Here is a 71382-nt window from a genome sequence, read left to right as displayed (position 1 = left end):
CATCACGTATCTTGCTGCGTTCGTGTCCATGTGCGAGAATTTCTTGGGGTGTCGACCACACTGGGGTCTTTTCAAGCACATTTTCATCATCTGATCCCAGACAGTGAAGAAAGCAAACTAGAAGGACGAGAAAACCCACGTTATCCAGATGTGTGGGGGTTTGGGTATCCAGAAGAGGAAAAGGAATTCCTTTCCTCCGATGACCCTTCCTGAGTCGGTCAGAGGCTGGCAGTCGACCTGGTTCTACTGCAAGGATATCGTGACTCCAAGCCAGTCGACTGGACTTCCTCCTTTTTCTTTCGACCGTGTTCAGACTCCTTCCTCGCTGAAAGTGACCGCCGCGGAGAAGGCAAAGACTGGCATGCTGGTTGAGCGGGTGGTCTAGCTGATCAACCAAGGCGTCACCGGCATGGATTTGTTGGAGGTGTTCCTTAGTCGGCACATCCAACCGCTCCAGGCCCGTGACCATTCCATGTGGATGTACTCCAGCGCTGGCGACACCGCTCGGGTTCATCCAGAGGAGGTGCCGGCCGAAACAGTGGCTCAATGGCTGACGAGCATCCCCGGGAACAAGGACAACCCCAGGGGCGCCAGGAGAGTCGCCCCTTTCAGCAACAGCAACCAGCCAGACAAGGTTTGGCCGATATGACCGATTGCATTTTAATGCGTTTTCCGACTATTTGTTAATCCGACTGATTTCCACTCGACTTCTTGTCTTGTAGATTTACATAGAGATGTACTCAATGCCCAATGGTGAACAAGCTCTGGAGCAGGACCTGAGGGCGAGGATAGCACGGAGGAGAGCGGTGAATGGGAGTCACCAGACGACGATGATGAAAATGAGAGCGACGAGTCAGATGACGAGGAAGTAGTCGACTCACCGCCTCATTCGGAACGTCGATCCAAGCAACGCCACGATCCCGTGGCAGGCGCAATAAGACTGTGGCCTCGAGCGTTCCATCTCAAAAGCGCGCTCGGTCTCCGACTCCAGAGCTGGCTGAGAAAGTCATCAAGCAGCCCAAGATCAATCCCTCAAAGGCCCGGAAGACCTTTCCTAAGATCAAGATGGATGTTCCTGTTGCTTCTGGGTAAACGTTCTTCCCGTGTTTCTTTGCTTCGACTGATTCTGCTGTCCTGACCGAGTGGATGATGAACTTTTCCAGCCCGGCCTCCATCGTGACTGATATGGATATTGACAAGGTCCCAGATGACGGGGAAACCGACGACGCAGCTACCTCCAAAGCCAGTAAGTCTTCCCGACCCGAATTTGGTCGGTCGACTGGACTATTCGTCACTCATCTCTCTGACTTTTCTTGTTTGTTGTGCTTGAAGAAGAAGTGCCTCTGAGGGAAAGGGGGAGGAGGGACCACAGACTAAGCAGGAAAGCGCCTGAGGTTCAGGTTCCTCAGTCGACACTGATGCCTGGGACGGCGGTGGAGCAATCCGTAGATCCGGCTCGCACCAACGTCACTTTCACTATCCCGCTGTCGACTGACTATCCATCAGGGTCAGCTGCTCAGACCCCTGCTGCTCTAGTACAACTCCACGCATCAGACCCAACGGGTGCTTCGACTGTTCTGCCATCATCTCTTTTCACTGCATACCAAACTCCGGACGACCCACCGAGTGCCGCCAAGGAAGCTCTTCTTCAGTTGAATCTTGTGATGGGACAGATGAAAGTGGTGCACGAGGCCAGTCAGGTGGCTTTCAACGCCGGCGCTGCTTTGCAGACCAATGTCTAGGTTAGTTGGTTTTCTGACTGATCTTACTTCTCATCCACCCACTGGGGTTTGTCTGCCCTAAAGTCATATAGGTCTTCCACTTCAGTCGACTTGGATTTTTGAACTAGTGGGGGCACGCTGAGTGCACCCACTAGGTGTAGTCCCCGAGACCATAGTTGACTGCGGGCAGTCGACTGTGGTCTGAAAATCTGAATTTTCTCACTCGGTCTGGGCGGGTCATGTCGAGTGACAATCTGAACCAGTGGGGGCACGCTAAGTGCACCCACTGGATGTAGTCCCCGAGGCCGTGGTGGACTACGGGCAGTTGACTATGGTCTGAGAACAACTGTCTTCGCTCTTTTTTTTTGACTCGAGCTGGGCAAACCATGCCGAGTGTTGAATCCAACCAGTGGGGGCACGCTAAGTGCACCCACTGGGTGTAGTCCCCGAGACTGCCGTTGAATGTTTGATTCGGAAGTAGTCTTAGAGTAACTTTCACTATGATGCTTTTTGTTTCTGTCAACTGATATGTCTTATATATTGACTATAGAAATCTTGTAATCTTGGGGCTCAACTTTCTACATTGAACAAGCAGCAAATCAGCCTCAACCTTGATATGGAATTGGCCAATAAGAATCTCAAGACTGCTCGTGACGAAGTAGCTGCCATGGGAGGTAACCAATCGACAACTATCTATCTTATGACTGGCACTTTTCCTTTCCATTTTTTTTGAACCGAGTGATTTCACTCGAGCAGATGTACGTAGTGAAAACCGTCAACTCCAAGCTCGTCTGAAGAAAGTTATTTCTTTAGAGAAAATGAAGCAGGCTCTGGAGAAGAAGGATATGGATCTTGCCGCCGCCCAGAAGGAGGCGCCAGAGAAAATAACACTCGCTAACAAGAAGCTTGCTTCAGTCGGCAAGTTAGAAGAAGAGAACTCCAAACTGAAGACGGATGTCTTTGACGCCAATCGGGAGGTAGAGCGACTGGAGAAGGACAAGGACAAGCTGTCTGACGAGATTGGAAGCCTCAAAGCCAAGAAGGGCGAGTTGGAGTCTTATCTAGGCCAGATTGCTGCTCAACTGGTCTTAAAACTTGAAGGTACTGATGTTCGACTGACTTGTTATGGTCGATTGACAGGTCTTATTATATTGTCGACTCACCATTCATCCGACTGTGTAGAGCTTTGCCAGGACTTTTAAGCAGAACCTGGGCGGGTCGAGACGGGTCTCGACCCCATAAATTGCCTAGTCAAAGATGACGTCGCAATGAATGTGCTACGGTTGGAATCTCGCATGGACAGCGCAGTTGCTTATCTTGCCCTCCTGAAGGCAGTGATGACTCGGGTTGATGCTGAACTCTGGCCTCAAGCAGAACTGTCTCAAGACCTCGAGTCTCTGATGGCCCGACTGAATCAAATACCTGAGCGAGTGCAAGAATGGAAGAAGTCATCTGCTCGCTGCGGCGCTGATATCACCCTGTCCCTGGTCCGAGTGCACTCTAAGGATGTCAAAGAGGACAAGCTGGCGGAGCTCAAGGTTGCTAACACAAAAAGGAACACTTTCGAGTCCTTCATGGACACTTTCCTTGATGCCACCACTCGCATCACAGACAGTATAGACCTTGACAGTTTCTGCGATCCAGCCAGCCCTCCTCCTAACGAGTGACCAAAAACATTATGCTTCACCTTTATTTGCCTCGGAATGCCGAGCGATTGTGTAATCATTAAACTTCTTTGAGCTTGATGCTCGAGTACTTTGGATCCGTGGTTCGGAACTTTGGGATTTATCTGAACTTTGTTTATCTTCGAATATGCTTGCGTTTGCCTTCAAGTGGAACTTGTTCTTCACTTGGAATAATCTTTGTATTTGTGACGCAACTCCAAAGAAAAGGTTGCAGTCGACCAGCACCTCGTCGTTCTTGCGGATAGGTATGGAGCGCATGTTGTACTTGTAGCGCAGCTCCGAGGAGAGGATTGCAGTCGACCTGCACCTCATCGTCCTTGCGGATAGGGATGGAGCGCACGTTGTACTTATGGTGCAGCTCTGAGGAGAGGATTGCAGTCGACCTGCACCTCATCGTCCTTGCGGATAGGGATGTTTTTTAAACTTAGGCGAGTACTGGGCTCCGACTGTGAGGTTTGCTCATCACTCAGTAGGATTTTTTAAACTTAGGTGAGTACTGGACTGCAGCTAAGCCCCCGAGTGTGAGGTTTGCTCCTCACTCGGTAGGATTTTTTAAACTTAGGTGAGTACTGGACTGTCGCTAATCCCCCGAGTGTGGGGTTTGCTCACCACTCGGTAGGATTTTTCAAACTTAGGTGAGTACTGGACTGCAGCTAAGCCTCCGAGTGAGAGGCTTCCTCACCACTCGGTAGGATTTTTCAAACTTAGGCGAGTACTAGACTGCAGCTAAGCCCCCGAGTGAGAGGCTTGCTCACCACTCGGTAGGATTTTTCAAACTTAGGTGAGTACTAGACTGTAGCTAAGCCTCCGAGTGAGAGGCTTGCTCACCACTCGGTAGGATTTTTCAAACTTAGGCGAGTACTGGACTGCAGCTAAGCCCCCGAGTGTGAGGTTTGCTCATCACTCGGTAGGATTTTTTAAACTTAGGCGAGTACTGGACTGCAGCTAAGCCCCCGAGTGTGAGGTTTGCTCATCACTTGGTAGGATTTTCTAAACTTAGGCGAGTACTGGACTGCCGCTAAGCCCCCGAGTGTGAGGTTTGCTCACCACTCGGTATGATTTTTCAAACTTAGGTGAGTACTGGACTGCAGCTAAGCCTCCGAGTGAGAGGCTTGCTCACCACTCGGTAGGATTTTTCAAACTTAGGCGAGTACTGGACTGCAGCTAAGCCCCCGAGTGAGAGGTTTGCTCACCACTCGGTAGGATTTTTCAAACTTAGGAGAAACAGATTCGCAGCTAAGCCCCCGAGTGAGAGGCTTTCTCATCACTCGGTAGGATTTGTTAAACTTAGGCGACTACTGGACTGCAGCTAAGCCCCCGAGTGTGAGGTTTGCTCATCACTCGGTAGGATTTTTTAAACTTAGGCGAGTACTGGACTGCAGCTAAGCCCCCGAGTGTGAGGTTTGCTCATCACTCGATAGGATTTTTTAAACTTAGGCGAGTACTGGACTGCTGCTAAGCCCCCGAGTGTGAGGTTTGCTCACCACTCGGTAGGATATTTCAAACTTAGGCGAGTACTGGACTGCAGCTAAGCCTCCGAGTGAGAGGTTTCTCACCACTCGGTAGGATTTTTCAAACTTAGGCGAGTACAGGACTACAACTAAGCCCCCGAGTGAGAGGTTTGCTCACCACTCGGTAGGATTTTTCAAATTTAGGCGAGTACTGGACTGTAGCTAAGTGTCCGAGTGAGAGTCTTGCTCACCACTTGGTAGGATTTTTCAAACTTAGGCGAGTACTAGACTGCAGCTAAGCCCCCGAGTGAGAGGTTTGCTCACCACTCGGTAGGATTTTTCAAACTTAGGCGAGTATTGGACTGCAGCTAAGCCTCCGAGTGAGAGGCTTGCTCACCACTCGGTAGGATTTTTCAAACTTAGGTGAGTACTGGACTGCAGCTAAGCCCCTGAGTGTGAGGTTTGCTCATCACTCGGCAGGATTTTTTAAACTTAGGCGAGTACTGGACTGCAGCTAAGCCCCCGAGTGTCAGGCTTGCTCACCACTCGGTAGGATTTTTCAAACTTAGGCGAGTACTGGACTGCAGCTAAGCCCCCGAGTGTGAGGTTTGCTCATCACTCTGTAGGATTTCTTAAACTTAGGCAAGTACTGGACTGCAGCTAAGCCCCCGAGTGTGAGGTTTGCTCACCACTCGGTAGGATTTTTCAAACTTAGGCGAGTACTGGACTACAGCTAAGACTCCGAGTGAGAGGCTTGCTCACCACTTGGTAGGATTTTTCAAACTTAGGAGAGTACTGGACTGGAGCTAAGCCCCCGAGTGAGAGGTTTGCTCACCACTCGGTAGGATTTTTCAAACTTAGGAGAAACAGGTTCGCAGCTAAGCCCCGAGTGAGAGGCTTGCTCATCACTCGGTAGGATTTGTTAAACTTAGGCGAAACGGATTCGCATCTAAGGCACCCACTGGGGGATTTAAAAAAAGAACAATGATCATTTATGAGACTATTAAACCGTGTCTTTGATAATAAAACTAAGGGATATTTCTTATTACATCTCAACAGTCTGAATGCTTAAGTGTAAAAGGGGCGGAGCAACTCCGCATTCCAAGCGTGTGGCTCGTCTTTCTTATGCTCTACGTTGTAGAGGTCGTACGCTCCGTTGTGGAGCACGCTGGTGATGATGAAAGGACCTTCCCAAGTAGGGGCGAGCTTGTGTGGTTTCTGCTGATCCACTCGAAGAACCAAGTCTCCTTCCTGAAATGCTCGACCCCTCACGTTTCTGGCATGGAATCAATGCAGGTCTTGCTGATAAATGGCCGATTGGATCAGAGCCATCTCTCTTTCCTCTTCCAGGAGATCAACTATGTTTTGCCGAGCATGTTCTACTTCATCTTCTGAGAAAAGATCGACTCTAGGTGCATTGTGAAGCAAGTCACTCGGAAGCACAGCTTCAGCTCCATAGACCAAGAAGAATGGAGTTCCACCAGTCGACCGATTCGGAGTCGTCCTCAAACCCCAAAGTACTGATGGAAGTTCATCGACCCAGGCGCCCGCCACATGCTTGAGATCACGCATCAGTTGAGGTTTTAGTCCTTTGAGGATCAACCCGTTTGCTCTTTCAGCTTGTCCATTCGACTGGGGATGGGCGACTGAAGCATAGTCGACTCGAGTGCCTTGGGAAGCACAGAAGGCTCTGAACTCATCTGAATCGAAGTTTGAGCCGTTGTCAGTGATGATGCTGTGCGGAACACCATATCTGAATGTTAACTCTCTGATGAACGGTCAATACTGGCTTCAAGACTTTTGATAGGTTTGGCTTCAATCCATTTGGTGAATTTGTCGACTACCACGAGTACATGAGTGAAGCCGCTCCTACCCGTTCTCAGAGGTCCAACCATGTCCAAACCCCAAACAGCGAAGGGCCAGATGAGTAGAATGGTCTTCAGGGCTGACGCGGGCTTGTGAGACATGTTGGAGTAAAACTGGCAACCTTCACATTTGTCGACTATTTCTTGTGCCATCTCATTTTCCCGTGGCCAATAAAATCCTGCTCGGTATGCTTTGGCCACAATGGTCCGAGAGGACGCATGGTGACCACAGGTCCCCGGTGGATGTCATTGAGGATCACTCAACCTTCCTCTAGTGTTATGCATTTCTGGCTGACTCCAGTTACACTTTCTCTGAACAGCTGCCCTCTTATCACAGTAAAAGCTTTGGATCGGCGGACGATCTGCCAGGCCTCTTCTTCGTCCTCTGTGAGTTCCTTCCTGAGGATGTATGCAATGTGCGGCACTGTCCAGTCGGGAGTGATGACCAAAACCTCCATGATCAAGTCGACCACGGTCGGGACTTTGACTTTAGTCGGATCAGCGGTGCTCTTGGGCTGCGGGGGCTCTTCTGTGAAAGGATCTTCCTGGATTGAAGGTGCATGAATATGCTCCAAAAACACATTACTGGGAATGGCTTCTCTCTTGGAACCTATCTTCGCCAAATCATCCGCTGCTTGATTTTCCAGTCGGGGTATATGGTGGAGTTCTAAACCCTCAAACTTCTTTTCTAACTTTCTCACCGCATTGCGGTAGCCAGTCATAGCTGGGCTTCTGACGTCCCACTCCTTCATTACTTGATTCACCACCAAATCTGAGTCGTCGTAGACCATGAGGCGACGGACGCGAGTGAAATGGCCATATGCAACCCGTACAAAAGTGCCTCATATTCAGCTTCGTTGTTGGAGGAATCGAAATGAATTTGGAGAACATAGCGAAGCTTGTCACCTTAGGGGGATACCAATACCACCCCAGCACCAGAACCATTCAGCATCTTGGATCCATCAAAGAACATGGTCCAGTGGTCCGAGTGAATCTGAGTCGGCAGTTGTTGTTCGATCCACTCGGCGAGAAAATCCGCTATTGCCTGGGACTTGATAGCTTTCTTTGCCTCAAACTTGATATCCAAGGGAAGGAGTTCAATCGCCCATTTTGCCACTCGGCCAGTTGCATCTCTGATGTTCAGAATTTCTGACAATGGTGCGTCATTGACGACTGTAACAGAGTGATCAGAGAAATAATGTGCAATCTTCTTCGTGGTCATGTAAATCCCATAAACAAGCTTCTGATAATATGGATATCTTTGCTTGGATGGAGTTAAAACTTCAGAAACATAGTATACTGGGCACTAAACTTTATAGGCTTTTCCTTCTTCCCGCTCAACCGTGAGTACTGTACTGACAACTTGTCCAGTGGCTGCAATTTAAAACAGTAAAGGCTCTTTGCTAATTGGGGCAGCGAGCACCGGCTGGGTGGAAAGCAGGGCTTTGAGATCTGCAAATGTTGCATCAGCTTCAGGAGTCCACTCGAACTTGTCAGATTTCTTCATTAGTCGGTAAAGAGGCAATGCATTTTCACCGAGGCGAGAAATGAATCGACTCAAGGAGGCCAAACAACCAGTAAGCTTCTGGACATCATGCACGCGCACAGAGCGCTTCATCCAGAGTATAGCACCAACTTTCTCTGGGTTCGCGTCGATCCCTCGTTTGGAAACGAGGAAGCCGAGTAACTTTCCGCCAGGAACTCCGAAAGTACACTTTGATGGGTTAAGCTTGATATCATATCTTCTCAGGTTGGCAAATGTTTCAGCAAGGTCAGTCAGCAGGTCGGAACCTTTGCGCGATTTGACCACAATGTCATCCATGTATGCTTCCACATACCGACTGATTTGAGTGAGAAGACACTTCTGAATCATCCTCATGAATGTGGCCCAGCGTTCTTGAGACCAAATGGCATGGTGACATAACAAAAGCACCCGAATGGAGTGATGAAAGCTGTTTTTATCTCATCGGGTCCATACAGTAGGATCTGATGGTACCCGGAATAGGCGTCTAGGAAAGACAAAGGCTCACACCCCGCAGTCGAATCGACAATTTGGTCAATGTGAGGGAGGGGAAAATGATCTTTCGGGCAGGCCCGATTGATATGCTTGAAGTCAATGCACATGCAAGTGAGTCGTCCTTCTTGGGGACCATAACAACATTGGCGAGCCTCTCAGAGTGGTAAATCTCGCGGATGAACTCAGCTTCCTGGAGCCGAGCCACTTCCTCACCAATTGCTTTTCTCTTCTGTACGGCGGACCGTCGAAGATGTTCTTTGACTGGTTTTACCTTCGGGTCGACTCGCAAACGATGCTCAGCCAGTCCCCTGGGTACACCCGGCATGTCAGAAGGTTTCCATGCAAAGATGTCCCAGTTCTCACGGAGGAACTGGATGAGCGCTTCTTCCTATTTGCTGTCGAGTGAAGTTGAAATATGAGTAGGAGCAGCATTAGGATCGGTCGGGTGAATATGAATCGGCTTGGTTTCACCGGACAACTGAAATGCAGAATCAATGGCAGGCTTCTTGGAGCGCAGCAAATCACTCGGATCTACATTTTTCTGGTATTCTTGCATTTCGACTACCGCCATTTGTGCATCGGCAATTTTTGATCCCTTCTGGAAGCACTCTTCTGCTTTCTGCCGATTGCCAGTGATAGTGATCACTCCTCTGGGACCAGGCATTCTCAATTTAAGGTATACGTAACACGGTCGAGCCATGAAACGTGCATAGCCGGGCCTACCCAGAATGGCATGATAAGCACTCTTGAAATCCACTACTTCAAATGCCAACTTTTCTTTGCGGTAATTCTTGGAATCACCGAAAACCACATCAAGGGCGATCTGGCCGAGTGATTCAGCCTTTGTGCTGGGTATAATGCCATGGAAACTCATATTACTTTCGCTGAGCTTGGACATCGGAATCCCCATTCCCTTCAAGGTTTCAGCATAAAGGATATTCAGGCTGCTACCACCATCCATCAGCACTTTAGTCAGTGGAGTGCCTTCAACAACTGGGTCGACCACCAACGCTTGCCTCCCAGGGCTGGTTATATGTGCTGGATGGTCAGACTGGTCGAATGTGATGGCAGTCTGGGACCACTACAAATAACTTGGTGTTGCCGGAGCAACCATGTTCACTTCTTTGTTGATAACTTTCAATCGACTTTTGCTCTCAACATCATCAAAAATCATCAGAGTGGAGTTGACGTTTGGAAAACCGTCATCATCCTCTTCCTTTTCCTCATCTTTGTCTGACTCCTTTTCCTTCTCCTTGGGTTGCTTCTCTCGGAATTGCTGGATCAGGAGTCAACACTGTCGAGTGGTGTGCTTGGGATAAATCAAATTACCCTCTTCATCTTTCTTGGTGTGAATGTGACATGGCAAATCCAACACATCATTTCCGTCTTGATCTTTCACTTTCTTAGGATTCCAGGGCCCTTTGGGCTTCCCCTTGAACTTTCCTTGAGCCACAACTAAGGCCTCACCAGGAGCAACTGGCTCGGCCTTACGCTTCTGTTTCCGATTGGAAGTACCTCCACCGGTGTCCTGGGCGACTGTTTTGTGCTTGCCACTCCGGAGTCAATCTTCCTCTTCATCGTTAGCGTATTTGGTGGCAATCTCCATCATCCGAGTCAGAGTCATCTCTCCTGTCCGACCAAATTTTAGATTCAACTCCCGATACTTAACGCATTCCTTGAAGGCACAGATTGCTTGGTGATCTGACACATTCTCCACTGTATGGTGTAACGTGATCCATCTCTGGATATAGTCTCTCAAGGTTTCATTCGGTTTCTGTACACAACACTGCAATTCTGTCAACCCTGCCGGTCGCTTGCAAGTACCCTCAAAAGTTCTAACAAACACTCTGGCGAGTTCCTCCCAACTGTATATGCTACCAGGTGCTAATTGGTTCAGCCACGCCCTGACCGAGCCTTCCAACATTAGAGGGAGGTGTTTCATTGCCACTTCACCATTGCCACCACCAATTTGCACAGCCACTCGGTAATCTTCAAGCCAAGTGTCAGGCTTAGACTCACCGGTGAACTTGCTGACTCCAGTCGCCAACCGGAAGTTGGGAGGAATCACTGCGGCTCTGATGGCTCTGCTGAAACACTCGGGACCGGAAACGTGCACTCTGCTGCCCGTCGGATAATCTCTGTCATGACCTTCTCTATGCGCTTTGTTCCTATCAACCAGACCTTGAACGAGAATAGATCTCGCATCGAAGTCTGGCTCCCTTGGATCGACTCGTACTCTTCGCTCTCCGCTGTGGGGGCGCCTGTCATCCTACCGCCGAGGCACGTATGACCCACTCCTCGGAGGAGGCATGGGCACTCGACGATGGTCATCATGGTCGAGTCGGTGATCATACTGCTCGCGGTTTCTGTACTGATCCTGCCGGTGCCCATGTCCCTCACGCAGTGGAGGCGATCTTGGGCTGTGAGCCAACTGGACTGTGTCCGCCACCACAGACCTGCTTGAATCGCATTTCGCGACTGAGATACTACTGTATTTTGTTCTCCAGCTGCTCGAAGCAAGGCTCGGATCTGCATCAAACCCCTGCCTGCCTCCAACTGGGAAGGCTGGATTGACTCTGCTATTCGGGCTGCGGCTGTGAGATTTTGGATCGGAGTGCGGTATACCTGAGTTTGAGGTGGAAAAAGTTGTCATCGACTGGATCCAGGGATCCGCTGCCGAGCATGCTCGTCGAGTGCATGCTGCAGGTTCTCCAGTCGAGTGCGCTCAGCCAAGTTGGCCAGGCGCGCTTCCTCTAAGGCCCGGGCCTCGGGGGTTTCTCCAATGATAGGAGTGTGAAGTGCATCCATGTTGCGGCGGTGAAGCTCTTCCCTCCGCTGCGAAAAAAGGGGCTCGGGCGGTACTCCTCGTGAACGTGCGACGGATCGCCACCGCCATCGCCATCGTCGTTGTGGGGGAAACCAGGAGGACTGGGTGGTCCGTCGACCATCAAGACTTCTGCCTCGGTATCGCTGCTGTCGCATTCGGATGCGGTCTCGACGGTGCCAGTCGAACAGGCCGTAGAGATTTTCGTCGGGCTCGATTGCCGCAACATGTGAGGTGGCCGACTGGCGGGCCACCGCATGCCTCACCCGCCGCTGGAGCCATGACCGACCGGAACTCTTATGCTGGCGAGTGGCGAGGGATGAGGACACCATAGGAACCGACCGATACTGGGTCGACGGTTACCGGAGAAGGACGCCACGGATGCACATGCGAAAGTGCGTCGCCCCGCGGACGGGGAGCGCATCGACATCGAGCGGAGCTTCCTAGAGCCAGGCGGAGTTGTCGACGATGAAAACGAGCGCACCGATAAGGATCTCGCGGCCCTCAACCAGTCCGCCGGCGGAAACCATGACGATGAGAATCGGAAAAATTGCAACTCCACCAGAAAGTCGCTAAGACACCTGCCCCACGGTGGGCGCCAACTGTCGTGGATCTAAGACTGATAGTAGAATGGGGGGTAGGTATGAGGAGGCAAGATCCTAGCTATGGTGAAGTTGTACACACGAGTTTTACGAGTTCAAGCCCTTCGCGGAGGAAGTAACAGCCATACGTCTCGGTGCCCGGAGGCGGTCGACTGGATTATGTATTTGTGTGTTTACGGGGGGTGCGAACCCTTGTCTCAGTGGAGGGGGTGGCTTATATTGAGTGCGCCAGGACCCTAGCTAGTCCACGTTACAAGGAGTTTAAGGTACATAAAGAGATGGTGTTACTGGTAATGGTAGCCTTAAATGCCTTAATGGCCTTAAAGGTCACAGAGTGGACGCTTGCCCGTTGCTGTTCTTGACGACTCTTGGTCTTCAAACAGGTCGAATGGATTCTTGTATGGTCGAATGATCGTGTAGTCGAGTGACCCAAAGAAGGAGGAGTCTCCGAGTGACTGGTAGGTCGAGTGGATTGCACTCGACACCTTTGTTGGGCCCTCCCTGTCATCTCTTGAGCTTCTTTGCTTCTAAGACTAACCTTGGATAGGACATATAGGTCAGGCCTATTACCCTACCCCAGGTCTATGTCCTCATCAGGGCCCACAAGGTCGGAGGGCGCGCCTGGGGGGTAGGGCGCGCCCTCCACCCTTGTGGAGGCCTCATGGCTCTTCTGTCCCAACTCTTTTGCTTCGGGGGCTTCTTTTGGTCCAAAAACAATCGTCGTAAAGTTTCAGGTCAATTGGACTCCGTTTGATATTCCTTTTCTGTGAAACTCAAAAATAAGGAAAAAACAGAAACTAGCACTGAGCTCTAGGTTAATAGGTTAGTCCCAAAAATCATATAAAATAGCATATAAATGCATATAAAATATCCAAGATTGATAATATAATAGCATGGAACAATCAAAAATTATAGATACGTTGGAGACGTATCATGGGTCATCACCACCATGCACACGGATCACGCCAATGGCCGCACCTCCAGCTAGGACACGCGGTGGTAATGTACCAGATGTGTGTTGCTGGTTGGTGTCAATCATCCTTGTTTTGCTGGCACTATCTTTATGGATGTGTGTCGTCTCGACGGCAGGCTGATAACCCACAAGTATAGGGGATCGCAACAGCTTTCGAGGGTAGAGTATTCAACCCAAATTTATTGATTCGACACAAGGGGGGCCAAAGAATATTCTCAAGTATTACCAGCTGAGTTGTCAATTCAACCACACCTGGAAACTTAGTATCTGCAGCAAAATGTTTAGTAGCAAAGTAATATGATAGTGACGGTAGAGGCAACAAAAGTAAAGACAGCAAAAGTAATGTTTTTGGTATTTTGTAGTGATTGTAATAGTAGCAGCGGGAAAGTAAATAGGCGAGAACTAGTATATGGAAAACTCGTAGGAACCGGATCAGTGATGGATAATTATGCCAGATGCGGTTCATCATGTAACAGTCATAACATAGGGTGACACAGAACTAGCTCCAATTCATCAATGTAATGTAGGCATGTATTCCGTATATAGTCATACGTGCTTATGGAAAAGAACTTGCATGACATCTTTTGTCCTACCCTCCCGTGGCAGCGCGGTCCTATTGGAAACTAAGGGATATTAAGGCCTCCTTTTAATAGAGAACCGGAACAAAGCATTAGCACATAGTGAATACATGAACTCCTCAAACTACGGTCATCACCGGGAGTGGTCCCGATTATTGTCACTTCAGGGTTGCCGGATCATAACACATAGTAGGTGACTATAGACTTGCAAGATAGGATCAAGAACTCACATATATTCATGAAAACATAATAGGTTCAAATCTGAAATCATGGCACTCGGGCCCTAGTGACAAGCATTAAGCATAGCAAAGTCATAGCAACATCAATCTCAGAACATAATGGATACTAGGGATCAAACCCTAACAAAACTAACTCGATTACATGATAAATCTCATCCAACCCATCACCATCCAGCAAGCCTACGATGCAATTACTCACGCACGGCGGTGAGCATCATGAAATTGGTGATGGAGGATGGTTGATGATGACGACGGCGACGAATCCCCCTCTCCGCAGCCCCGAACGGACTCCAGATCAGCCCTCCCGAGAGGTTTTAGGGCTTGGCGGCGGCTCCGTATCGTAACACGTGATGATTTCTTCTCTCTGATTTTTTTCTCTCTCCGAAAACAAATATATAGAGTTGGAGTTGGCGTCGGAGGGTTTCCAGGGGTCCCACGAGGTAGGGGGCGCGCCCCCACCCTTGTGAGAAGGGTGTGGGCTCCCTGGTCTTCATCTTTGGCGAGGATTTTTTATTGTTTTTTCTAAGATGTTCCGTGGAGCTTCAGGTCATTCCGAGAATATTTATTTTCTGCACATAAAACAACACCATGGTAATTCTACTGAAAACAGCGTCAGTCCGGGTTAGTTCCATTCAAATCATACAAGTTAGAGTCCAAGACAAGGGCAAAAGTGTTTGGAAAAGTAGATACGACGGAGACGTATCACAGGCGTTGGAAGGTCAGATGGGCTTGGACGTTCAGATCTGGTGAGGTTCATGATCATCGTCACTAATGACGATGCATGATGGCAGCCATGTTCTCCATGGGGGAGTAATCTGCTGCCATATCTGAGGACGACGGAGTTAGTGGCGGCATGTGGTGAAGTGTTGATGTTGTCTCATGTAGGTTGGTCATCTATGCCACTTGTGAGGATGGTGCGGGAATGTCGGAGCGTCCCAAACTTGGGATTTTGGCGGTGCATGTGACCTTCCTCCCTCGTCCAAGTCTATGTCGTGTAGTGCTTCTAGGGTTGTTGACAATGGAGGAGATAACATATGACGGTTTCTATTGGGTGGTGCTCCTCGAGTACCCGGTCTCAAGATCCAAGGTGAAAACCTTATGTCATAGGCTAGTTGGTTATTGTTCGGAATTAGCATACAAATACATGTGTGGTGAATTGAAAACTATAGCCGAGACAAAGTAATCTCAAAACCACAATTCAAGGATCATTGCTTAGCACGGAATGAAACATTTGCAGCAGCATATATGTAGTAAGTAACTCTCACAAGTCACAACACATCATACGCTCCTTAGACGATGTCTGGTTATAGGAGAAATTTTCTGGACAGCAACAAAGCATCAACACCTAATTTTTTTAAACGTGTAAAACCCCCAGGTTGGGGTAAAAACCATGGGACGAAGCCACAGAAATCTTCTTCTACCATAATCACATGTCGGATACAACAAGTTCTTCTCTAGGTAGCACTAGAGGATCTCATACATCATGATTATTTGTGTGTCTCTTGGATAGTAACAACAAGATTTGGGTTGCAGGGGGTAGGGATTAGAATGATCTCACCAAAGGTGGTGGAACCGCAACTTGAAGGAGACAAGGTGGTGGATCTAGATTTCACAACCTTGGGATTGGATCCCTTTGCTTGAGGGCAAGCTTCTTCCTTCATCTTCCTATCTTTCCACCTCTCTCTTGGTTTTCTCTCTTCTTCTCCAATAGAACCTCAGCTCAGATTTGTCACACTGTTTGGTGTGTGCTGCATGGGAGGGTAAGCACCCCCCCCCCTCCCTCACGTGCAAAGTCTTAAAATGACCTTTGGTTATAACCCTAATGGGTAATGGGCTCTTGCACACCTTTGGGCTGCCTAAATAGCTTCAAGTAGTCATCTCCTCACAACCCACATGAGGAGGATGTCCCAACAGTTATACATGGCAATGACGACGTTCTTGCTTCGTTACCCTCTTGAAGGCATTGCTCGGAGTTTGCTCGAACTTGATCTTCGAGCTGAAAACACATGATCTGGCCATCAGAGGTTGGATCCGGGCGACGCTTGTGCATCATTCCCTTTCTGAAGGTATTGCTTTTGAAGAACCGTTCTCGTAGTCCTTGTGCTCTCAAAAAATGGTTGGTATCAATGGTCGTTGTTGTATATCGTTGATCATTGTTTTGATCTCTTTGTTTGGCGTAACTTTGGTCTTATATGACTTAGCTCCGTGCTCTCTCTCTCTCTCTCTCTCTGTGTGTGTGTGTGTTGTGTGTGTGTGTGTGTGTGTTGTGTGCATCATAATAATGCAGAGTCGGGTGTGTGCTCATTGTAATTGTATCCCTCGACGTTACATAATGAATCAATAAAAAAGCCCTTTATCGGAAACAAAATGTCATGTAATGTTGTGTTCAGCAAGGAAAAGAGTTTCTATACATTGCACGCTATATAGGATTAGTGTGAAATCAAATTCCGTCAAGTTTGTCGAACTTCATGGAGAAAAATCAACAATGGCAATACGAAATTAATACTATAGGAGGCATCATGAAATTATTGTTCATATGATATAACTTTAGTTTTGTAGATGTTGATATTTTTAATATAAATTTGATCACACTTTATGAAGTTTGACTTCAGACAAATTTTATATGCCGAGTAGAAAATAATGGATGGAGTACAAACACCCATGTAGCCACCCTACCAATTGTTGATTGCTTTGATTCTCGCTTGCTTAATTAGTTGATTGGATGTGCTAATGTTATTCTTCTATGTAATAGCTAGTAGGAGTACTTTATTATGCTAAGTGGTAATCATTGAGGTGCAAACTTGAACAAATAAAAATGATAGCGCCATTTTCTACATACGCACGCGAACCTTCATTGGAATTTACATAGCAGAAAGCCAGAAAGGGACAAGGCAATATTCACAACAAAGTTGCAGGAATCCGCTGTCAAACTCAATCACCATATCATATAAATGAAACCGCCAAAAGTCCAATCGATCTGGCATAGCAAGCAAAGAATGCTCTTAGGCGGATTCTTCGCTCCTTCGCGTGATTAGTTTTATGAGTCTAGTTCTTGACCTGATCGATTAAAGAGACTAGTTTTTGACCTGATTGGCACTGGCGACCAGCTTTGCCCAAACTAAATCCCTACTCCTTTTGAGTATCGAGTAAACAAACGGTAGATCCATATGTGGCCTCTCCCTCCCTCCCGGGGTGGTTAAACCGTCGCTGCGCTGTGATCAGTCGGCGCTTCCAGAGTGACGGTTGGCGCATCTTCGCTGCGCATATGATTATTCGTACTCCAGGTCCTTCAAATTCTGGCATCGACGGCGAGAGCGACTACACCCACGGAAATTATAGTAAACTCCGTATGGCCAAAGACACCCCTCGCGAATATATACTTATATCGCGCGGATTAAGAACAAGAAGAGAAATTTGGACGATGCGTCGGCCATTGTTGGAGTTAAGAAAGTGCACTGCATCTGCTAGAGAAGATGAGAGTACAGGTGCGCGCGCGGCTATGTATGTGGTGAGATATGATAACGACGCCGCGCGCTAAAGAATGGGATTGTGGTGAGCAAACGAAATCGCAAGTAGCATCACCCATGGATCTGACTGTACTCGACATCAGCTCGTCTCCTTGCCTTTGTCTTTCTCGAGAAGTCGTGGGTCAACTTCGCGTCCGACCTGGCGCCGCATGTGATGTTGAAGCTAATATCTCTAGCGCCCAATCATCGCCCGTCCGAATCTCTTATCCGTCATAGGTTAGCAGCCGAAAATCACCGTGGAAAATGTGTGCCGTTGGTTACGGGTGTGTATAGTATTCCTAAATCGTGTAACTAGTCGTGGAAAAATGAAGCGGCAGGTGGGCACACGGCATACGCCCGTATAAAATGAAGCGGGTTAGTCAGAAAATTTATAGAATGAGGCGCATGGAATGTACGGCCGTAAGGTGTGGTAAGCCGACGAAGAACGTGCATGTGTGTATGTTGGAAGTTGGAACGCATTTTTCATTCACTTTGCGGTTGGTGCATTGCAACGGGTTTTATTTTAGCAGATTCGTATTTCCTGAAGATTCGATTCGTTGGACTGTATCCGGTTTTTCTTTAGGGCCGCATACACACGACTGAGTGTGGGTGGATAGGTCTGCTTTCAAATTCAAATTGAAAGACTGTGATGGGCCATAACCTGCTACTCCGTGAGGGCAAGTCCTCCACACTTTCTCTCATCCATGGAGGAGGAGAATCTTATTCGACGCTTAGTGCGCGTCTTGGGCCGGCCCATGTTGCCAAAAAATTCCATTGCTTTGCGGAAAGATCTAAGGCCATATATTAAGTAGCATGTGTCCCTAAAAGTACACTCGAAAAAAGGAAAAAAATCTGAATCTCCATGGATAATTACTATACGGGAATGTGCCAGCTTTAATGCCCATGGGGAAGCTGGTGGGTCAAATACCTTACCGAGCGCGCAAGACGGGGATGGGAATGAGATAGCATTATCCATGCCCGTGACCCGCCTTGCCCGTAAAGACCTTACATGTGGGCTCTAAAATTACTAGACCTCAAGTAAATTCCGCCCTTACCTATCCAAATTTCCACCCATCCCGACCCTTTGGCCAAAAAACCCTAAGAAATCCCTAATCTAGCCACAACATATTGTTTATTGTGTTGAAATGCTATTTTTTCTACTAAAATGTTATCGAAGGTTGTTGTTGATTGCGTGCATGGGTTTTCCCACGGGTATAAAAGACCCGGCGAGGATGGGGATGAAAATCTTTTTATCCCCGCAGACGGGTATGGGGACAGGGACGGCCATGGGAAGGCTGTCCCGGGGACGGGGATGGGAGTCCAATACCCGCTTGGGTAATCCCCATTGCCAGCTTGACTTGGGGATGCCGAAGCCTTCTTCCCCCTACATCTATTGGTGGCCCGTCATTGCAAAGCTCGTTGCTGCGTCTCGGCCGAGCAAACCTTAGGAACTTGTAGAAATAGCGGACGGGATGTAGACCAGAAGATGGCGGTGGCGACAATCTACATAGCAAATTGCTATTCTGGAGAAGAAAACGCCGGAAACGCCTCGCAGATACTCCAAAGACCACAAGCATCGGGCGAATCCGTATGGATCCACCGGAAACCAAAACAAACTGGATCTAGGAAGATCTGCCCAGAGACACACCTCCATGCGCCACCGCCGGCGCTAAGTGCACCGACCAAACGAGGTTAAAACAGTCAGAAAAGGCATTATTCCTAAACGAGATAATACCACTACTTGATTGCCCCAACCAAGACACGAAGACTACCTAAAGCAAGCTTGAATCGAGCCGTTCAAGCTGCTGGACACCAGATCCACACCTGCGGACCTCCCTGCCACCGCCACCGGCACGCGGGCTTTGCCCGGCGATGCACTATAGCAGTGACATGAGGGGAATAAGAAGGATTAGCGACATGTTTCTTCCAAACCACTAATCTCTATTCACTTTTCCATTTTTCTTCAGTTTAGTGTGGTTTTTTTTCTTTGTTTACCCCTAATAATCATGTTTTCTTTCCTATCTTCCTTTGAATTTTCTTTTTTCTTTCTTTTTCTTTTCCATTTTTTGTTCCTCTTTAAATATAAATATATACCTTTTATAAACACGAAACATTTTTCTAGAACATGAATATTTCTTAGAATACACGAGCAACTTAAGAATACATGGTGAATATTTTTAAATATATGATGAATATTTATTTTAATATGCAACTATTTTAAGTACACCATGAACATTTTTTAAATACACGAAACGATCTAAAAGACACGGGTTTATATAGTACCACCAAAATAAAACCATATAAAATGAAGCGGGGTTAATAAAAAAAATGAAGCGCATGGAATGTACGGGCAAGATGGTAAGCCGACGAAGAACGTGTGTGTGTGTGTGTACGTTGGAAGTCGGAACGCTTTTTCATTCACTTTGCGGTTAGGCATTGCGATAGATTCTATTTTAGCGGATTCATATTTGCTGAAGATTGGATTGTTGGATCGTATTTGTTGCATACGCACAACTGAGTAGTGATGGTAGGTCTATGTTCAAAATAAAGTGTGTGATGGGCCTTAAGCAAAAGAAGGCTCAAAACTTGTTAGATGGGACCTCTCCATGAGGCCAAATTCCGCCACGCTCTCTCTCATCCAATGATCAAACTCCCTCTCTCTGGTGAAACCATTGGTCCGACCGGTCCAGGCGGAGGTAGCAGCGTCATGGCAGCGTTCCCTCCTTGGAAGCGTTGTCTTGGTTGCTCGAGGAGTCCTGGTGGTGCAACTGCTCTGGGCGTGGGCTTCTGAGGCGTAATGTATACCATCGTTGGCGCACTCTTAACGACATCTTCTCTAGGTCTGCCAAAACCCTGTCATCTACTTGCTGACTTCCTCTTGGCGCAATGGGTGTGGGTACATAGGTATGTGTTGTCCTTGGGTCTTGGTCATGTTGTAGAGGTCTTCTGCGGTGGTCGTGACGCAGGTTGGTTGTTCTGTGGCTTCTTTACCGCAATGATACGCATGCTCATGCGTATTCTCAAAAATTCCCTGCTCTTTCGATTTCGATAGATAACGCACACCTCGCCTAACTTACCTGTGGTCAAGTGGGTCGGCCCATGTAGGAGCTCCTTCTATTGGTTTTGTAAAACTTCTACAAGCTCTAGTCTGGGTTTTTTATGTGTTTTTTAGGGGGGTTATTATTTTATCATTTTTTCTCTTTCTAATGGTTCATGAATATTTTCAAAATTTTCTTACATTTTTAATTCATGAACACCTTTAGAAATTTGCAAAAATAAATAATTTGTGAACATATAAAAATGCTAGATTTCTTTCATATACGTGAGTGGTCATGAAATTTATTATTTTTTTATCTGGGAACATTGTTAAATTTTTGAAAAAATTGGAAATTCACAAATATTTTTTGGAAAACTGAAAACAATTTTAAAATTCATGAATAACTTTCAAATTCATGAACAATTTTATATTCGTGATTTATTTACAAAATAGTGTACATTTTGTTTTATTCGAGACTTTTATTACTTGATTAAAATAATAAATATTTTTCAAATCTAATGGATAAACTGCATGTTGTTTTTACTGAGACCAAAAATAATAACACCATCTAACAGTTCGCTGTTTTTTTTAGGGATGTTGGCTGTGTTAGTAAGCGAGCATCCTCTTCCTATATAACGCACGATGCGTCAAGTTGTCGAGCTTTGGCACATCCAGCTCTTCATCTTTTTTTTTGGGGGGGGGGGGGGGGGGGGGGGGGGGGGGGCGGGGAAGATTCCAGCGCTTCAGCTAAGGGAGGTTCCTAGCCGGGTATTCCCGGTTTTGTGAACCTTCTAGAAGGTTACTGAACCGTTTTTTTGTTTCAATTTGTTTTTCATTTCTCCTGTTTATTTTTTCCTTTACTTTCTTTTTTTCTGTATATTTTTGTTTCCATTTTCATTCTCGTTTTAATTTCAGAAAACTTCATGGTTTTTGAAAATTGGTCACAAATTTATAAAATTGTCCGCATTTTACAAAAAAAACTAGGAGTTTCAGAAACTATACTCGTTCTCAACAAATGTCCGTGTTTTCAAACATTGTTCATGCTTTCAAATTTGTTCCGTAGTTTCATAAATTGTACATGTTTTCGAAAAACATTTGTGTTTCCAAAAATTGTTCCTGTTTTAAAATATTGTTCACAAAATTCAGAAAATATTCTCAGTTAAAAAAATGTTTTCCTGAAAATAGTTCACGTTTCAAATTTGTTCCGCCAGTTTCAAAAAATGTTCGTGTTTTTCTAAAACTTTTCTGTATAAAAAATTGCTCCTGTTTTCAAAAAATGTTCACAATCTTTTTACCAAAATCCTAGTTTCAAAAAATGGAGCTTTAGAAAATGCTCATGTTTTCAAATTTTGTTAAGAGTTTAAAAAAAATCCCGTTTTCAAAAAAATCTCCACATGTTAAAAAAGATGTTGATGATTTACAAAAATGTTTGTATGTTAAAAAAATTGTTTGGAAATTTGAAAATTATTTGAATTTCATAAACAATTCTATTTCAAAAAATGGATTCCTATAAACATGAACAATTTTTGAAATGTTGAACATTTTTTTTGAAAAATATGAATAATTTCTGAAAACACGAACAACATTTTTGAATTCGTGAATAAATTTCAGTATCGATGATTTTTTTTTGGAATTTCGAACAAAAATTCAAAAACACAAAAACAATAAAATAGTAAAAGAAAATGCTTCGATGTGCGTTGTTTTCGGTTCTTATAAAGTTGCGCTAGTCTGTAATCATTCAAGCTCATTATCTCTGTTCGCTAGCACAGCGAGCTCTAATGACTGACGTCTCGGTTTTGCTGCCTGGTAGCGCGAGACATTTTTGCGAATTCGAGCTACAGTGCTTGATCGCTTCTTTCCGCGCGAGACATTTTTGCGAATTCGAGCTACAGTGCTTGATCGCTTCTTTCCGCTCTAGTCTGTAATCATTCAAGCTCATTATCTCTGTTGGCTAGCACAGCGAGCTCTAATGACTGAGGTCTCGGATTTGCTGCCTGGTAGAGCGAGACATTTTTGCGAATTCGAGCTACGGTGCTTGATCGCTTCTTTCCGCTCGTCTGCTAGTGGGCTGGCCCAGTCGGTCACTTGTGCGTTTGCTCGACCTTCTGCCGCAGACAGCGGGACCTCCTATCTGCCGCATTCTGCGGCAGACTGGAGGGACTTCGCACAGGGGGTGCTTCCTTTGGGCCGGCCCACGAAGGAGCAGCTACTGACGTAAAATACAACGCAAAAATGTGAGGGCGACTGGAGAATTGAACTCGAAGTCGGTCACTTGTGCGTTTGCTCGACCTTCTGCCGCAGACAGCGGGACCTCCTATCTGCCGCATTCTGCGGCAGACTGGAGGGACTTCGCACAGGGGGTGCTTCCTTTGGGCCGGCCCACGAAGGAGCAGCTACTGACGTAAAATACAACGCAAAAATGTGAGGGCGACTGGAGAATTGAACTCAAGACCTCCCGTTTAATACCCGCGTGCGGTAGCCATTGCACCACTAAACGTTCTTTGCCAACACTAACCAGCAAATACTATAAGAACATAATCCACGACAGATCTAAACTTTTATAGAAGTTCGAACGCAGTTCATTCTTTTTTTCCAGGAAAAACGCAGTTCGTTTTCAAAACCTGTATCTTTTTTTGAACGCAGACAATTCCAAAAATAGCGAATAATTTTTTTTAAATGTTGAACATTTTTTGACCTTTCAATTTTTTTTGAAAAGCAGCAAAGTTTTTTTAATGTTGAACAAATTTTGCAAAACAAGAACATTTCATAAAATTTTAAACGAAAAATATAAAAAGCGAACATTTTTTGAAACTTGGAACAAAATTTGAAGAAAGCGAACATATTTTTGGATCTGTGAACAATTTTTGAGAAAGGGAACATTTTTTGTAACTCTGAACAAAATTTGGCAATGCGAACATTATTTTGAATTGTTAACATTTTTTGAAGATGCGAACAAGATTTGAAACTCGAACATTTTTTTGAAGCTTGGAACAAAATTTGAAGAAAGCGAACATATTTTTGGATCTGTGAACAATTTTTGAGAAAGGGAACATTTTTTGTAACTCTGAACAAAATTTGGCAATGCGAACATTATTTCGAATTGTGACATTTTTTGAAAATGCGAACAAGATTTGAAACTCGAACATTTTTTGAATTAATTTTAAAAAGATTTAAAATGTGAACAAAATTTTGAAAATCAGAACAAACAAACAAAGAAAGCATGAAAATTTTCGAAATTCTGAACAAAATTTTGTAATGTGAACACTATTTCAGAAATATGAACAATTTTTGACAAAAAGATCATTTTCGAAAATTCTGAACCATATTTGAACTTTTCGAAAAGCTTACAAAGAAAAAGTAAAAAATATTGAAAAAGAAAAACAAAGAAAACAAGAAAACAAGAAAGAACAGAATAAGACTGAAGAAAAAACAGTACAAGGAACATATGGGTTTTTCGTCCCTCTTAGTTTCTTTAAGTTTAGCATTGCTCTCTTACAGATCCACGAGCCGGTCGCGGTGGCTAGCGAGTGTGTATTGGTACTGAAGGTCGTAGGTTCGATCCCTAGCGCCATTGTTTTTCTGCGGTTCATCTCGCGAGGCGAAACCACTCAAATGGGCCGGCTCAGGGTGAGCTACGCCCTGTGCGAAGCGGCGACTACTTGCCGCAGTAAGCGGCGAATAGGGAATTCCGCAGACAGCAGCAGATAGGATCTCCCAAAGAACCGCGCTCCTAGTCAACCTTGCTGGCGCAAAATTGGACGTCGTAGTGAGCATAGTGACGGGACTATGGGTTGTTCTTTTCTCCGCTTTCTTAATCGGTTTTCCTCAGCTACTCCCTCTGATCCAACTTAATTTATTATGTTACTAAAGGAGCGCCAATTAATTTGGATCGGAGGGAGTATTTATTTTGTCAATATTCTATTAAAATTATATTGTTAAAATTTAAAAATATCAGTAAATTTAAAATTTTCGTGATTCCAACATATATTTTTGATTCCAAAAAGTGTTATTAAATTTGAAAAATGTCTGTGATTTCAAAAAATATTCTCGAGTTCACAAATTGTCCGCGAATTCATAAAATGTTGGTGCTTTTAAAAAGTGTTCACTATTTGATAAAATGCTCATGAATTCCAACAATGTGTGAGAATTCAAAACAAAATCTCGAATAAAAATGTATTCATGCATTTTAAAATTGTACGTGAATTCAAAAAATGTTTGTGAGTTCCAAATTTTGCTTGGTTTGTAAATGATTGTGATTTCAAAAAATATTTGTGTAGGCACAAACTGCTCATGAATTTGCAATCGCGAATTCGTTAAAATGTTCACGATTCTGAAAAAGGTTCATTGTTTAAAAAAAACTTTCCTATTTGAAAGAATGTTCATAAATACAAAAAGTATTCAAGGATTTAAAATGTGCACAAATTGTAAATTTGTTCACGAAATGGAAAATAAAAAAATGAAAGAGAAAGTATGGAAATAATAAAAAAAATCTAGTTTAGGAAAATTATAGAACCTTCTAAAAACCTCCTAAAACCAGAATAGGAAGTCTCCTGAAAATGTCTGCATGGTCGGGCCCAATAACTGTGCATAGCAAAACAGAGGGCCATGGCTTCACCGAAATCAATAATTAAGTGTAGTTTTTGCAAAGGTCACTCCCATCTTCTCTAATGGTGACAGGTGATGCACTGTATGCGTGATTTATCACCACCTGAGAGTTTTGCTTTTTTGTAAATTTGATTTTTTTTATATTTTAAATCTTAAACCGTGCGTCTAAATCACAAGACATTTTTATCATTAGATTTCTTGTGTCAAGATCTTTAAAACTAGATTTCATGTTAATAGATTTTGATGAAAAAATCAGAAAAACTCAAAATAAAAATAAAATAAGAAACTAGATAAATGAAAACCTGAAGAAGAAAATCTAGAAGCAAAGTTATGCTTCCTTTATTTTTTGTGAAGCACAACTGTGCTTTTCCATTTTGCTTCTCGCGGAAGTACATTCTATGCTTTACCATTTTTGGGAAGCATAAATTGTGCTTTTCCTTTTTAGAGAAACACAGTAGCAATGATTCTCACGAAAAAATCTACTAAAACCTAGCAAAAGCCAAAAAACCAAAAAAAACCCCAAAAAGCCCAATACACATGCAGAAAAAAAAAAGAACCAAAATTTCGATGGTGCGGCAATAACGCAACACATGGGATCGACTGGACACACCACTTTGCGTGCTTATTGGCCCAAAAAAGTAACCTTTGCAGTAACCTGCAAGTGGTACGTTTCGATTAGTGAAATCAATAGTTAAGAAGTGTTCGTTGCAAAGATCACTTCAACTTTCCTGGTTGCGACAAGTGGCGCACATGCAGTGCGTCACTTATCGCAACCTGGAAGTTTTTCCTTTTTTTGTAGATCCGTTTATTCAAAACATTTTATCTCTCCAACCGTGCGTCCAATTCTTGAACCGTTTTTATCATTGGATTCCTCGCATCAAGATTTTCAAAACTAGATCCCATGTTGATAGGTTTTGATAAACTTTTTTTCACGAAAAAAACGGACGAAAAAGAACCGGGAGCATGGGTTTTTTTTCCTTTCCGAAAGAGGCATGGCCGTGATTCTCGCGGAAGCACAACCGTACCTCTCGCGGAAGCAAATCTGTGACTCTCCCGAAAGAAAAAACAGAAAACGCGTTTTTTTTTCGTTTACGAGAGGCACGGTCGTGTCTCTCGGAAATGAAAAAAAACACATTGTTTTTTCATTTCCGAGAGACACGGCCGTGACTCTCGTGAAAGCACACCCGTGCCTCTCGTAGAAGCAAAACCATGACTCTCGCGAAAGAAAAAAACAGAAAACGTGTTTATTTTTCATTTCCGAGAGCCACGGTCGTGACTCTCGCTAAAGCATAACCATGACTCTCGCGAAAGAAAGAAAAAAAACATGTTTTTTCGTTTCCGAGAGGCACGGCCGTGACTCTCGCAAAATCACACCCGTGCCTCTCGCAGAAGCAAAACCGTGACTCTCACAAAATAAAAAAAGATAGAAAACGTGTTTTTTCCGTTTTCGAGAGGCACGGCCGTGAGTCTCGCTAAAGCACAACCGTGCCTCCGCGGAAGCAAAACCATGACTCGCGGAAGAAAAAAACAAAAAATGTGTTTTTTTCCTTTTCGAGAGGCACGGCCATGATTCTCGCGAAAGCACATCCGTGCCTCTCGCGAAAGCAAAATCGTGACTCTCGCGAAAGGGAAAAAAACAAAAAACATGATTTTTTTTCGTTTCTAAGAGGCACGGTCGCGACTCTCGCAAAAGCACAACCGTGCCTCTCGCGGAAGCAAAACCGTGACTCTCGCGAAAGAAAAAAACAAACTGAAAACACGTTTTTTTCCGTTTTCGATAGGCACGGGCGTGACTCTTGCGAAAGCAAAATCGTGCCTCTCATGGAAGCAAAACTGTGACTCTCGCGAAAGAAAAAAACGTGTTTTTTCGCGCAAAAAATATTTTTTCCAAAAAGCTAAGGAAGGCCGTTGAAAAACCAAAACGTCGAAAAACCCGGAAAAAAAACGTTTAGAAAGCCGAAAACGCGTGCAAAAAAAAATCTGAAGGAAACGCCCGGAGCGCGACACGTGGCGAATGGCTAAAAGCGCGCCAAGTAGTGTTGATCGTTGTGAGGCTCCCGAAGAAGCGCTTGTTAACTAATCGCTTCCCTTGATTAGTTCCTCCATGTTGCTCCTCGGTAAATCAGATAGTCGGCTATTCACACATAGGGATGGCGCATTTTGGGCCCGTCCATGTTGCCATTTTATTTTTCTTTTTTCTTCTACGATTTTTGCAAATCTGTGTGGCTTTTTTCTCTTGTTATCTCTTTATCTTTCCAAAATTATCACACTTACTTTCCTTTTTACCTTTTAATTTTACTTTTAAATTTTATTATCAATTTAAATATAAATATAAAATTTTCATCAAAATTTTTAGAATAACTTTGGAGTGCTCGATGATAATTTTTAAATACTCTCTCTATTCCTAAATATTTGTCTTTATAGAGATTTCAACAAGTGACTACATACGAAGCAAAATGAGTGAATCTACACTCTAAAATATGTCTATATACATCCATATGTGGTAGTCTATTTAAAATATCTAATAAGAAAAATATTTAGGAATGGAGGGAGTATATGATTACTATTTATTTTGTTATGTAATGACTATTTTTAACTACACGGTGAATAGTTTATTATATTAATAGATATTTTCTAAATACATGGAAAAATCTGGAAGGCAAATTGGAAAACTATCAATATATGATGAACATTTATCAAAGTATGTGATAACATTTTAAAATGTGAAGTTAACATTTAGTTAATACACAATGATTTTTTTATACATGTTGCACATTGTTTAAAAGTATAGAGTAAGTTTGTATCTACTAATTCAGTGAGGATTTGGTTGCATTGTTCTTTTTTTCTTCGATTCATTCATTTTCTTATCTTGTCAATTGATTAAAAATAATAGTTACATTGTTTAAAAATGATACTTGAGTATAGCACTACTAATTCAGTAACTAGTTCCGAAAAAAATCATGTAAATCATCAAGGACGGTCACTCTTGTTGAAAATATGCCCTAGAGGCAATAATATTTGTATTATTATATTTCCCTATTCATAGTTAAGAGTTTATATTTCATACTATAATTGCTATTGTCCTGGAATATGCGATTCAATGAAAAACTCATATGCACGTGTGAAATGATAAACTGTAAACAATAGGTTCCTGGTCTCGCCTCTAAGACTGGCTCAAGTGTTGTTAGTGATCACGTTTTCCGGATTTTAGAATCGTTAAGTGTAACGATGGCCCTAAAACAACATTGAGGGTATGACGTTAGAAGAACGATCATATTGAATCGACCCGATGCTTGTCTGTTATACTTTATGATTATATCATCTGAAATCATTTGTTATAGCACGTAGTGTTAGCATGTGTTTTAGTTCCTAAGAACATGAGAGTGTCTCGGTCACTTCCTACTAGACGGTGAGCTTTGGGGTTGCTCAAACGTCATCTGTAACAAGGTGATCCTAACGACAACTTTCAGGCTCACCCGAAAGTTTGACAAGTCACTGGATAGCTCGAGAGTGGGATTTGCTCCTCCGACGATGGAGAGATATTCTTAGGGCCCTCTCGGTGTGATGGCATCCATCATCGTTTGGCCAGACACAGATGACTATGTCACGGGGATGCCGTAACACATCAACGAGAAAGAAGAACAAAACTGATAACGGGCGCAACGGCATAGTGAGTATGGTGATGACTCAAGTGGATACCGATGCACACCGGGTTTTGTAAAGTATCACGAAGCAAAGGGTGCATCACATGATAACCAAAGGTTCACTCGAATATCATTCGTGTAATCATAGGGACCGATATGGATGTCCACGGTTCCGCTATCGGTCATTGAACGAAAGAGTTTCGTTCATGCCTATGGTTTACCGAACCTACATGGTCACAAGCTTAAGGTAATCACGATATACTGAGTGTTAGTGGGACGGGAGTGATGATAATATATTTGTGGAATTGTTTCCTTAATATCCGGAATAGTTTCGAGAGGTTCCGGAAGCGTTTCGGGGTCACCGGAAGGATTTCGATGAATATCGGGTAATACCGGGTATTACCTATTAATTATATATATATATATATATATATATATATGTGGAAAATGTTTCCGGGGATGTTAAATTATACTTCCTCTGTTCCTCTTTGTAGTGCGCATTAGCTTTGTGCTAGAATTCCGAATTGTAGTGTGTGCATGCAGCTCCAGGGTGGTATTTGTTGGGTTTCGTAGTAATTTCAAAAAATTCCTATGCTCACGCAAGATCATGGTGATGCATAGCAACGAGAGGGGAGAGTATGATCTACGTACCCTTGTAGATCGACAACGAAAGCGTTTGGTTGATGTAGTCGTACGTCTCCACGGCACGACCGATCAAGCATCGAAACTACGGCACCTCCGAGTTCTAGCACACGTTCAGCTCGATGACGATCCCCGGACTCCGATCCAGCAAAGTGTCGGGGAAGAGTTCCGTCAGTACGACGGCGTGGTGACGATCTTGATGTACTACCGCCGCAGGGCTTCGCCTAAGCACCGCTACAATATTATCGAGGACTATGGTGGAACGGGGCACCGCACACGGCTAAGAATATGATCACGTGGATCAACTTGTGTCTCTAGGGGTGCCCCTGCCTCCGTATATAAAGGTTCAAGGGAGGGGGGCCGGCCGGCCAAGGTGTGGCGCGCCAGGAGGAGTCCTACTCCTTCTGGGAGTAGGACTCCCTCCCTTTCCTAGTTGGAATAGGATTCGTGGAGGGGGGGAAGAGGAGAGAGAGGAGGAAGGGGGGCCGGCCCCCTCTCCTTGTCCAATTCGGACCAAGGGGGGGAGGGGCGCGCGGCCCATCTCTGGCCACCTCTCCTCTCTTCCACTAAGGCCCACTAAGGCCCATATACCTCCCGGGGGGTTCCGGTAACCTCCCGGTACTCCGGTAAAATCCCGATTTCACCCGGAACACTTCCGATATCCAAACATAGGCTTCCAATATATCAATCTTTATGTCTCGACCATTTCGAGACTCCTCGTCATGTCCGTGATCACATCCGGGACTCCGAACAACCTTCGGTACATCAAAATGCATAAACTCATAATATAACTGTCATCGTAACCTTAAGCGTGCGGACCCTACGGGTTCGAGAACAATGTAGACATGACCGAGACACGTCTCCGGTCAATAACCAATAGCGGAACCTGGATGCTCATATTGGCTCCTACATATTCTATGAAGATCTTTTATCGGTCAGACCGCATAACAACATACGTTGTTCCCTTTGTCATCGGTATGTTACTTGCCCGAGATTCGATCGTCGGTATCCTATACCTAGTTCAATCTCGTTACCGCAAGTCTCTTTACTCGTTCTGTAATACATCATCCCGCAACTAACTCATTAGTTGCAATGCTTGCAAGGCTTAAGTGATGTGCATTACCGAGAGGGCCCAGAGATACCTCTCCGACAATCGGAGTGACAAATCCTAATCTCGAAATACGCCAACCCAACATGTACCTTTGGAGACACCTGTAGAGCTCCTTTATAATCACCCAGTTACGTTGTGACGTTTGGTAGCACACAAAGTGTTCCTCTGGCAAACGGGAGTTGCATAATCTCATAGTCATAGGAACATGTATAAGTCATGAAGAAAGCAATAGCAACATACTAAACGATCGGGTGCTAAGCTAATGGAATGGGTCATGTCAATCAGATCATTCAACTAATGATGTGATCCCGTTAATCAAATAACAACTCTTTGTCCATGGTTAGGAAACATAACCATCTTTGATTAACGAGCTAGTCAAGTAGAGGCATACTAGTGACACTCTGTTTGTCTATGTATTCACACATGTATTATGTTTCCGGTTAATACAATTCTAGCATGAATAATAAACTTTTATCATGATATAAGGAAATAAATAATAACTTTATTATTGCCTCTAGGGCATATTTCCTTCAGTCTCCCACTTGCACTAGAGTCAATAATCTAGATTACACAGTAATGATTCTAACACCCATGGAGCCTTGGTGCTGATCATGTTTTGCTCGTGGAAGAGGCTTAGTCAACGGGTCTGCAACATTCAGATCCGTATGTATCTTGCAAATCTCTATGTCTCCCACCTGGACTAGATCCCGGATGGAATTGAAGCGTCTCTTGATGTGCTTGGTTCTCTTGTGAAATCTGGATTCCTTCGCCAAGGCAATTGCACCAGTATTGTCACAAAAGATTTTCATTGGACCCGATGCACTAGGTATGACACCTAGATCGGATATGAACTCCTTCATCCAGACTCCTTCATTCGCTGCTTCCGAAGCAGCTATGTATTCCGCTTCACACGTAGATCCCGCCACGACGCTCTGTTTAGAACTGCACCAACTGACAGCTCCACCGTTTAATGTAAACACGTATCCGGTTTGCGATTTAGAATCGTCCGGATCAGTGTCAAAGCTTGCATCAACGTAACCGTTTACGATGAGCTCTTTGTCACCTCCATATACGAGAAACATATCCTTAGTCCTTTTCAGGTACTTCAGGATGTTCTTGACCGCTGTCCAGTGATCCACTCCTGGATTACTTTGGTACCTCCCTGCTAGACTTATAGCAAGGCACACATCAGGTCTGGTACACAGCATTGCATACATGATAGAGCCTATGGCTGAAGCATAGGGAACATCTTTCATCTTCTCTCTATCTTCTGCAGTGGTCGGGCATTGAGTCCGACTCAACTTCACACCTTGTAACACAGGCAAGAACCCTTTCTTTGCTTGATCCATTTTGAACTTCTTCAAAATCTTGTCAAGGTATGTGCTTTGTGAAAGTCCAATTAAACGTCTTGATCTATCTCTATAGATCTTTATGCCTAATATGTAAGCAGCTTCACCGAGGTCTTTCATTGAAAAACTCTTATTCAAGTATCCCTTTATGCTATCCAGAAATTCTATATCATTTCCAATCAGTAATATGTCATCCACATATAATATCAGAAATGCTACAGAGCTCCCACTCACTTTCTTGTAAATACAGGCTTCTCCAAAAGTCTGTATAAAACCAAATGCTTTGATCACACTATCAAAGCGTTTATTCCAACTCCGAGAGGCTTGCACCAGTCCATAAATGGATCGCTGGAGCTTGCACACTTTGTTAGCTCCCTTTGGATCGACAAAACCTTCCGGTTGCATCATATACAACTCTTCTTCCAGAAATCCATTCAGGAATGCAGTTTTGACATCCATCTGCCAAATTTCATAATCATAAAATGCGGCAATTGCTAACATGATTCGGACAGACTTAAGCATCGCTACAGGTGAGAAGGTCTCATCGTAGTCAATCCCTTGAACTTGCCGAAACCCTTTTGCGACAAGTCGAGCTTTGTAGACAGTAATATTACCGTCGGCGTCAGTCTTCTTCTTGAAGATCCATTTATTCTCAATTGCTTGCCGATCATTGGGCAAGTCAACCAAAGTCCATACTTTGTTCTCATACATGGATCCCATCTCAGATTTCATGGCTTCAAGCCATTTTGCGGAATCTGGGCTCACCATCGCTTCTTCATAGTTCGTAGGTTCATCATGATCTAGTAGCATGACTTCCAGAACAGGATTACCGTACCACTCTGGTGCGGATCTCACTCTGGTTGATCTACGAGGTTCAGTAGTATCTTGTTCTGAAGTTTCATGATCATTATCATTAGCTTCCTCACTAATTGGTGTAGGTGTCACAGAAACAGTTTTCTGTGATGCACTACTTTCCAATAAGGGAGCAGGTACAGTTACCTCGTCAAGTTCTACTTTCCTCCCACTCACTTCTTTCGAGAGAAACTCCTTCTCCAGAAAGTTTCCGAACTTAGCAACAAAAGTCTTGCCTTCGGATCTGTGATAGAAGGTGTATCCAATAGTCTCCTTTGGATATCCTATGAAGACACATTTCTCCGATTTGGGTTCGAGCTTATCAGGTTGAAGCTTTTTCACATAAGCATCGCAGCCCCAAACTTTCAGAAACGACAACTTTGGTTTCTTGCCAAACCATAGTTCATAAGGCGTCGTCTCAACGGATTTTGATGGTGCCCTATTTAACGTGAATGCGGCCGTCTCCAAAGCATAACCCCAAAACGATAGCGGTAAATCAGTAAGAGACATCATAGATCGCACCATATCTAGTAAAGTACGATTACGACGTTCGGACACACCATTACGCTGTGGTGTTCCGGGTGGCGTGAGTTGCGAAACTATTCCGCATTGTTTCAAATGTACACCAAACTCGTAACTCAAATATTCTCCTCCACGATCAGATCGTAGAAACTTTATTTTCTTGTTACGATGATTTTCAACTTCACTCTGAAATTCTTTGAACTTTTCAAACGTTTCAGACTTATGTTTCATTAAGTAGATATACCCATATCTGCTTAAATCATCTGTGAAGGTGAGAAAATAACGATATCCGCCACGAGCCTCAATATTCATCGGACCACATACATCTGTATGTATGATTTCCAACAAATCTGTTGCTCTCTCCATAGTACCGGAGAACGGCGTTTTAGTCATCTTGCCCATGAGGCACGGTTCGCAAGTACCAAGTGATTCATAATCAAGTGGTTCCAAAAGTCCATCAGTATGGAGTTTCTTCATGCGCTTTACACCGATATGACCTAAACGGCAGTGCCACAAATAAGTTGCACTATCATTATCAACTCTGCATCTTTTGGTTTCAACATTATGAATATGTGTGTTACTACTATCGAGATTCAATAAGAATAGACCACTCTTCAAGGGTGCATGACCATAAAAGATATTACTCATATAAATAGAACAACCATTATTCTCTGATTTAAATGAATAACCGTCTCGCATCAAACAAGATCCAGATATAATGTTCATGCTTAACGCTGGCACCAAATAACAATTATTTAGGTCTAATATTAATCCCGAAGGTAGATGTAGAGGTAGCGTGCCGACCGCGATCACATCGACTTTGGAACCGTTTCCCACGCGCATCGTCACCTCGTCCTTAGCCAATCTTCGCTTAATCCGTAGTCCCTGTTTCGAGTTGCAAATATTAGCAACAGAACCAGTATCAAATACCCAGGTGCTACTGCGAGCATTAGTAAGGTACACATCAATAACATGTATATCACATATACCTTTGTTCACCTTGCCATCCTTCTTATCCGCCAAATACTTGGGGCAGTTCCGCTTCCAGTGACCAGTCTGCTTGCAGTAGAAGCACTCAGTTTCAGGCTTAGGTCCAGACTTGGGTTTCTTCTCTTGAGCAGCAACTTGCTTGCTGTTCTTCTTGAAGTTCCCCTTCTTCTTCCCTTTGCCCTTTTTCTTGAAACTAGTGGTCTTGTTGACCATCAACACTTGATGCTCCTTTTTGATTTCTACCTCCGCAGCTTTCAGCATTGCGAAGAGCTCGGGAATAGTCTTATTCATCCCTTGCATATTATAGTTCATCACGAAGCTCTTGTAGCTTGGTGGCAGTGATTGGAGAATTCTGTCAATGACGCAATCATCTGGAAGATTAACTCCCATTTGAATCAAGTGATTATTATACCCAGACATTTTGAGTATATGCTCACTGACAGAACTGTTCTCCTCCATTTTGCAGCTATAGAACTTATTGGAGACTTCATATCTCTCAATCCGGGCATTTGCTTGAAATATTAACTTCAACTCCTGGAACATCTCATATGCTCCATGACGTTCAAAACGTCGTTGAAGTCCCGGTTCTAAGCCGTAAAGCATGGCACACTGAACTATCGAGTAGTCATCAGCTTTGCTCTGCCAGACGTTCACAACATCTGGTGTTGCTCCAGCAGCAGGCCTGGCACCCAGCGGTGCTTCCAGGACGTAATTCTTCTGTGCAGCAATGAGGATAATCCTCAAGTTACGGACCCAGTCCGTGTAATTGCTACCATCATCTTTCAACTTTGCTTTCTCAAGGAACGCATTAAAATTCAACGGAACAACAGCACGGGCCATTTATCTACAATCATACATAAACAAGCAAGATACTATCAGGTACTAAGTTCATGATAAATTTAGGTTCAGTTAATCATATTACTTAAAGAACTCCCACTTAGATAGACATCCCTCTAATCATCTAAGTGATTACGTGATCCAAATCAACTAAACCATGTCCGATCATCACGTGAGATGGAGTAGTTTCATTGGTGAACATCACTATGTTGATCATATCTACTATATGATTCACGCTCGACCTTTCGGTCTCCGTGTTCCGAGGCCATATCTGTATATGCTTGGCTCGTCAAGTATAACCTGAGTATTCCGCGTGTGCAACTGTTTTGCACCCGTTGTATTTGAACGTAGAGCCTATCACACCCGATCATCACGTGGTGTCTCAGCACGAAGAACTTTCGCAACGGTGCATACTCAGGGAGAACACTTCTTGATAATTTAGTGAGAGATCATCTTATAATGCTACCGTCAATCAAAGCAAGATAAGATGCATAAAAGATAAACATCACATGCAATCAATATAAGTGATATGATATGGCCATCATCATCTTGTGCTTGTGATCTCCATCTCCGAAGCACCGTCATGATCACCATCGTCACCGGCGCGACACCTTGATCTCCATCGTAGCATCGTTGTCGTCTCGCCAATCTTATGCTTCCACGACTATCGCTACCGCTTAGTGATAAAGTAAAGCATTACAGCGCGATTGCATTGCATACAATAAAGCGACAACCATATGGCTCCTGCCAGTTGCCGATAACTCGGTTACAAAACATGATCATCTCATACAATAAAATTTAGCATCATGTCTTGACCATATCACATCACAACATGCCCTGCAAAAACAAGTTAGACGTCCTCTACTTTGTTGTTGCATGTTTTACGTGGCTGCTACGGGCTTAAGCAAGAACCAATCTTACCTACGCATCAAAACCACAACGATAGTTTGTCAAGTTGGTGCTGTTTTAACCTTCGCAAGGACCGGGCGTAGCCACACTCGGTTCAACTAAAGTTGGAGAAACTGTCACCCGCAAGCCACCTATGTGCAAAGCACGTCGGGAGAACCGGTCTCGCGTAAGCGTACGCGTAATGTTGGTCCGGGCCGCTTCGTCCAACAATACCGCCGAACCAAAGTATGACATGCTGGTAAGCAGTATGACTTATATCGCCCACAACTCACTTGTGTTCTACTCGTGCATATAACATCAACATATAAAACCTAGGCTCGGATGCCATTGTTGGGTTTCGTAGTAATTTCAAAAAAATTCCTATGCTCACGCAAGATCATGGTGATGCATAGCAACGAGAGGGGAGAGTATGATCTACGTACCCTTGTAGATCGACAACGGAAGCGTTTGGTTGATGTAGTCGTACGTCTCCACGGCCCGACCGATCAAGCACCGAAACTACGGCACCTCCGAGTTCTAGCACACGTTCAGCTCGATGACGATCCCCGGACTCCGATCCAGCAAAGTGTCGGGGAAGAGTTCCGTCAGCACGACGGCGTGGTGACGATCTTGATGTACTACCGTCGCAGGGCTTCGCCTAAGCACCGCTACAATATTATCGAGGACTATGGTGGAAGGGGGCACCGCACACGGCTAAGAATATGATCACGTGGATCAACTTGTGTCTCTAGGGGTGCCCCTGCCTCCGTATATAAAGGTTCAAGGGAGGGGGGCCGGCCGGCCAAGGTGTGGCGCGCCAGGAGGAGTCCTACTCCTTCTGGGAGTAGGACTCCCCCCTTTCCTAGTTGGAATAGGATTCGTGGAGGGGGGGGGAAGAGGAGAGAGAGGAGGAAGGGGGGCCGGCCCCCTCTCCTTGTCCAATTCGGACCAAGGGGGGAGGGGCGCGCGGCCCATCTCTGGCCACCTCTCCTCTCTTCCACTAAGGCCCACTAAGGCCCATATACCTCCCGGGGGGTTCCGGTAACCTCCCGGTACTCCGGTAAAATCCCGATTTCACCCGGAACACTTCCGATATCCAAACATAGGCTTCCAATATATCAATCTTTATGTCTCGACCATTTCGAGACTCCTCGTCATGTCCGTGATCACATCCGGGACTCCGAACAACCTTCGGTACATCAAAATGCATAAACTCATAATATAACTGTCATCGTAACCTTAAGCGTGCGGACCCTACGGGTTCGAGAACAATGTAGACATGACCGAGACACGTCTCCGGTCAATAACCAATAGCGGAACCTGGATGCTCATATTGGCTCCTACATATTCTACGAAGATCTTTTATCGGTCAGACCGCATAACAACATACGTTGTTCCCTTTGTCATCGGTATGTTACTTGCCCGAGATTCGATCGTCGGTATCCTATACCTAGTTCAATCTCGTTACCGGCAAGTCTCTTTACTCGTTCTGTAATACATCATCCCGCAACTAACTCATTAGTTGCAATGCTTGCAAGGCTTAAGTGATGTGCATTACCGAGAGGGCCCAGAGATACCTCTCCGACAATCGGAGTGACAAATCCTAATCTCGAAATACGCCAACCCAACATGTACCTTTGGAGACACCTGTAGAGCTCCTTTATAATCACCCAGTTACGTTGTGACGTTTGGTAGCACACAAAGTGTTCCTCTGGCAAACGGGAGTTGCATAATCTCATAGTCATAGGAACATGTATAAGTCATGAAGAAAGCAATAGCAACATACTAAACGATCGGGTGCTAAGCTAATGGAATGGGTCATGTCAATCAGATCATTCAACTAATGATGTGATCCCGTTAATCAAATAACAACTCTTTGTCCATGGTTAGGAAACATAACCATCTTTGATTAACGAGCTAGTCAAGTAGAGGCATACTAGTGACATTCTGTTTGTCTATGTATTCACACATGTATTATGTTTCCTGCTAATACAATTCTAGCATGAATAATAAACTTTTATCATGATATAAGGAAATAAATAATAACTTTATTATTGCCTCTAGGGCATATTTCCTTTAGTATTGGCGAATTAGCCCTCGACTGCAACCATGCGAGAAACAGCTGCCTGGCGCACATGGATGTCAGGCAGACCCTACATGCAGGGCTAGTTTGGTATAAATTGCATCTCCACGTCATACATTGGTCTTAGTGCTAGAAACCACACGCACTATAAAGTGGAATGGAGGGAGTATATGTAATGCTCTATAAGTATTTAGAACATTTTATATTTCATTTGAAGGATTTTTTATCACTTATGCCACTAGTTGTGTCTCACTATTTAGTTTTGCCATTAAAAGTTACAACTGCTAAAAAATGCCATCATTCTGTGAGATGCTTGCTCGAAAATGCCATTAGATATCTCAAAAATGCCATTGGACATCGTTATTTTCAGGTCAAACCCGTTGACCATGTTGTATGACAAAAATACCCATAGACCCACATTTCAGTTATTTCTATCTCACAATCATATGTATGGGCCCCACTTGTAAGAGTAAGCAAGCGAACAATTTTACAGGAAAATAAGAACATTGTTGGGATCAAGTAGGACCCACACTTTACTGTAGTGAGATAAAGGAGAGCTGACATGTTGGTCCATAGGTATTTATGTCATTATAATAGGGTAAACGAGATTTGAGCTCACAGTAATGATGGCCGGTGGCATCTTTGAGCATGCGCCTGACGAAGCGATGGAATTTTTTAGCAGTTGAAACTTCTAGTGGCAAAATTAAGTAGTGGGTCACAACTAGTGGCATAGATGATAAAAACCCTTATTTAAATATCAATGGGTCTAATAAGACCAAGAGGTGGAAGGAAACTTGGGCCATGAAGGCCCACGCGAAGGTGCCCCCCCTTTCCTATTGGGGGCCGAATCATGGGAGGGAGTAGGACTCCTCCCCCCCGGCTAGCGCATCAAGGGAGGCTTTCCTCCCTTGGTGGCTGCCCTCTCCTTCCCTCCTAACCTATATATACTAGAGGATTTCTCTCTATTGATACATAAGTTTTGAAGCCTCCTCTAGTTGATCTAGTTCACGTTCTAGTTGATCCTAGTTGAGTAATTAGAGCGAGCCCTAGCCATCTCTAATCCTCATAATTTGAAGCCCCGTGTGGTTCTAAACTCCGCCCTTTAATTCTACGGCGACGATTAGCTCTAGACGGCAAAGCGCTGCCGGATCGTGAAGATCGTACACTTGCAACCAAGTAGAGAGGCCGTGCTTTCGGTCTTCTGTTCGAGGGATCGTTCGAGGGCGGTTCACGGGATCATCATCAGCGTTCGAGGGACTCCAAGTACGATCTACACTGACTCGTCTACTTCCACTACACTCTCGGAGTCGGCAACGAACGTTGAGCACAACTCGTTATGCATCTTCATATTGTTCCTGGGTGATCGTAGGCCGATTTTTTTTTGTTTTCTACTACGTTTCCCAACAACTCTCACCTTCTCAGGGGATGACAAAATGGCAGCCTATGAATTTTTCTTTTCCTTGGTAGATTAGTTTTTCAAAGAGTTTTCTCTCTTGAACTGTGCATCCAAATCCCAACCCGTTTTCATAGTTGGATTCCTCACATCGAGATCTTTGAAACTAGATCTCATGTTAACAGGTTTCGATGATTTTTTTATGAAAACCCCAAAAAACGTCACTGGAAACACGTTCTTTTTTTGTATTTTTCCCTTTTCGAGAGACACAACAGTGCTTCTCACGAGAGCAAATCTGTGCGTCCACGAGAAGCAAATATGTGCATCTTGTGAAACAAAAAAAAAGTGTTTGTTTCCTTTTCTAAGAGGCACAATGATGCCTCTCACGAAAGCAAATCCATACCTCCACAAGAAGTATAAATGTGCCTCTCATGGAAGGAAAAAACACTTTCCGAGAGGCACAGTTGCGTGCCTCTCGTGAAAGTCACTGAAATGTTTTTTTTACTTTCTGAGAGGCACAATTATGCATTTCTTAGAAGCAGAAATATGATAACATTTTTTTTCCTTTTTCGAGTGCCTTTCATGAAAGCAAATATGTGTCTCCATGAAAAGCAAATTCATGCCTCTTGTGGAAGAAAAAACATGTTTGCTCCTAAATATTTACTTTTCAAAATAAATCTCCAAAATCTACAAAAAAAAGGTGAAAACCGAAAATCTGGAAAGAAATGAAAAACATATAAACGCCGAAAACCCGTACAGAAAATATAAAAAAACATACGACACTTGGAGGCGGTTAGAGTGCGGCGCGCTCTCAACCCACCAATAGTGACTTTTGAGGGGCTCCCGCAAGGGGTACCTCCTAGTTAGTTGCCTATATGTCGCCGGATAGTGTCATAGCGCGTACCCCACCAGTACGAGCGCCTCCTCGAGACGGCCCATTCCCGGTTTTTGTCCCCACCGATTTTGCGGAGGTTCCCTGACCAGATATTTTCTTGTTTCTACCTTTTGTTTGTTTTTTCAAAAAAAATCATTTTACTTATTTCCCCTTTTACTTCTTGTTTTTTTCTTTCCTTACTTCTTTCTATTTCCTTTTTCTTCTTTCATTTTTGCAAACACATTTCAAATTCCTGACATTTTTCGAGATCATTAACATTATTTAAAATCATAAACATTTCCCAACTTCGTGAACACTTTTTTGGAAAATAATGAACAATTTTTAAATTTGTGAATAGTTTCTTGAAATTATGAACATTTTGTGAAACTCATGAACATTGTTTTGAATTGCTGAATTTTAGCCGACCAACATGTTTTTTGAAATTGGGGAACATTTTTTGAAATTCAAGAACATTTTTTTGTTTTGACGGACACTTTTGAATCATTGAACTTTTTTGAAATGTGGGAACAATTTTGGAAAATCGTGTACAATTTTCAATCTTGTGAACTTTTTAAATTCATGAACATTTTTTAAATCCACAAACATTTTTTTAATATGAGAACATTTGTTCAAAATCATGTACATTATATGATTTCCTTAATATTTTTTGTAAATCGTTAACAATATTTTGAATCTACGATTTTTTTTTCAAAATCACAAACGCTTTTTGATTACCCGAACATTTTTCAAAATCATAAGCGTATTTTTAAAATGTTATGATTTATCGAACAATTTTTTCCAGTTTTTAATTACGAGCATTATTTTAATGCCGAATTATTTGAAAAATAGAAAAAAGGAAAATCGGGGGCGGCCCGCCCTGCCCGCACATGGGCCGGCGAAAAGCGCGTGCAAGAGGGAGCGGGGGGCGCGCGTAACCTCGCCGCCCCCTTTGCTCCGCCGCGCCGTAGAGAGTTCTGCTAGATTTGCGGCTGCTCGAGCCAGGAAAGCCCAAGAACAACGCACACGGAGATGAGCTTAGCGCTTCTAGGGGGCTACTCCTCCGCCGAGGACGACGACCCCGCCGCCGGCGCCGGCGCCGAGCTGAGCGACTCCGGCGACTCATCAGCCGAAGAGGCCGGATCTGACGGAGACGAGAAGTCCGCTCCATCGAAGCCGGCTGCGAAGCCCCGCCCCCGCGTAAACCCTAGCCCCGGAGATGGGGACTCCTCGCTGCCCTCGGCGCTAGATGTCTTCGCCGAGATCTCCGGGCCCCCGGCTTTCCTCAACCGCAGGGTGGCCCAGCCCGAGGAGGTCGGGGAGGCGCTCGGCGTGCTCGATCACCGCTCCGACTCCAAGAGGAGAAAGCCGCCACCTCCCGGTGAGACGTTTAAACTACTGCTAATTTTCCAGCAGATTATCGTGCTTGTTCAAAACTGGCTGTGTTTGCCACTGACAAATGGGGATTTATTCGGCAAAACTTGAACCAGTTGTTCAGATATGGTACAACTAAGGAGTACAGTTAGCGTATTACATGAGTTTTTGTTGTTGTTGCTATAGTGTCAGCTTTCTTAGTGGTCTCGAGGCATTTGATTGTAGAATTGCATCGCTATAAGGTTAGTTGTTTCAATTGCTTGGCAGTTCATGGACCGTTCGGTGCTAGAGCCTTAGAGTTTGTCAATTCAATTGTATTCTAGAGTAACTTACAATGCACTGGTCTGTGTTCTACTTGGAAGTTAGTTAATCTGTAGTTGTGTTGGTGTGTTTATGGTGCCTTGTTGTATGAACTATAAAGGCCTGTCCAGTCTTTTGTTTGTGATAAGTGACTAAGTGAGTAGAATGAGGGAAGGTACTGATATTTTCTGTTTTTATTTTACATGTCATAATGCTTTGTTGCTATGAGCAAGTATCATGAAGCCGAGATGGTGGCATAGCCAGCTTATGTAGGTTAGAAAAGAGTTATGGAACACACTTATGCAGATGAAGACATGTGTCTTTCACTTTAGTTGAGCGTTCAACATATTAGCTCCCTTGCAGGTTGATGTACACGACGAGGGTTGCAGTCGCATTATTGGTATATGCTACTTGTGCACTATGTATGCACTGCGGCTAGAAATTGCATGTTTGAATTGGCATCCATTCTCACATCACAAAATAAGGCGAGAAGTGCATAGATGTGTTTTGGGCTGTAACTAGTAACCTGCTCTCACTTCAGTGTGTTTGCTAGACCACTTAGAAGGACTATAGACCTGGGTATCTGGCTTACTTCTTGCACGAAAGATTTACATGCAACTATTTGTCCAAGCAGTTTTTAACGGAATAGGTCGACAAAAACCTGCAATACTCTGTTTGAGGACATCAAATGGATATAATTGGCCATTTTGAATTGGATCTGTACTGTTATACAGAATTTTATAGCTTGTAAATATGTTTGAATATGAGATGCATACTAAAGTAGATCTTATCATGTGTGTTGGCTTCTGATAATGTCCCTAGTTCCACTCATGCCAATTATTATATTTGGAATCCAAGTTGGCTGCTGGCTAATCTGACTAAAAACTATGTTCAGGTGCGGTTGTGGCGGCGAAACCACAGATGGTTGCCATCCGTGAACGAGTTAGCAGTGACGTGAAGAATGGTGCCAATCCTCCAGGTTCTGTTGAATGTTCATCTAAGTTACATTGTTGTGCCCTTTTTAATAGGATCGGCTCTGTTACTAGTCTGTGAAATATCATATAGCTAGTTAATATGCTTGAATATGGGATAGATAGTAAAGCATCTTATCATATATGCTGGCATCTGATAAAATTCCTAGTACTGCACTTATGCTCATGCTAATTATTCTATTCCAAATTCATGTTATCTCCTGGCTAATCTGACTAGAAAACTATCTACAGTTGCTGTTGTGTCGGCGAAACCACAGTTGGTTGCTGGTCATGAACGAGTTACCAGTGACACGAAGAATGGTGCCAATCCTCCAGGTTCAGTTGAAGGAAAGAGAAAAATAGGGGCTGCAAATCCTGGTCCAGAAGATGCTGCCGAGCTTCTAAGGTAACAAATGGCCACTTTGATTCATGAGTATAACTATGAACTAACTAATCAAAAGCATACCGAGCATATATATGGCTGAATTCTTTGTACAATCTGTTGTCATTCCTGGTTATGTCTTATATAGGGCTCCTGACAGCTTTTTTTAACTCTTCCGATTGTAGAATGTGCCTCCAGTGTGGTATACCAAAGACCTATTCACACGCGCAAGGAATGGTATGCCCTGTTTGCAACGACAGACCGGTGCAGGCAAAAGAGCCGGAGAAGAAGAAGGGTTCTGCTGTCAAAGACAAGGAGAAAGTGAAGAGGATGAGAGGGCAGTCGTCACATGCATCTTGGAAGAGTGAAACTGAGATGGCTCTGCGGCAACAATTCGACTGACGGGTGTCACCGGGAGTGCTGGTGCACTCAGTCTGTACACTAGGTAGAATCGAATCTCTTTGCTTGTTCCATTGCGTCGCGTGGCTTCCAGATTGCCATCGTTTTGTTTCTTGTATTTGCAGCTCTCTGACATGCACGGATTAAGTTTCGCAAGCTGTATACGTTAAAATGTTTTCCAGCCCAGCCATGTTTCGAGTAAGTTACTCAGGGCCCCTTTGCTTCAGGGACATTTTCCTGTGCCCATCAGTAACTGGATGACCTATGAGATTCCCATGAGATTTTTGCGTATCATAGAAGAATCCCTGAATACTGAACTGGTTGTGCTTCCTGCTGTTATTTGCATTGGTGACATGGAAATCTTAGCCCATGGTCCGAAATTCGCTTTGCATTCTTGCTAATCATAGAAGCCTCCAGTGTGGAGGCAATTATGTCTAGTAATGTGGCGGCATGTGGCATAACATGGCCAACATGGGAGCAACCCACGGAGATGAACAGATCCAGTCCTGCCGCGATCCTGATCGTATTATCAGTACTACTACATTTGTGCAGCTTACCACTAACCTGTCTTGTGGGATTCCCTTGGGACACGTTCATGGTCTCCAATGCTTATGCCTTTATTTGTTCTTGTCCAAGTTGGGTCCATCATACGTACGTATTTGTCATGCTAACTGGCTTGAAATTCCACAATGTATGGATCGGTTCTGGGCCTCAAGGTGAACCCCGTTTGCAGACATTTCACGGTCTCTAGATCTTCAGCTTTAAGACCTTCTGCCATGATACTTACTTGTGATCGGATCTCAAGGCTATTCCATCGTTCTTTCGAATTCAGTATGAGAACAGTAGGCAGATATTTGGAACGAGCAACTGCGGAGGGCGGGTGGCACGGCCCTGTCTGTCCTCTGTCGGCCATGATGCGTCCATTGAATAATGCAGGGTTAATTCAGACGAGCAGGGACAAAACTGCGCAGTTTTTAAAAGCTTTCCGGATCGGATCGACGCCACGGTGGCACACGGTGCCAGCCAAGGCCCCACGCGGCCTCATCACCCACTTCCATTTTATACCATCCACTCCCCCCAGCAATCTCACACATCCCCACACGAACGATCAAACTCGGATCCGTCCGCCAGCCATGGCTCGGCTCGCCGCCCTCCTCCTCGCCTTCGCCGTCGCCGTCTCCGCCACCACGCTGGCCCACGGCCGCGACCTCCCGACCCAGATCAAGGTGACTCACCATCCTCCCCCTCCCATCCTCTCCTCTTGACATGGTTACTACTCTGCTCGTGTACTCATCTCGTTTGCCGGCTTCGACGGATCCGCAGCTGACCAAGGGCGGCGGCGCGGTGGGCGGCGACAGCCAGGAGTGCGTGTACACGGTGTACGTGCGGACGGGGTCGATCTGGAAGGCCGGGACGGACGCCAACATCACTCTGGAGCTCTACACGGCGGGCAACGCCGACGGCGTGGCCATCTCGGACCTGCCGTCGTGGGGCGGGCTCATGTGGGGGGGCCACTCCTACTTCGAGCGCGGCAACCTGGACATCTTCAGCGGGCGCGGGCCGTGCATGGCCACCGCGCCCTGCCGGATGAGGGTCTCCTCCGACGGCACCGGCGCGCACCACGGCTGGTACTGCAACTACGTGGAGGTCACCGTCACCGGCCCACACCGCGGCTGCGCGCAGCAGCTCTTCACCGTCGAGCAGTGGCTCGCCACCGACGCCGCGCCCTACAAGCTCGAGGCCGTCGTCGACCGCTGCCCCGCCGATGGCGCCGCCGCCTCGGAGTAAGACCGAGTACGCCGGCCTCACACTGTGTGGTGGTAGCAATAAGCTGCGGGGCCGTGCGTGCCGGCCCCGTGATCCGCGTGCGCCGCGCCGGAGATGTACTACTATATGAGTTCGTGCTGCTGGTGGCGAAATAATCGGGGACCTGATTTGTACTGTGTGCCATTAGTGGGAGTTGTGATTAGTTGCGGTGGCTGTTTTGTACGTTGATGGTGTCAATATGGCATCTTCATTTGTGTGTATCTTTGTCCATGTTTTCATGCGGTGAATGTAGATTCAGTTCCAAGCTCTAGTCGACTGCGTCCATGGTGCAGCAGTGTAGCCGAGTCGTGGTGTCCGGCTCCCGCGCGCGGACGCGTGGATAGTAGCTCGAGCTAGAATGCCAATGCACCCTGCACACAACGTGCGTGGCGTGCCACGGCGATTGATGATTTCTCGACGCTTTCAGGGCGCGCGACTCATCATCAGAATTAAAAACATTAGAGTAGAATCATCATTCAGCGAGCAATTTATAGACAACTGGTGACTACTCCATTTAGAGGAAATATTTCTGGGTATCTGTCAAATAAGTTTTTTTCCCAGAGGATTCTCTGTGTAGATGTTTCATATATGAAATATAAGATGAAAAATGGAGAAGCGACTAAGGGCATCTCCAATACCGTGCCGCAAATCGGACTCACTGTCCGTCCACAGAGCTACATGTCGTCAGATCCTATTCACCGCACCTGTCGAGGATAACGACTAAACATGCATCCACGCCTGCAGTACTGGGCTGGCCATTTCGTATCTTCTGTGTTTTTTCTGTGGTTTCCCGAACCGGTTTTTACTCTTTTCATTGTTTTTTTCTTTTTTCTCTCTCTCTCTTTTCCTTTATTTTACTTTTTTATTTTCATTTTCAGTGTTTTTTTCGAAATATGGAAACAACTTTTAAATTCGTGATTTGTTTTTGAAATACGGGAAAACTTTAAAATTCCTTAACGTTTTATGAAATTTGAGAACACTTAATAAGTCTATAAACATTTTTTATATCTATGAATATATTTTGAAACCAAGTTCGTGAACATTTCTATAAATACAAGGTCATATTTTCAAATTCATGAACATTTTACGAAGAACAGGGCCATTTCTTCAAATTCGTTAAATTTAGAAATTAATGAATTTTCTTGAAATCATAGAATGATTTTCAGAATTTGTGAATAAATTTTGAATTTCTAGAACACTTTACAAAATCATGAACACTTTTTGAAAATCATGAACTTTTTTGAATTTCAATTTTTTAAATCCAAAACATTTTTTGAATTTGGGATTTCAAACATTTTTTAGTTTCATAACTTTTTCTGAAATCCAGAATAATTATTTGAATTTGGAATATGTAAACTTTTTTTAATTTCACTAGTTCTATTGAAATACCAAAACATTATTTTTTTCTGAATTTGGAATTCGTGACCATTTTTTATTTTAAAAAGGGAAAAAGAAATAAAGACAAAAAACGAAAAAACAGGCCCCCGGTCCGTAGATGGGCCGACCCAAAGAGATCTGACGAGTAGAGGGGAGCCGGTTGCTTGCTTTCTACCGCGTGACGCGTATAATAGCGAAATATAGGAGTTCCCCACCTTCTTTGCTCCTGACAAGTGGCACACAGCATGCGCCCCACCTTGTCACAATATAGGAGTTTTCTCTTTTTTCATAGTTTATTCAGACTATTTTATATGTTTCAATGATATTTTTTCTTCAAGAAAAAACAGGAATAAGAAAACCCAAAAATGGAATAAAAACCACAAGAAAGAAATCATAGCCCGAAAGGATGATTACGGTTTTCACTTCTTTTTGGAAGCACATGCTGTGTTTCTCTCTTTTTACAGGGGAGCACAAATGTGCTTCTCATAGAAGACAAATTGTCCTTTCCCCGTATTTGGAATCATAATTGTATTTTTTTTTCCTTTTGAGAAGCACACTCGTGAAACCTAAAAAAATTTCTCACCAAATTCTAGCAAAGCAAGGGAAAAGACAAAAAAAAACATGCTCCCTCAGGATGCAACCAGCGCGGGACACGTGGTGGCACACTGGGAGCTGAGGAGGAGCCCCGCTGATTATTTGCTCTCTGAGCTCCCCCATATGTCGCCCGTACTAAGTCCTATTAACAACTCGCCTACAACGCAACAGTATTTGGGTCGCCTATCGACAAGTTTTTTGTGTGTTTTCTTGTCAGTTAGTTCACTAGTTTGCATCGGCTTTCTTTGTCTTTTTTTTTGTTTTCGTTTTCTTCATATATCCCCTTTCCTTGTTTCCTTTGGTTTTTTTGTTTCTTATTATTTTTGCTTTTTAAAATTATTTTTCTCTTGTGTCACCACATGTCTAATTTTTCATTAGTATTCTACATTTTTTATACATCTTGAATATTTCTCAATACACATTTAATGTTTCTAAATACATGATATGTGAGTCAACTAAGCAAGGCTATGCCCACAATGAGGGCAAATGGATCGACTCAGTTAATTGGTTCTGACTTTATTTTTGTTCATTCTTGTTGATTTCATTTTTTTTGCTTTCTAGTTCTTTCAGGCCTTTGACTAGTTTTTTTTTCTGTTTTTTTTTCTTCAAAAAGACAGGCTATTGCCCCCTCCCTTCCAAGTTGGGCAGCGGAATGTTGCAAAAGCCCATTAACTATTAATCCACATAGCTAAAACTCGCAGTGGCACGCACGTCCGTAGCACGCATAAGACCACCCATTTTCTTGAAGTGCACTCGCTATGCGTCACTCTCCCACCACCCATGCCATTTCATTTTATCTTAAAACATAAATTTGTTGTATCTTTTAAACCGAAGTCCAAAACAAGTTTCGTTCGCATATTCACGAGCGTTACAACGAGTACATTCAAATAATACAAATTTTCAATAAATTTAGACTCCCATTTAAAAAAATTACCAAGTTCAAAATATAAAACTTGATAGTCGTAAAGTTTTACAAAGTTGTACCAAGTTTCATTTGCTTTTTAGAAACTTACCATTTTAAAACTTGCTAAAGCTGTTAAAACTTGTCAAAACGTTGGAGCCCCACTTGGTTTTAAGTTTGAGATATGAAACTTATTGATTTTATCGTTCATTTCAACTAAGTTTCAGCAATGGAAACCAAACAAAATTTTAAAAACCGTGTCAAAAACATATTCAAAATGGGTCTTATTTCAATGCCATCGTCACAAGAAACACAAATATGCAAACAAAATATAAATTGGACTTTCTGTGCAAAACATATAATAAATTCAAAATTAAAAGTAAAAAAGCATGGGAGGTGGGATGAGTGCGCCATGCACTCTCTGCTAAAAGTTGTATTTGTGGACCCCTTTACATGAGTTAAGCCCTAAACACGTGCGGAGGACCAATTCAATTTGCGAATCACAAGACAATCGAGTGGCCCCAAATCTGTGTGCCCCTGTCCCTGTGTGCCACAAATCCTCTCCCATACACATAGCGTAAAATAGAGAAACCAACCAACTATGTGACTGGTCATCATGTTCGGTCTTCCGCCGTTGGCCTTTAGCTCGTCCACTCGGTGCTTGTGGACACCGAGTTGCGATGTACACGCCTAGCTTTCGTGCAAACGGCTTATGGTAGGCCGATAAGAGAGAGGGTTTCCTCAAACATATTAGTCTCAGTGGGTGTACGCATGATAATAGTTAGTCTTGATTCCTACCATCATTTTTTATATTTAATTTTGTTAGGATGTGTGTCTTAAAACTACAAAACTATAAACTACTTATGTAGACATGAAGAGGAAGAGTTCAATCGAGAACTTTTTCAAGCCAACTCGGACTAGTAGCCAATTTACTTTAGAATAAATTACTAAGACCATTAATCATGGTGGTGTAGAGCCAAATTCAGATTAATACAGATAAAATTTTATTCATATTGTAGAACATCAAACATGTTTTGAGAATCTAGACGACTAGACCTTCTGATAGTTACCATGATATATGAGTGTGATTGTGATCGATACTTCTAGTTCAAGCGCCCACCCCTCTATCACCATTTTCTGGCTCCGGTCCTGACCGCTACCGCTGATGGAGAAGAGAAGCCACGCCGACTATGGGAGGAGTGGGTATGATCTGATCAACGTACTAGCAAACTTAGAAGACATACATTAACTTAAGGATTCTATCTTCTGGTCAAACCATCAGTACTACCCCCTCAAACCACCCATGGACCTAAGGCAACAATCATCACGACCCCTAAACTATCATTCCTATCACTTTTCTCCTGTCACTACTTTTTTCGATAAGGGGCGCTTTATTACTTAAAAGGTTTAAGACCCGGCCTCTGCATAACTAAGATGCACACATCCAAACCAAGTTCAAACTTAGGGAAAAAAGCGACATACAAGTAATCATAAGACTGTATGACGCCTAATCTGTGGGAGGGCTAATCCTAAGATCATGCTGCCCTCCATGTCGGGTAAGAGTATCCCTCGCCGTGTTCTCCAAGCGTGTACACACCTTCGTAAACATGTCTCGATTCTCCACACGTTGTAGAGACGACCATAAATAGAGCGTACAGGTACATCTGAGAGAAGTGCCATGTACATCGATAAACAGGTCCATGTCAGTACTAACATATAACCATCAAATTTGTCTAGTTTTGGGCGCAATCGTGCAAAAAAAAAGCAATTTTCTACACCAAAACCCTGCCAAAATTTGGGCCAATAGGTAGCAAGATCAAGCTGCAACTTATCGTAATCGGGAAGCTCATCTCATGTTCCTCAATGTCGTGGCTCCATTTAGTGTGGTTAGCAGCCAGCCAGCTCGCGAACGACAACTCTACACAGTCGTTGCGAACAGTTTGAGGGGGGCATGTAGGGTTTGGAGACTAGGAGTGAGAATTGCCTAAACCCCTGGTTCGTAAACAAAATATCTACATGGGCAAGCACATATTAAGGACCCATTTGACTAATTTTGTTCGGCTTTAACACAAAACAGCCACGGGAGTGTGCCCTTTATGGCATGGCTCGTGTGCGATTCAGACTGTTTTTTGTCGAATCGAACCCGCATGGAAAGTTTAGGGGCTAGCCCATATCGTTTTGCAAGTTGATAGACTAAGACGATCCCACCATACAAGTTGATATTCTCTATTCCTCAACATATACTTGAATTTGTGTCGGTACCTTTTCCTATCTCACATTCTAATTCATAACATGCAACAAAACATAAAATACAGATTTGGCCCCCACATCCAAAAGAAGCAAAACACATAATATGTTGCACACGTTAACAAATTCTAGTTGTATTATAATACATCACCTCAACTCCATACAAGCTATCACCTCTATTCGGAAATAGATGACATTTAAGAAAGTGTGCATCGAAAATCTCTATCTTGATATGTAAGAACTTAGGGTGGCTAGTGGGGAATGGCGCAGGAGATTTTCATGAATTTTATCCATGATACAGTTTTTGCAGTTAAGCTTCTACTATTAAACTTGCATGTTAAAGACGGTGGTCATTCCTCGCAAAACACTGGCCAGACTTCCATCTACTTTCCTCAGCAAAACATCCACGAAGCGTGCAACTGATGGTAGGAAGAACCCAAGAGGAGACACGCAACGACATGGCGAACGAGAACACATGCAGGGACCGGAGGTCGTATGGAGTTCCACCGCGAACCTCGACGCCCTCAGAAGCCTGAAAATGGGCACTCCGCCGGAACACTGTAGAAAGCGCCCCCAGAGGATGGCCTCCGTGCTGGCCGTGGCCGGGTAGGCTAGCTAGCGATGCGTGGGGAGCAAAGCAAGTTGGGCTCCAAATCTTGGCTCGTGGTGGAGGGTCCAGCCAGCCAGCCCAACCGCTAGCTCACCCCCTCCATCCCCTCTCAACTCCCAATAGTGTGCGTGATGCATCCCCCTTCCCATGATGGCACCCGTTTTCCCTTAAATGAATTTAACACCTTTAATCCTTTACACATCCATCACTCATGAACACCCACACCAACCTGCTTTCACAAGAAAAACAATCCACACACACACCAACCCAACCCTTCTCCCCCGGTTCTCCCTTATCATTGCTACGCGGATAAACAACAGCTAACCACGGCGACGGCCATCATCAGCAGCGTAGCCGCGGCTCGGTGCTCTGTCAGTGCTAGCTAATGCTTCGAGATACCATCATTATGCGAAGCTCGTCGCATGATTGCAGAGGATTAACAAGTAGCACTAGTGGTGGCTCATGGAAAGCGCTCCGCTGCTCCGGTCTGCATCAGTGCATGCGTAATGGTGCATCGATTGGTTTTCGTCCGTTCAGTTTGCATGTAGTATTGATCGACGCGGCAGTAGCGCTAATAATTCGTGCTCCGGGGGAGAGAAATCATGCTCGGGGGGTAGATGAATTATTTGGTTTGGCGCCGCGCCGGCCCGGCCGTGTGCCGCCACCGCGCACTCGGAGGGCTCGAGCGTGGCCATCAGGGGCGGCTGGAGCTCGGGGTCCATGCATGGTGATGGACGCCGGCCCCGTTGGGCCACCACGGCATGGAGAAGCATGTCTGTTAGATTCTTTTTGTGGCAAAACCTTTGTAGATACGTCTACTGTGTACGAACATTGCCACAGTCAGCTGACTGTGAACTGTCCGTACTTGCTTCCTCACTTGATAGCAACAGGTTCGTATGATGAGGACCGACGCATCCATGCTGGTATCTTCAGATGTATGCATAGGGCGTTTGGTTGAAATTGAAAAACTATGAGTAGTTAAATTTAAAGACAAACGTGTTTTAAATTTGTCTCTTAATAAGTCCAGAAATTGTACTCGGCACGAAAACTGGAAAAACCTTTTCGATGAAGGTGGATTTTTTATTAACTCAAAATGAAGTATCAAGGCAATACGAACAAACACAATGAGGACACACTTGGTCCCTTTATGATTAGAATGCATACAACCAACACACACACAATCATGCTGTCAAAGGGCAAAGTTATATCAGACAGAAGTTATGTCTAAGCAGAGGAAACAGAAGAAAAGGATCTCCAAAGTGATCAAAACAACGATCGTCGAACTACTACAACAACTATATGCACCAATCATTTTTTGACATCACAAGAACAGTGAGAAATGTTCTCCGGTAACAACACCTTCAGGAAGTGAACTACGCTCAACTGCTGAGGTCGCTTGATCCAACCAATAATGACTAGGCCTGAGCTCTCGCCATGAAGATCAAGTCCGAGCAATACTTTCAACAAGGTAATGACACGACAACACTGCCATTGCCAAGTATAACGTACTATGCTTAGACCTAGAGATTTCAACACACAATTTGAGACTGGGTACTCGTGAAGAACACCACCAAATCGAAATTATCATGTTGTCATCACCACTTTATGCGATCCCATTAATTACATGCGTGGCACGATCTTGGCATAAGATGTCGCACAAGTGAAGAAATACCCACACAAACAGGCAGCTAAGCAACAACAAAGAGTCGGTCGCCACCAAAAAGCCCAGAATGGAAAAGGTCATCATCGCACACGGGACAAAGATTAACGGGGGAGGAAAGTCACCCACACCACCAAAATCCCAATTGGGGGTGCTCCTGTGGTCGCACACCATCCTCTTGCTCTTTTGTTGTCACATGTGGCAGCAAAATAGTCCGACCAAACTACCCATTGTTGTTGCTCGATCAGAAGGTCCAAGACACTTCGGCTTGTTGTGACTACCGTCTAGCCGATGCCGCATCAATCGCCTAACAACGAGGGACCATGGCGGCACCCATGCCCCCGAGCAGAGGACCGCCACGATAGGGCGTAGATGGACACTGTTGCCCCTTGCGTGCCTGCAGACGGATCAAGATCGTCGGCACCGCCACCTCGCCACCAGAGATTGTCGACCATGCCAAAAACACAATTGTCACCATTACGCAACCATGCCCTTTGCCTCTAGCCGCCGCTCATAAATGACATCTCGCCACCAAAGGCTACCAGAGCGATGACCTCCCCGTTTACACCTAAATCGACCAGTGACGGGGCTTAGCCCGGCCACTGGTCTCTAAAAGCGGCCGGGGAAAGGAAGGTCAGGGAGGTAAGAGGTGGTGGTTTAGGGTTTGAGTGGTGGTGGCTATTTTTGGTTGCTGTGCGAGGTTCAATTTGTGAGAGGGGAGGACAGTGAAGCAGGAGGGGTGGCTCCCTTGCTTGGAAATCGGCAAAACCTAGTCCCTTTGCTCGTAAAACCAGAAATATTTGGCCCCACAAGGCCTAGTTGTAAGTGACACTTAGCACAATGAAACATTGACCTCATCATGCCTATGCTAACCGACAAACTGCCTCTATTCCCTCACAGAACGTCCCTACCCGCTTACCCGATCTACATATCAAATGTGGCGCCATTTTCTAGGCCACCTAGATGATGATTGTGCCTTTGCCGACCTCGGTGTGACGATATGGCTCTGTTCTCCGGCTCAGCCCACCTTTCCTGGAGCGATGCACCCATGTTAGCGCCCTAGTGCACCATTTAGTGCCTTGCCTCCTCATTGCGGGTCGTCGGAGAAGAGGTAGTGGAGGTAGATACCATCTAGCGTTGTGGTGGCTCATTGGTATACCTGGCTATTTGTCAGGCCGGGCTAGGCCTAACAAAGCCCGACGCAAAAAACCTAGCCCGACCCGGCCATCGGGCCTAGAATCCAGGCCCAAGCCCGGCCTATCAACGAAAAAACCCACCGGGCCTCTGCAAAAAAATCACAAATATGGCAGGCCTAGGCCCGGCCCATGGGTAAGACAGGGCCGGGTCGGGTCGGGCTTTTCTGGGCTGGGTCAGGTCGGGTCGGTCGGACCGGGTATCCCAAGGCCAGGGATACTCATTGGACATGAGAATGAGAGGCCGATGGTCGATCAGGTGACGCATGTAGGCACCATCATGGTGTGACGTGGTCGCAAAGGAGGCCCAACCATACATCCTCAAACTTTACAAAGTGGTCGATCGACGGTCCATAACCCTTCTTTTGCAGTGCATCCAGTAGACATGGTGTAAGTTCAATGGCTTTCAATGCATTTCACTCACTGCCTCGAGTGCACACATTGAAAGTTGGAGGACTGAATTGCACTGTCCCCACATGTTCAGTGGCTCCCGGTGCATTTCATCTACAAATCTAGGCAAGATCATGCTAGTAGGGTGACATTACCACCCAATTTGAACGCCAGCCTATCATTGTATCTGCACATCTGTTTGCAGTTTTCTGCAACAGGTAGGTTAAGCCGTTGTTGCACACTTCTCACAAACCTGCGCCCACAGCAGTATAATACAGATCGAGCCGACGTAGCACATTGAAAAGAAGAAGAATTGTATAATACTCCCTCCGTTCCATAATAGTGTAAAAAACGCTTTTATATTATGGGACAGAGGGAGTACAAAGCTGGGCTCCTCTGATGATGCTGCACTTAGAGCATCTCCAACAGACGCGCTATATAAGCGACGCGCGGTATAAAAACTGTTTTTAGCGCGCGCGGACCTGATTTTCAGTCTCCAGCGGCCGCACAAAAAACGCGCGCGCTATAACTAATGCAGCGCGCGCAGCATATTTAGTGCGTCCGGTCGCGCGCGCTGTAAACTCTGGGCTGATGCAGATGGGACCGCTTGATTGGGACCGCTGGACTCGCGTGCACCATATTTTACAGCGCTTGTTGGAGCAAACGTCTTCTAGCGCTCTAAAAAAACTACTTGCACGTTGTAAACCCGTTTTTTGGGCGCCACGCATTAGGCGGCTGTTGGAGATGCTCTTACACACAACACATAAATAGATCCTCCGCCATGCAACAGTAGATTACGCGCGCATTCTTTTTGATGGGATCAAGATCGGAAGGTGGTGGAGTGTAGCTTTACGAACACTTCCTTGAAGATACCCAGTAGATAGATTAGATTATGTATCCGTAGAACAGCTCCAAGGTCCACTTCCTTGAAGATACCCGTGATCAACTACCTCAATTAGGCCCCCGATTAGATCCCAATATTTTAGCCCAGACCACTTCACAAAAGCAATCGCCGGAGGCCGGACGCTAATCTTACCGCAGGCATACGGCCAAGCAGCACGACACGCCATTGCAGCTAGCTATCATTTTTGGCTCAAGCTTTTCCTGTCACATTACATGTTGGCTTGTCTTGTTTATTTGGGCTTAAGCACTCTTCTTTTTACTCCGGCACCAACCGAAAGCTGGACGTCGTCCGGCCGGGCTTTTAAAACTGCCACCTAAACGGACAGCTCGGTCACTCATCACAGCCTCAAGCCTCACAACAAGAAGCGGACGCTAGCTAGGAGCCTAGGAGCAGAGGAGGGAGAGGACGAGGGAGAAGAAGCTTCACACGCAGCTAGCGCAGGCGCCATGAGGGGGAGGAGGAGGGGGAGCAGCGGCACGGCCACCGACTTCCTCGTCTGCTTCCCGCCGCGGGCGCACCTGGCGCTCATGCCGCCCAAGACGGCCTGCAGCCCGTCGCGGCCGTCCGCCAGCTCCGAGCGCCGGCACAGCACCAGCGGCGCCCGGCCGTCGTCGTCCGGCTCGCACCTCAGGGTGGCCGCCAACAGGAACCCGAGCCGGCGCCACCACGCCGTGGACGTCGGCGAGGACAACGAGCCGTCGTCGCCCAAGGTGACGTGCGCGGGGCAGATCAAGGTCTCCCGGTCGGCCAAGCCCAAGGCCGCCGGTGCTGGCGGGAAGAAGAAGGCCACGTGGATGCAGGCGCTCGGGATCAAGAAGGACGCCCTGCCCTTCCTCAGCGCCCTGCACGGCGCCTTCCGGCTCAACGTCTCCGGCTGCTTCGGCAGGTTCCCCGGCGCCGTCGTCGAGTACACCTCCGGGGAGGAGGACGAGGAGGAGGAGGAGGAGCAGGCGGGGCGCGCGGGGAAGGAGACGGATCGGCGCCACGGCGACGCATTGGCCAAGTGGTTCATGGTGCTCGAGGAAGGGAAGAGGGCTCCCCGCAAGAACCAGGAGCACGAGCTACCGCACGAGGAGCAGGAGAAAGAAGACGCGGCGCCGCCGGCGAACGCGCTGATGCTGATGCGGTGCCGGTCGGCGCCGGCGAAGGGGCTGGCGAGGAGGCTAGGAGTAGCCGACGCAGGGGAGGACGAGGAGGAGGCCGAGAGCGAGAGCAACAAGGCAAGGGAGGAAGAGCCGGAGAAGGAGAACCTGGTGGTGATGAGGTACCCGCCCGACTTCTTCCAGGTGTCCATGGACATCGCCAAGGAGACATGGATCGTCGGCGGCGACGACTCGGTCCTACGCTGCCGGAGCTGGAAGAAATGAGCGACGATCCATCCGTCCATCCATCCTCTCCTTCTGCGAACAATGTGTGTGTGTTTTTCAACATTTTGCGACCCGATCCTCTGCCGCCGATTCTCATTCTGAGAGCAGAGTTACCACCACGATTTGCGCATGGATCGCGTAAAGGATTCGATCAGCATGTGGCGGATTGGTTCAGAGAAGGCCGGCGTGTAGGTCTCTCAGCAAAACAAATTCTGCTCTGTAGATATTGCTGTACCATTAGGGATCCCTTGCCATATTTTTACCTTATGATATATACTATGTACATGGTGAATAGTAGTACCTGTAGTATGTGTGAGGAGTAATATGAGTGAAGTGTATTATAGCTCCCAGCCAGCGTGCAATTTAACTTTGGATTTGAGATGAAATTCTCTGGTGCTTTTCCTTACTCTTGTTTACACAGTATGCTGACTGTTAAGGATTTGTTGCTTTCTGTTTGTGTACTACTTGGGAGAATTAATTTGATGCCACCGTTCACCTCATATTAGCTGTGAGAAAATGAAACGATCTTGTCCTTTTATGAACGCCGGATGTCGGGTTCAGCGACAACTTCTTCGGTTCTGAAAGTACGATTGATAGTTAGAAAAGTCCAGGTTCATAACAAGAGCTGTACGTTGTGTATGGCCGGCTGCAATCGCTGTCAGTATGTTATCTGATGGATCTGAGCAAATACGGCAATCGCTGTCAGTATGTTATCTGATGGATCTGAGCAAATACGTTGATTAGAAGTCTCTCATTTTCAGGGAAGGTTGATTAGAAGTTAGTTAGACTGGTGCCAACTTCATCTTTGTTGTTCATTTTTCGTCATTCCTTACTTTCAGTTGTGCCACTATTGTTGGCCTTTACCCACTTGTCCCTCACGTCACCTCTTGGGCAACAACGGCGGAAACCCTAGCTCGCACCGTCGGCCCTCATCCACTGCCCCACCTCCCCTCGCCGTCACTAGTGGACACTGTAAATCTAAGTCCATGCAGCGGATGGCGGCGGCGGGGTTTCTCGCAGTGCAATCCCCTCTGATAACCCAAGGTATCCTTGGGCGATTGCTGCTTCTTCCAGTGGTGCGATGACCAGGTAGCCCTGGCATAGGGGAGTGGTCGAATCCCTTCTATGTTAGATTTACCGAATCCCTTCCCTCTATTGTATCATTGACCCTCATTGAGTCAAAGTGATTAGCAAAAACAAAATTTCCTTGATTTTTGTGTTACTTGGTGTTTCTGTTTAGGGTAGAATAATTTCCTCGCACTGAGGATGATTCCACCAAGCCATCTTACTTGACATAACCTATCGAGTTCGAGTGACACCAAATTTTGGCACACAAAAAAACCACTTAGTATATTTATGTAGAATTAATTTAAATTTTTTAATGTAGGGCCATGCCGTCAAATTTCATTCATCATGAAACTCATAATACTCCAGATTCAAGTCTCTAGTTACATCGACATCGTAGGGTGAAAACAAGCTATGGTAATCTATAAAGCATTTTTCCATACTTTCAAAGTTGCATCTATGAAATGAGATCGATTATTTCTCATAGCCAAATGAGATGAAGTTTTTTGCTACAATGCATATTTCAAATTAAATTTTGCTATAACACCCCACCCCCTCACTGTGTACTAGGCAAGAAGTAGAACATTCACTGCTTATAGATTAAGCACACCCGTAGAATTTGCAACAGAGTGTGGTGACACAAGGCGTGGTGCCACAACATCAGCATGGTTTTAGTGCTCAACAGGTGGGTAATTTGCAACATGGCCCAGTTCTTTTGAGCAGAATATGGAGAATCTCGGTCCTGAAAATCCCGGGCGAAAAGAACTCGATTGAATTTCCAAAATCTAAACCGGATTCTCCAGAATCCTAGTGCAATCCCAAAATCCCAAAATACCTGGTTTCTTCCACAATCTCAGAATTCTGCCTAGTCCCACAAAAGTAAACGTTTCGAAGTATAGTCGTACACATATTGTATCACGTATTTACGGTCAAAATGCCACCCCGCAGTCCAGCCCGAGACCCCAACAACGAGCTGACGCACCCGACCGCTCGCTCGTCGCCTAGTTCCCGCACCGCATCGGGGCAGCGGACCTTCAACCCGCCCCCGCCCCCGCCGGCCAGCCCGCCCCACCCCCCACCAACCCGCCCCCGCCAGCCAGCCTTCCTTGCCCCGTCAGCTTCACAACAGCGGCTAGGGTTGTTGCGCCGCCGCCGGCCAGGCCAAGCCGTCGCTGCCCCCGCCGGCTAGCTTCCCTCCTCAGCTCCTCCCGCCCCTCAGTCCACCCCGGCCCTCAGCCCCGTCCCTCAAAGTTCGATGCCGACGCTCACGGTGAGCCCTCCTTTCTGCATCTCTTTGTTTTTCTTCATGCTTGAATAATGCTATAATATGTCGACATTTCATCAAACAAATTCTGTCTAAGGGCAGTACAAACATTTCAACACACAACAGTTTCTAGAATCTCAAACTACAATCTCTGAAAAGAACTCGACAACAGATTCTGGGAGAATTTTCGAGAACCTTGATTCTGTAGAATCTTGCCTGAAAAGAACTGGCCCCTATGGGTTTGGGGGTTGGGAAGATGGAATTTGCGCATGCTGACAAGATGGCTCGGCAGTACCAATATCTGCTATCTAATGTGCCTAATCAGAGTGTGATTCCAATTTTGGGAAACTTCCGGCCAGTTTTGGGAAGCTTCTAGAAGACCGGGGTTTTCTTTTTCTGGTTTTCTGAACGCCTTTTATTCCTTTTTCTTTTCTTTACCTTTTTATTTTTATTTCTCAGTTTCTTTTCCCCTTTTTTAAAAAAATGCATGAAGCTTTTCAAATTTGAATACATCTTTCAAATTCATGAACTTTTCTTCGTGAACTTCTTTGCTGTTTTGAGAACATTTTTACTTAAAATTGAGAATTTTTTTCAATTTTCCATCAAATACACGAATGTTTTTCAAATATGCAAACATTTTTTTCCGAATTTGTGAACTTTTTTCCTCACAGTCGTTAACTTTTTCAAAATTCACAAAACATTAAAAGTTTTTTTAAATCCGTGAACTTTTTTGTCAAAAGCATGAACTTTTTTATATCCACGAAGTATTTTTTAACTCGTGAACATTTTTCAAATCCACGAATTTTTTTGAATCCCGCAAACTTTTTTTCTGAACATGTAAACTTTTTCGGGTTTGCTGACTTTTTTCAACTCCACAAACTCTTTTTGGACTCGTAACTTTTTCGAGTTCGTGAACTTCTTTTAAGACCTGATTTTTTTTTAGATTCGTGAACAGTTTTTGTGAATTCCTTTTTTTTGAATAATCACAATTTCTCAGAAAGGTCGACGGTCATTGGTGGACCGGTCAACCGCGACCAGCGAACCAGAAAGATCGAAGCTGTTCCGATCGAGCCCTCGGAGGCAGTCTCCTTCTCCAAGACCCAACTCGATGCGTGGCAACGCTGGCAGAGTTCGTCCTTTGCAGCTGCCGGCCAACCCCATCCTCTCGAGGCCACGCGCCGGCACGACCTCACCCGCGACGGCCAACGAGCTGATGACACGCACGTCGCACCGGGCGGCGAATCAGTCGTCCACGAGGCACTCCGGCCTTCTCGAGCACTTCCCTCTTGAGTCTTGACGAAGGCCGGATGGTACCAAAATTCTCCCGTGTAACTGAAGGAATTTCGGTGACCGACATTGTACGGCGTGGCCGGCGCCGGCTTGCCGTGATGGGTGACCATCGTGAACCGGACATGGGCGCTGTTCCAGTGGCTGACGTGCTCGGTGGCGAGCTTGAGGGCGAGAGAGATACAATGTGCAGAGTGTCAGGCATAGCTCGGAAGCATCTTGGGGGAAACAAGCCATGATCCATAAGCTCAGATATGCACAGCAGTAAAGCGATTTTAGTCAAATTGGGTAATCAAAGGTTTTTATTTTAAATCATCAGCTGATAACCGTACAGAGAATTTGAACTCCAGCAGACCACGAGACACTAGCGCACACCATGACTAGAATACAGCCTGTGATCACATAGAACAAAGCTGTCTGTTCTAATTTCAGCAAAAGGGAGCCTTGCCCAAACCAAACGTATAGCCAAACACATTCAGACATTCTGCTTAGGATGAACATCCATTTCAGTGTACAGTTGTTCCGTACGTTCTGTTTCAGAGGCAAGCTTCAGAAGCCCTGGGCGCCACCACCGGCACCCCACACTCATACAAATTCACTAACTACACATCACAACAATGGAGCGAGCAGTATTATGTACAGTTCCATCACTTCATCCTCTTCCTGTAGTTTGCTGTATGTTTAAATTAACAACAAGGCAAAAAAAGGCACACAGGTTTTAACTTAAACAAGCTGCGCGACGGCGCGTGCGGAGTCGCTTTGTTCATGCCCTCTCTTCAGAACTTCGGTGCTGATTTCTCCGGTAGCCGACAGAAACAAACGAACCTGCGGAGAAGAATAGGTTAGTGCTACGACGACTAGCATGCCGATGCTTTGCTTTGTTCTAAAGAATATGTAAGCGCGGGCGAGGAATCTGCCCTGGTTTTCAAACCGCCTTTGGTTTCTTTTCATCTGCGCGTGGTCATCTGATGATGCCCTAACACCTACCGAATAACCAACTACGATTAAGAAAGATAAAGGTGCTGAACTAACTGAAGTATGTTTCTTATGGCCGACATTTGGATGATTGGTGTTGAAGGAGTAATAGAACTTATAGAAGAGACCTTGATGCTACCAGTATTAGTATGCAACGTATCTTAGAACAGTATCTATTCAGTATACAAACAGTAAGCATCAAGCAAGTCTGTTCAACATTCTGTGCAGGGTCTGAATTTTGTAAGACAAATTCCGTCAACTTGAAAGAGCAGCCCTTCCTTTTGCTGTAAAAATACAGCGTTCGGTTCCTAACCCACGCTTTCATTAGGACTATGGTGAAGTCCACCGACTGGCAGTTGAAGCATGAATAGTCTGAGGAGTAGCTGAGAGCAATTACCTGACGTCGATGCTGAGACATACCCCCCATCAATTCCTCTGGCTCTTGAGCTTGGCCTCAACCTCAGCGAGAGCCTTCTTCACGTCCTCGTTCTCGGGGAGCTCTTGGATCAGCACCTGGTAGTCTCTCAACGACGCCTCCCACCTCTCCAGCTGAACGAGCATACACACAAAAATTCAACAAATCTGACGAAAAACGAGCTCGATCGCGCAATGCAGCAGAAAGCATGTGAAGACGGAAGACCTTGACGTTGCAGTCGGCTCGCCGGAGGCGGGCCTTGCTGTAGCCGGGCCGCACGGCGAGCGCGCCGCTGCAGTCCTCGACGGCCTTCTCGTGCCGGCCGAGCTTGGCGTGGCACGCGGCGCGGTTGCAGAGCAGCACGGCGCAGCCGGCCTCGCCCTTGTCCAGGCCCTCGCCGTAGGCCGCGCACGCCTCGGCGAACCTGGACGCCTTGAAGAGGTCGTTGCCGCGCTGCCGCGCCGTCGCCACCGCCTTGGCCCGCCGGTGCACGCTCGCGGCCTCCCGGCTGCCCGGGTCCAGCTCGCACGCCGCCTGCGCCGTCGCCACCGCCTCCTCCAACCTTCACGAGTTTGTTTGCGTACATCAGAACAGAAGACCAAGACGTGCATTTCGCCAAGCAGTGCCATGCATGCCACTCGGGAGGAAAACAAGTTTTGCGGTGAAAAATGTTCACGGGGTCACAAGCAAACAGACCTTCCGGCGGCCATGTCGACCAGGGCTCGGACCATGAGGACGTAGGCGTGGGCGGTGGTGCCGAAGAACTTGGTGGACTCGTCGGCGCCGAACCTGGGCGCGCCGCGGAGCGCCGAGTCCGCCTCGTCGTGCCGCTGCAGCTTCAGCAGCGCCTCCGCTTGCAGCGCCATCACCTGTCGGATAGGTCAAGTTCGTACGTCGTGTCAGCCACTAACGCACGTACGTCATGTTGGTCGCGCAACGTTGACGCCACTACAGGAGGCGATGGCGTGCTCGTTTGGCACTGGGTACTGACCTGTGGGGAGCAGTCGGCGCCGTCGGAGACGGCGGCCTGGGATTCCTGCAGCACCGTGATCCAGTCCCTGACCTTGCGCGCGTCGCCGCACTTGGCGATGCGGCCCTTCACCGACTGCGCGCGGGAAACGTCCGCGCTTACAGAGTCCATGGGCGACTGCTTCAGGTAGTTTATGGCCTTGTCTGGTTCTCCTAATCTGACAACGAACACGTAACCATTTATTAGTGAGTATATAATCGATCATCTCATCATTGATAAATAAACGTCTTGCATAGTACATCACAATTCTTGGTCCGTTTAATAGTTCACCGTGCGAGTAACTGAGAATTGACATGGATTATTATGGAACTCTTGGTAGATGTAGCATGGTAGAGTGCAGTGCAGACAAATGAAATGAAGGTGGACTTATTCTCTATCATCTTGCAAGGTTTTAACTAGAAGTATACCAATCATTGTCTTGAAAAAGATGGGTAAGAAGGCTTGTTGAGCAAGTGATTAGCCACTGAAAGCGCCAATCATGGATGAAAGTTCACAAAGTCCCAGAGTGATTTGAGGAGGGAGGTTTTGCGTATGCTAGACCTGATAAATAAACCAGCCAGTAACCGAATGTTGATAGCATAGATTAAGCAGCACATGTAGACTGCGGATCAAGGAATCCAGGCCCTAATTATCAAAAAGGGCTATTCCATTTCTTCCGGGGAACGTTAGTCGTTTCCTATAGCAATAATAATCCAGCTACGCCGATGATATGTGTATGCAAAGCAGCCACGCCATTATCTAATTCCCCAACCTGTTCGTTAAGGAATTAACTAGCATTTGGTTGCTAGCTAGCCACCGTCGAGCACACGTAGTGGCTCTCCACGAAACGCCACTAGGTGTAGGTGAGTTCAATTCAAGTTGCAAAATTATTATCTATCATATCACTGCACGTTTACACATAAATTTCCTTGATTATCAGTTCAGTCAATTGGCCACCACGGTGAAATTTCTGTAGAAACTACTCGCGTGATCGATCAAGTCACCATTTGATGACAGTTATGGCAAATTACGGGAGATAATTAGCAGCTGAGAACGGCCGCGCATTTTGCATTGAATTGCATTGCGTCAATAAACCAATCGGATTAGGGGTGGCGATCAATGCGTGCGCCCGAACGAACGTACGTACCTGAGATACAGCCCGCCGAGCCGGTGGTGCGCGCGGCCGTAGGAGGGGTCGATCCGGACGGCCTCCTTGCAGTCGGCGACGGCCTCGACGAGGCGGCCGAGCGCGGCCAGCGCGGCGGCCTTGTTGCTCCAGTACGCCGGCCGCGTCGGGTCCATGATGATGGCCTGGTCGTAGAGCGCCACCGCCTCCGCGTAGTGCCCCTCCCGGTACTCCTCGTTGCCCATCTCCTTGAGCTTCTCCGGGTCCGTCCGGTGCGACAGCGCCCGGCACAGCTGCTCGCCCGGCTTGCCCACGATGTTCCCCATGCCGGAGAAGGCGTACCCGTTGCTCCCTGGCCCCGCCTTGGCCCGATCGCTCGCGGCCGCCGCCGCCGCCTTGGTGCTGCGATCCAGCGAGCTGCGGGCGGACGCGCCGGCGTTCAGGTTGCCCAGGTTGCGGTGCATCATCATGTTGCCGGAGGTGGCGCGCATCATCTGCGTCGTGCCCTTCACCCTCTGGTGGTCCTGGATCATCTTGTCGAGCTCCGCGGCCATGCCGGTGTACTCCACGGCGGGCGACGCCGCCGCCGCCTTCGCCCCGCCGTTCATCGCCCTGGTCGGCTTGCTCTTGTCGCCCGACGGACGCTGCGCCTGGGCCTGGGCCGCCGCCGCGCCGTTGATCTGCGGCTGCAAAGGCATTACCTTGGGGCGGGGCACGAGGGAGGAATCGTCGCGGACGCCGGCCTTCCGCTGCGCCGGGTTCGGCGGCGCGGCATCGCTGTCGGCGGCGGCGGCCTGCGGGGACCCGTTGATCCGGGAGAGGGAGGACATGGAGGCGGAGCGGCGGCGGCGGAACATGCCGCTGTAAATGCCGAACATGGCGCAGCCGGACGGCGCGCGCCGCGACTCCGTCATGGCGACGGCGAAGTTCGCGGTCGCTCGGCGGTTGGGTCTGCGCGTCGTGCGCGCGGGGAAGGAAGGGTGAGGATCGAGCCAGGGAAGGGCAGGAGGAGAGGGATGGCCGTTGGCTCCTGCGCGCAGTCTTGGTCGGCAGCGAACGCGAACTTGGGGCAGGAATGTGGGGAGCATGGGGAATTTAAATGGGAAATATTACACGAATCCCCTTGTCTTTTTCGGGGTTCATCTCGTGGGCCCTTCTGGTGTAAGTTCTGTTTCTTTCCTTTTTCTCCTCCAACTCACACGTACTACACCTGTTTCATATAAGCATTTCTTCTTGTTGATTAACAATGGAAAATAGTGAAGAGAAAGAGAGGGAGAGGATTGACCCCTTTGGTGAAGAGTTTGCTCCTGCACACACAAGAGGCTGTCATTTATTTATTTACTTTGCGAAAAGAGAATGTTATATGAGTTAGTTGCACTGGTATATAACAAAAAAAATATGGAAGGGAACGAATGAAACATGGAGGCAGGTGCACCCTTTTTTAAAGTAGTGATTTAAAAAATGTCAAAGCAATCATGAAATTTGTTGGCAACAATCTTCATAAAACGTTACTCTTGCGTAAATTTTTTGGGGACGAAATGAAATTCATTGTACTATTGGTGAAAAAAAAGACAAAATCAACACTATTAGAGCTAATACTCACTCTATATTGTCCTGGACAATTTGTTTTTATGCTCAGATTTTCTATGGAGAATTTTTGTTGTCAATTTTTTTATGAGTAGGCCAACATGTCAAATTTGTTCTGAAAAAGTTCCCAAGATTGTTAACTCTTTCCTGAACTACTAAAAAGTATCCCAGAAATAGTTTATGGGGTTCATCTACAACTAGTTGTATCCTGGTATTTTCCAAAAGAAAATATTGACTATAGTGTGGAAGGCACAAGACGAGGCAATCTTTGCTACTCTTTTTTTGAACCGTCGACAAGCCTACAAACCTCAGCAATGCACACACAACGATAAGAGTTCGGGGACTTGATGAACCGAAGACTTTAACACCCAACTCACTATACTTGACACTAGGGATGCAAGCGGCAAACTAGTTTAGTTCTGGCCGGAAGATCGACACTAACTAGAGCTGGATTTGTACTAGGTTGTAGCCATCAGACCCGTCCGCTCTGCATCCCTACTCGACATCCATCATCAGAGAGGTGACCTTTGAAACCGCCGCTTCAACTTTCACAACCGGCCTCAAGGACAAGCACCTACCTAGCCGAAGATGCAACGAGAAAGACAACATAAGCCATTGTCGTCTAAAAGAAGACATGACCTCCAAGACGATGCTCCCAAGAGGGAAGTAACTTCGCTGACGCTCGCCCCAGCCAAGGTCAAAATTAGTGTTTTCACCTGAAGAGGTCGAGATCCAAATGGCGTAGGAGGTGAATGGGCTCCATGGTGATGCCTCCAAGGAGGTCGCCCTCATCGTTAGTGTCTGAAGTGGGTGCTAGGCTTTCACTTGGAGCTCAACAACGAGATGCCATAGTGAAGGATCAAAGATGTGCTAAACATTGACAATAGGTTGGGAAAAATAGGTGACTACCAAATTTAGTATTTTCTTAGTTGATTTTAGAGGTTAGTGCGGAAATATAAGTTTTCTATGAATGCAACTAGGTGATAGACCATATATGATGTGTTATAGTAAACTATCAAACTATACAAGGCGGACGAGCAACCAAGTAATTACACAACGTAAAGCTAGGGTAAGAGACAACCGAAAGCTGATGTAGACGAATATCTAATCCAAAGTTCATACTCTTGTGGAGTGCTAATCTCTGCTGTTGGGGAGGATGCCCCCATAAAACCGAATGTCTCACCTAGGTCTTTGAGAACTTTGGTGAACATATACCCCGGTTCCCTCTCATTAGGAATAACTCTTCAGATCCAAACCCTCAACATGAACATGGGGCACAACCCCACAACTTGGAAGCTCCCAAGTGAAACAAACTCACCCAAGGTTTCCACAAACCAAAGATTAACAAATTACGCAAGGAACCTAGGGGATTCAAGGTTGGTTTATTGAATTGCAAATCTAGGTATCCTCTTTCTTTTCCTCTCAAGATGTAGGCTTTTGGTTGGCTAAAGTGGGAATGTGAGCTTGGAGGTGATCAGCAATAGGGGCGGAGAGATATTTTGACGACCTACCCTCGACGGGAGGCCTTATATGAAAAATGATTGTTGTTGCTTTTTTCCGGTGATTTTGTAATCTTTGAAAAAGCCGGAGGTTCTGGACTCATGATCTGGCAAGGCCGCACAACCCTCGTGGCCTAGGTCGTCCACCGCTAGCTGGCGAGAGAAGGCACCAAAGTGCACCACCAAAGCCGACGCCTCCCACGCAAGGAGGCATGCCAGCGATCTCATCTTGCGGCCGTTTGCCTTGACCTCCTTGCACTAGCACGTCGAAATATTCGCCACTGCTAATCGCAACTCCCCAACTATGATGCTAGCACTCCGCACCATCACCAGAGCGCGCCACGACGAGTGCATCGCACGCGCACCACAAGAAGAAAGAACGTGTCATTGTCGTGTCCTTGGAGGTAGTGCAGGCTTTTCTGCTTGCTTGCTCAGGTGCGGCATGGTGCGTAGGAGGGGAGTGAAGGTGGCGGCTAGGGTTGCAGTCGCCACCCGAGTCACCCGCGGGAACGACTCAGGGGCATGCGGCGAGTTTTTTCTCCCCTGGCCGTGAGTTTTGACTCGCAACCTTCTCGACTTGCCGTACAAAATTAAGCGCGTATAAAATAATATTTTTTCTCCATTATAAGTTGAGAACATGTGCTCCTTCTATCAAATTCACGTAATCTCCTTCCCTCAACATAATTGTGGAGTATCACTTTGTCTCTTGAATTTTACACTTTTTTTAACGCGCAAGCATTCATACATACGCGCATACACTCGTGACCCTGGACTTGAACCCTGATGTGCTGGGAATATTTCTGTCCCTCTAACTATCACAATCACAAGTTGGTTCGCTTGAATTTCACATGTTGTTTCGTTAATATACTTCATGATACTATAGATATGTGGTAACAAGTTCTAGTGTGTGCGCTGGTCAGCCTAATCCTAGTTCACCTGAAGATCCGGGAAAAACGGAGCCGGAGAATCTTCTAAACCTCGGCCAGCTCCTTTCAGGAGGTATTGGAAGCCATCGTCAAGGATTTTAGAGCGTGGAAAGCCGCCGGCTGCTTCAACCACCCTAGTTTCGCCGAGGCTGTTGCTAACGCATGCCGTTGAGTTGTTTTGTTCGTGGCTTTTCAATTAGTCATCCTTTCCGAAACGCATGCGCAAGCGCGTGCCCTCGGCGCATTTGAGCTGTGAACGGATGCAACCTGCTTGTCTCTTAACTTTGTTGGTTAGGTTAGGTGGACAATGGTATCCCCAGCCCATCAGGGTTCAAATCCTGATACTCGCATTATTTCTGAATTTATTTCAGGATTTTCGGCGATGCGCTTTCAGTGAGAGGAGACGTTCCCGTCGACGACGAGACGCCTACGGTGACTTCGTAAATCTCAAGATGATATGCCGGTTCAGTCTCTCGGATAGGGATAGAGTCTACGTGTGTGCATTCATAGAGACGAATGTATGCGCGTGTATATGAGCGCTTGTGTCTGTACTGATGCTAAAAAAAACTTTGTTGGTAGACGTGTCGCCATGGTCGGGTCGGTCTCTTCGCGGGAACTGCTGGGTTAGGTCGAGCGTCTTTGTTTTATTCGACGCGCTGTTGGTGTTCTCCTCCTGTTCCGTACTGATTTTTTTGCTTCCTGCGTAGGCCAAAGCGCACACACGCGCAATCGCGAAGCTCCTTTCTTTTTAATAATATATAAATAATAATAATAATTTGGTAGAAGAACGGAAGTGGTAGCAGGAAACTGGACAGATTCGGGAGGACACGCGTGGGTTTTGTCCCCCGCAATAGTGGTGCGAGAATAAAGGCCTTGCGTTGCGTGTGCATGGGACATGCACACCGGCGGTACAGGTTAGGCGCGAGCGGCAGGCGACCATTTGACCGGTCCACAGGAGGATCATCGTCATTCCTGGCATGGACCACGACTACATCGACGGATGGCCTCTCCTGGAGACGCTATAGTGGTTTCTGCTTACATGCATTATTGATTCTCCCGTGTACATGAATGACAAAGAGGCCAAGAGGCTTTCGCAGTGCTGTTCGTCCCATGTTGTCTGACCGCTGAATTATGAGGCTGTAGTCAATTATTCTCTGTGGAATGTGGCCGATTGTTTTGTTTTTTTAAAGAGATGGTTGCGTTTCCTCCGTTGTGCACGGCCAATTTATTCTCTGTGGAATGCAACCCCACTTGCCGCAACTTGGCTGCAGCTGCCCGCGGGTTGGGCAAACAACGGCGCGCAAACAGAAACAGGCCTGCGACTACGAGCGTTGACCTCTGGGCCGGACGTGCCTGGGTGACGGAAAACTCGGCGGCCGGGTTGGCATGGAATGGCAGGTCTGGTGGCTTGGTTGCGACCGCGCGCACCGACGCCCCGACGACGTCGAGGAAACGTGTTGGACGTGCAACGCATGGAGCACGACGCAGGTTGCTGTTGGTCTGGTTGGCCTTGGTTGGTCTCCCGTCGTTTTTGAGGTAGGCCACAAACAATAATCCCATGGATGCTTGACTTGACGCGGCGTGGAACGATCGACCGGTCGAGAGCCTGTCCGCGTGGTCAACGTACTCGTACCCTGCTTTCCCAGATCAGGATCGGCGTGATGGGTGCGTTTCTAGTACTAATGACTATTCATTTATAAAAGATGACCCCACTGTCATAGACATGACTTCAGTAGACTTTTTTTTCTAGCTTCGTCTCTGTGGGATCCGGTCAGCGTTTGTCTACGGTGGATTCTTCTAGACCGGTCTTCGTTCGTCTACGTCTATGTGTCTGTAAGTTGGATCCTTTCGATTTATCCTTCTCTTCATCGGTGCGGTTGTTGTTCTGATGTGGTTGCTGTTCTGGTGCACTTGTCCTATGAGAGCTTAGCACGACGACTTTCCGACTGTCTACTACAATAATGTTTGCCCAGCTCCGACGAGGAGAGGCGATGACAGCGGTGCGCCTTCGGCTCGCTCCAGTGGTTGTAGTCGTCGTTAGGTGGTTTACAGACCTAGATGTAAATTTTACTTCTAGCGGTTTTTGTACTACCTTGACAGTGAATGAATAGATCGGAAGTTTTCTTGAAAATAAAAGGATATCTCCGACGCCGAACTTCAAACCGGCTGCAAGCGCCTGGATCGTGTGGTCCCGATCTATTGTGACATTCAATGCTGATATGTATCGGTCTGCTCGACGGCCCGGATGCGTTTTCTCCAGAAACTAGAGACAAATGTGGAGGCTTTGCGGGTGTCCGAACAAAAGCCACACCCATTTCTAACTACCCTGGCCCACCCACCCCTCCCCTGGCCCGTGCGCGCTCCTGCCTGGTGACGAAGCCATGTACCTAGGGTAGGGGCACGGACCTGTCCAAGGAGCCCTACCCTAGGACATCCCTAGGAGAAGTCACCTTTCAATCGACTTGAAGGTATCCCACTCGACGGATTCAAGACACTCGACCAGAAAGCTATCACTCGACCATGAAGCCAACCACTCGACCGCCAGGAGACCTATAGTCACTCCGCAGGCAAACGGTCAGCTGTTAAGTAGTCTTTATGGTCATTATAGCACTTTATTAGGGGCATTACCAGTAACGCCCAACCTTAAATGTACCTTAAACCCTGCATTACTGAGGGCAGGAGGGGGCCGGCGAACTCTATATAAGCCACCCACCTCCTCAGTATGAAGGGTTGGCACCCCTGTTATTCACACGCCAGTAATCCAGTCGACCGCCTCCGGGCACCGAGACGTAGGGATGTTACTTCCTCCGCGAAGGGCCTGAACTCGTACATCTTGGTGTGCTTACAACTTCCCAATAGCTGAGATCTAGCCTCTCGATACATACCCCCCTACATCACTGTCAAAGTTAGAACCACGACAGTTGGCGCCCACCGTGGGGCCAGAATCTTAGCGCCTGATTGGAGAAGTTGTGATTTTTCCGATCCCTTTGATCATGGTTTCGTGCGGAGTTTTAGTGGAGGGCCGCGAGATCCGCCTCAGCGCGCTCACGTTCATCGCCGACGACTCCGCCTGGCTTCAGGAGGCGCCACTCGACATCGACGCGCTCCCCGTCCGCGGTGCGACGCATTTCCGCGCATGCGTTCGTGGCGTCCTCCTGCGACAGTCGTCGGCCCAGTATCGGTCGGCCCCCGTATCGTCTCCCCACTCTGTCTCCCACCGGTGCAAGCGCTCCGGTCGGTCGAGACTTCAGAGGTGGGTGAGGCATGCCGTGGCTCGCCAGTCGGCCGCCCCGCAAGTCGCGGCAATCGAGCCCGATGAATCCCTCTGCGACCTGTTCGACTGGCTCCGCGGAGACCGCATCCGAGTGCGACAGCAGCGACCCAACGGCTGAGATCCTGGCGGTCGATGGAACGCACAGTCCTCCCGGTTTCCCTCGCGCTGATGGAGGCGCGGGTGGAGACGACCCGT

The 71382-nt window shown here is 46.2% G+C and overlaps 4 protein-coding genes across 4 annotated transcripts; 3 read left to right on the top strand and 1 right to left on the bottom strand.

Moving 5' to 3' along the window:
* Positions 1 to 41208: 41208 nt before the first annotated feature.
* LOC123128339 (uncharacterized) lies at positions 41209 to 45788 on the top strand. Its single transcript, XM_044548312.1, has 5 exons — positions 41209 to 41666; positions 42855 to 42938; positions 43183 to 43336; positions 43498 to 44937; positions 45035 to 45788. Exons 1-4 carry the CDS (start codon positions 41318 to 41320, stop codon positions 43712 to 43714), a joined length of 804 nt encoding a protein of 267 aa, XP_044404247.1. The 5' UTR covers positions 41209 to 41317; the 3' UTR covers positions 43715 to 44937; positions 45035 to 45788.
* On the top strand, positions 44714 to 45788 carry LOC123128338 (PLAT domain-containing protein 3). Its single transcript, XM_044548311.1, has 2 exons — positions 44714 to 44937; positions 45035 to 45788. The coding sequence occupies exons 1-2, from the start codon at positions 44845 to 44847 to the stop codon at positions 45497 to 45499; spliced, it is 558 nt and encodes a 185-aa protein (XP_044404246.1). The 5' UTR covers positions 44714 to 44844; the 3' UTR covers positions 45500 to 45788.
* Positions 45789 to 55740: 9952 nt separating this feature from the next.
* Positions 55741 to 57166, top strand: LOC123130956 (uncharacterized). Its single transcript, XM_044550742.1, has one exon. The coding sequence runs from the start codon at positions 55840 to 55842 to the stop codon at positions 56758 to 56760; it is 921 nt and encodes a 306-aa protein (XP_044406677.1). The 5' UTR covers positions 55741 to 55839; the 3' UTR covers positions 56761 to 57166.
* Positions 57167 to 60658: 3492 nt separating this feature from the next.
* Positions 60659 to 64952, bottom strand: LOC123130955 (inactive TPR repeat-containing thioredoxin TTL3). Its single transcript, XM_044550741.1, has 6 exons — positions 63923 to 64952; positions 62758 to 62953; positions 62463 to 62635; positions 61992 to 62328; positions 61749 to 61900; positions 60659 to 61201 (listed from the first exon to the last, which is right to left on the bottom strand). Exons 1-5 carry the CDS (start codon positions 64813 to 64815, stop codon positions 61778 to 61780), a joined length of 1722 nt encoding a protein of 573 aa, XP_044406676.1. The 5' UTR covers positions 64816 to 64952; the 3' UTR covers positions 60659 to 61201; positions 61749 to 61777.
* Positions 64953 to 71382: the final 6430 nt, after the last annotated feature.

This window comes from Triticum aestivum, chromosome 6A (assembly GCF_018294505.1).
Source record: "Triticum aestivum cultivar Chinese Spring chromosome 6A, IWGSC CS RefSeq v2.1, whole genome shotgun sequence".
NCBI lineage: Eukaryota > Viridiplantae > Streptophyta > Magnoliopsida > Poales > Poaceae > Triticum > Triticum aestivum.
The sequence above is the reverse complement of the archived record's forward strand: the minus strand, read 5'-3'. Positions and strand labels throughout refer to the sequence as shown.

Bases quoted from the DNA above. Each gene is read 5' to 3' on its own strand.
- LOC123128339 (XM_044548312.1), top strand. From the start codon at position 41,318: ATGAGCTTAGCGCTTCTAGGGGGCTACTCCTCCGCCGAGGACGACGAC. The intron at 41,667-42,854 runs GTGAGACGTTTA...AACTATGTTCAG, and splicing joins GAGAAAGCCGCCACCTCCCG to GTGCGGTTGTGGCGGCGAAA. The intron at 42,939-43,182 runs GTTCTGTTGAAT...AACTATCTACAG, and splicing joins GAATGGTGCCAATCCTCCAG to TTGCTGTTGTGTCGGCGAAA.
- LOC123128338 (XM_044548311.1), top strand. From the start codon at position 44,845: ATGGCTCGGCTCGCCGCCCTCCTCCTCGCCTTCGCCGTCGCCGTCTCC. The intron at 44,938-45,034 runs GTGACTCACCAT...ACGGATCCGCAG, and splicing joins ACCTCCCGACCCAGATCAAG to CTGACCAAGGGCGGCGGCGC.
- LOC123130956 (XM_044550742.1), top strand. From the start codon at position 55,840: ATGAGGGGGAGGAGGAGGGGGAGCAGCGGCACGGCCACCGACTTCCTC.
- LOC123130955 (XM_044550741.1), bottom strand. From the start codon at position 64,815: ATGACGGAGTCGCGGCGCGCGCCGTCCGGCTGCGCCATGTTCGGCATT. The intron at 62,954-63,922 runs GTACGTACGTTC...GTTCGTTGTCAG, and splicing joins CTCGGCGGGCTGTATCTCAG to ATTAGGAGAACCAGACAAGG. The intron at 62,329-62,462 runs GTCTGTTTGCTT...AAACTCGTGAAG, and splicing joins GTCGACATGGCCGCCGGAAG to GTTGGAGGAGGCGGTGGCGA.